The following is a 71,611-nucleotide window of genomic DNA, read 5'->3' on the forward strand; positions in this document are numbered from 1 at the left end:
CATTTGCTGTGCTGGCACACTTTCTCCTTCCTAGACAGAGTGGAAAAGCTTTTCCCTGCCGTGTAGGCGACAAGAGACGCATTAGACGGCGATCCGGAGCTGTCCGAAGGTAAGCGCCTGTTGCCGGCCTCTTTCGGCACAAGCCCCCGCTCCGGAGCGCACCGCGGCCGGCAGGATGCTCTCTGCCGGCGAAGGTGCCGCTTCTCCGGCAAGGAAGCCTCTGCCGCTTCTCCAGCACACGGAGAGCGTGCTAGCTGCTGAAACGTGAAGAAAGAAGCTGCAGAACACTGGCACTGAGCGTGCAGCTTTCCAGCGGAGAGAAAAAGCTACTTTAACACTCTGCAAGCCTTTCAACTCCCAAAAACATGCACATGGAAGGAGCTGCTGCAAAAGCGATGCTGTGCTCGCTGCTGCTCCTCCTGAAGCTCTGGCTGCTAAATCTGAGGCTTTCCTTCCAATTTCAAGCTGCAAAGCACTTGCTGAATTGCAGGGAAAGTCCGGGAGGCATTTGCTGTGCTGGCACACTTTCTCCTTCCTAGACAGAGTGGAAAAGCTTTTCCCTGCCGTGTAGGCGACAAGAGACGCATTAGACGGCGATCCGGAGCTGTCCGAAGGTAAGCGCCTGTTGCCGGCCTCTTTCGGCACAAGCCCCCGCTCCGGAGCGCACTGCGGCCGGCAGGATGCTCTCTGCCGGCGAAGGTGCCGCTTCTCCGGCAAGGAAGCCTCTGCCGCTTCTCCAGCACACGGAGAGCGTGCTAGCTGCTGAAACGTGAAGAAAGAAGCTGCAGAACACTGGCACTGAGCGTGCAGCTTTCCAGCGGAGAGAAAAAGCTACTTTAACACTCTGCAAGCCTTTCCGCTCCCAAAAACATGCACATGGAAGGAGCTGCTGCAAAACCGATGCTGTGCTCGCTGCTGCTCCTCCTGAAGCTCTGGCTGCTAAATCTGAGGCTTTCCTTCCAATTTCAAGCTGCAAAGCACTTGCTGAATTGCAGGGAAAGCCCGGGAGGCATTTGCTGTGCTGGCACACTTTCTCCTTCCTAGACAGAGTAGAAAAGCTTTTCCCTGCCGTGTAGGCGACAAGAGACGCATTAGACGGCGATCCGGAGCTGTCCGAAGGTAAGCGCCTGTTGCCGGCCTCTTTCGGCACAAGCCCCCGCTCCGGAGCGCACCGCGGCCGGCAGGATGCTCTCTGCCGGCGAAGGTGCCGCTTCTCCGGCAAGGAAGCCTCTGCCGCTTCTCCAGCACACGGAGAGCGTGCTAGCTGCTGAAACGTGAAGAAAGAAGCTGCAGAACACTGGCACTGAGCGTGCAGCTTTCCAGCGGAGAGAAAAAGCTACTTTAACACTCTGCAAGCCTTTCAACTCCCAAAAACATGCACATGGAAGGAGCTGCTGCAAAAGCGATGCTGTGCTCGCTGCTGCTCCTCCTGAAGCTCTGGCTGCTAAATCTGAGGCTTTCCTTCCAATTTCAAGCTGCAAAGCACTTGCTGAATTGCAGGGAAAGTCCGGGAGGCATTTGCTGTGCTGGCACACTTTCTCCTTCCTAGACAGAGTGGAAAAGCTTTTCCCTGCCGTGTAGGCGACAAGAGACGCATTAGACGGCGATCCGGAGCTGTCCGAAGGTAAGCGCCTGTTGCCGGCCTCTTTCGGCACAAGCCCCCGCTCCGGAGCGCACTGCGGCCGGCAGGATGCTCTCTGCCGGCGAAGGTGCCGCTTCTCCGGCAAGGAAGCCTCTGCCGCTTCTCCAGCACACGGAGAGCGTGCTAGCTGCTGAAACGTGAAGAAAGAAGCTGCAGAACACTGGCACTGAGCGTGCAGCTTTCCAGCGGAGAGAAAAAGCTACTTTAACACTCTGCAAGCCTTTCCGCTCCCAAAAACATGCACATGGAAGGAGCTGCTGCAAAACCGATGCTGTGCTCGCTGCTGCTCCTCCTGAAGCTCTGGCTGCTAAATCTGAGGCTTTCCTTCCAATTTCAAGCTGCAAAGCACTTGCTGAATTGCAGGGAAAGCCCGGGAGGCATTTGCTGTGCTGGCACACTTTCTCCTTCCTAGACAGAGTAGAAAAGCTTTTCCCTGCCGTGTAGGCGACAAGAGACGCATTAGACGGCGATCCGGAGCTGTCCGAAGGTAAGCGCCTGTTGCCGGCCTCTTTCGGCACAAGCCCCCGCTCCGGAGCGCACCGCGGCCGGCAGGATGCTCTCTGCCGGCGAAGGTGCCGCTTCTCCGGCAAGGAAGCCTCTGCCGCTTCTCCAGCACACGGAGAGCGTGCTAGCTGCTGAAACGTGAAGAAAGAAGCTGCAGAACACTGGCACTGAGCGTGCAGCTTTCCAGCGGAGAGAAAAAGCTACTTTAACACTCTGCAAGCCTTTCAACTCCCAAAAACATGCACATGGAAGGAGCTGCTGCAAAAGCGATGCTGTGCTCGCTGCTGCTCCTCCTGAAGCTCTGGCTGCTAAATCTGAGGCTTTCCTTCCAATTTCAAGCTGCAAAGCACTTGCTGAATTGCAGGGAAAGTCCGGGAGGCATTTGCTGTGCTGGCACACTTTCTCCTTCCTAGACAGAGTGGAAAAGCTTTTCCCTGCCGTGTAGGCGACAAGAGACGCATTAGACGGCGATCCGGAGCTGTCCGAAGGTAAGCGCCTGTTGCCGGCCTCTTTCGGCACAAGCCCCCGCTCCGGAGCGCACCGCGGCCGGCAGGATGCTCTCTGCCGGCGAAGGTGCCGCTTCTCCGGCAAGGAAGCCTCTGCCGCTTCTCCAGCACACGGAGAGCGTGCTAGCTGCTGAAACGTGAAGAAAGAAGCTGCAGAACACTGGCACTGAGCGTGCAGCTTTCCAGCGGAGAGAAAAAGCTACTTTAACACTCTGCAAGCCTTTCCACTCCCAAAAACATGCACATGGAAGGAGCTGCTGCAAAACCGATGCTGTGCTCGCTGCTGCTCCTCCTGAAGCTCTGGCTGCTAAATCTGAGGCTTTCCTTCCAATTTCAAGCTGCAAAGCAATTGCTGAATTCCAGGGAAAGTCCGGGAGGCATTTGCTGTGCTGGCACACTTTCTCCTTCCTAGACAGAGTGGAAAAGCTTTTCCCTGCCGTGTAGGCGGCAAGAGACGCATTAGACGGCGATCCGGAGCTGTCCGAAGGTAAGCGCCTGTTGCCGGCCTCTTTCGGCACAAGCCCCCGCTCCGGAGCGCACCGCGGCCGGCAGGATGCTCTCTGCCGGCGAAGGTGCCGCTTCTCCGGCAAGGAAGCCTCTGCCGCTTCTCCAGCACACGGAGAGCGTGCTAGCTGCTGAAACGTGAAGAAAGAAGCTGCAGAACACTGGCACTGAGCGTGCAGCTTTCCAGCGGAGAGAAAAAGCTACTTTAACACTCTGCAAGCCTTTCCACTCCCAAAAACATGCACATGGAAGGAGCTGCTGCAAAACCGATGCTGTGCTCGCTGCTGCTCCTCCTGAAGCTCTGGCTGCTAAATCTGAGGCTTTCCTTCCAATTTCAAGCTGCAAAGCACTTGCTGAATTGCAGGGAAAGTCCGGGAGGCATTTGCTGTGCTGGCACACTTTCTCCTTCCTAGACAGAGTGGAAAAGCTTTTCCCTGCCGTGTAGGCGACAAGAGACGCATTAGACGGCGATCCGGAGCTGTCCGAAGGTAAGCGCCTGTTGCCGGCCTCTTTCGGCACAAGCCCCCGCTCCGGAGCGCACCGCGGCCGGCAGGATGCTCTCTGCCGGCGAAGGTGCCGCTTCTCCGGCAAGGAAGCCTCTGCCGCTTCTCCAGCACACGGAGAGCGTGCTAGCTGCTGAAACGTGAAGAAAGAAGCTGCAGAACACTGGCACTGAGCGTGCAGCTTTCCAGCGGAGAGAAAAAGCTACTTTAAAACTCTGCAAGCCTTTCCACTCCCAAAAACATGCACATGGAAGGAGCTGCTGCAAAAGCGATGCTGTGCTCGCTGCTGCTCCTCCTGAAGCTCTGGCTGCTAAATCTGAGGCTTTCCTTCCAATTTCAAGCTGCAAAGCACTTGCTGAATTGCAGGGAAAGTCCGGGAGGCATTTGCTGTGCTGGCACACTTTCTCCTTCCTAGACAGAGTGGAAAAGCTTTTCCCTGCCGTGTAGGCGACAAGAGACGCATTAGACGGCGATCCGGAGCTGTCCGAAGGTAAGCGCCTGTTGCCGGCCTCTTTCGGCACAAGCCCCCGCTCCGGAGCGCACCGCGGCCGGCAGGATGCTCTCTGCCGGCGAAGGTGCCGCTTCTCCGGCAAGGAAGCCTCTGCCGCTTCTCCAGCACACGGAGAGCGTGCTAGCTGCTGAAACGTGAAGAAAGAAGCTGCAGAACACTGGCACTGAGCGTGCAGCTTTCCAGCGGAGAGAAAAAGCTACTTTAACACTCTGCAAGCCTTTCCACTCCCAAAAACATGCACATGGAAGGAGCTGCTGCAAAAGCGATGCTGTTCTCGCTGCTGCTCCTCCTGAAGCTCTGGCTGCTAAATCTGAGGCTTTCCTTCCAATTTCAAGCTGCAAAGCACTTGCTGAATTGCAGGGAAAGTCCGGGAGGCATTTGCTGTGCTGGCACACTTTCTCCTTCCTAGACAGAGTGGAAAAGCTTTTCCCTGCCGTGTAGGCGACAAGAGACGCATTAGACGGCGATCCGGAGCTGTCCGAAGGTAAGCGCCTGTTGCCGGCCTCTTTCGGCACAAGCCCCCGCTCCGGAGCGCACCGCGGCCGGCAGGATGCTCTCTGCCGGCGAAGGTGCCGCTTCTCCGGCAAGGAAGCCTCTGCCGCTTCTCCAGCACACGGAGAGCGTGCTAGCTGCTGAAACGTGAAGAAAGAAGCTGCAGAACACTGGCACTGAGCGTGCAGCTTTCCAGCGGAGAGAAAAAGCTACTTTAACACTCTGCAAGCCTTTCCACTCCCAAAAACATGCACATGGAAGGAGCTGCTGCAAAAGCGATGCTGTGCTCGCTGCTGCTCCTCCTGAAGCTCTGGCTGCTAAATCTGAGGCTTTCCTTCCAATTTCAAGCTGCAAAGCACTTGCTGAATTGCAGGGAAAGTCCGGGAGGCATTTGCTGTGCTGGCACACTTTCTCCTTCCTAGACAGAGTGGAAAAGCTTTTCCCTGCCGTGTAGGCGACAAGAGACGCATTAGACGGCGATCCGGAGCTGTCCGAAGGTAAGCGCCTGTTGCCGGCCTCTTTCGGCACAAGCCCCCGCTCCGGAGCGCACCGCGGCCGGCAGGATGCTCTCTGCCGGCGAAGGTGCCGCTTCTCCGGCAAGGAAGCCTCTGCCGCTTCTCCAGCACACGGAGAGCGTGCTAGCTGCTGAAACGTGAAGAAAGAAGCTGCAGAACACTGGCACTGAGCGTGCAGCTTTCCAGCGGAGAGAAAAAGCTACTTTAACACTCTGCAAGCCTTTCCACTCCCAAAAACATGCACATGGAAGGAGCTGCTGCAAAAGCGATGCTGTGCTCGCTGCTGCTCCTCCTGAAGCTCTGGCTGCTAAATCTGAGGCTTTCCTTCCAATTTCAAGCTGCAAAGCACTTGCTGAATTGCAGGGAAAGTCCGGGAGGCATTTGCTGTGCTGGCACACTTTCTCCTTCCTAGACAGAGTGGAAAAGCTTTTCCCTGCCGTGTAGGCGACAAGAGACGCATTAGACGGCGATCCGGAGCTGTCCGAAGGTAAGCGCCTGTTCCCGGCCTCTTTCGGCACAAGCCCCCGCTCCGGAGCGCACCGCGGCCGGCCGGATGCTCTCTGCCGGCGAAGGTGCCGCTTCTCCGGCAAGGAAGCCTCTGCCGCTTCTCCAGCACACGGAGAGCGTGCTAGCTGCTGAAACGTGAGGAAAGAAGCTGCAGAACACTGGCACTGAGCGTGCAGCTTTCCAGCGGAGAGAAAAAGCTACTTTAACACTCTGCAAGCCTTTCAACTCCCAAAAACATGCACATGGAAGGAGCTGCTGCAAAACCGATGCTGTGCTCGCTGCTGCTCCTCCTGAAGCTCTGGCTGCTAAATCTGAGGCTTTCCTTCCAATTTCAAGCTGCAAAGCACTTGCTGAATTGCAGGGAAAGTCCGGGAGGCATTTGCTGTGCTGGCACACTTTCTCCTTCCTAGACAGAGTGGAAAAGCTTTTCCCTGCCGTGTAGGCGACAAGAGACGCATTAGACGGCGATCCGGAGCTGTCCGAAGGTAAGCGCCTGTTGCCGGCCTCTTTCGGCACAAGCCCCCGCTCCGGAGCGCACCGCGGCCGGCAGGATGCTCTCTGCCGGCGAAGGTGCCGCTTCTCCGGCAAGGAAGCCTCTGCCGCTTCTCCAGCACACGGAGAGCGTGCTAGCTGCTGAAACGTGAAGAAAGAAGCTGCAGAACACTGGCACTGAGCGTGCAGCTTTCCAGCGGAGAGAAAAAGCTACTTTAACACTCTGCAAGCCTTTCAACTCCCAAAAACATGCACATGGAAGGAGCTGCTGCAAAAGCGATGCTGTGCTCGCTGCTGCTCCTCCTGAAGCTCTGGCTGCTAAATCTGAGGCTTTCCTTCCAATTTCAAGCTGCAAAGCACTTGCTGAATTGCAGGGAAAGTCCGGGAGGCATTTGCTGTGCTGGCACACTTTCTCCTTCCTAGACAGAGTGGAAAAGCTTTTCCCTGCCGTGTAGGCGACAAGAGACGCATTAGACGGCGATCCGGAGCTGTCCGAAGGTAAGCGCCTGTTGCCGGCCTCTTTCGGCACAAGCCCCCGCTCCGGAGCGCACCGCGGCCGGCAGGATGCTCTCTGCCGGCGAAGGTGCCGCTTCTCCGGCAAGGAAGCCTCTGCCGCTTCTCCAGCACACGGAGAGCGTGCTAGCTGCTGAAACGTGAAGAAAGAAGCTGCAGAACACTGGCACTGAGCGTGCAGCTTTCCAGCGGAGAGAAAAAGCTACTTTAACACTCTGCAAGCCTTTCCACTCCCAAAAACATGCACATGGAAGGAGCTGCTGCAAAAGCGATGCTGTGCTCGCTGCTGCTCCTCCTGAAGCTCTGGCTGCTAAATCTGAGGCTTTCCTTCCAATTTCAAGCTGCAAAGCACTTGCTGAATTGCAGGGAAAGTCCGGGAGGCATTTGCTGTGCTGGCACACTTTCTCCTTCCTAGACAGAGTGGAAAAGCTTTTCCCTGCCGTGTAGGCGACAAGAGACGCATTAGACGGCGATCCGGAGCTGTCCGAAGGTAAGCGCCTGTTGCCGGCCTCTTTCGGCACAAGCCCCCGCTCCGGAGCGCACCGCGGCCGGCAGGATGCTCTCTGCCGGCGAAGGTGCCGCTTCTCCGGCAAGGAAGCCTCTGCCGCTTCTCCAGCACACGGAGAGCGTGCTAGCTGCTGAAACGTGAAGAAAGAAGCTGCAGAACACTGGCACTGAGCGTGCAGCTTTCCAGCGGAGAGAAAAAGCTACTTTAACACTCTGCAAGCCTTTCAACTCCCAAAAACATGCACATGGAAGGAGCTGCTGCAAAAGCGATGCTGTGCTCGCTGCTGCTCCTCCTGAAGCTCTGGCTGCTAAATCTGAGGCTTTCCTTCCAATTTCAAGCTGCAAAGCACTTGCTGAATTGCAGGGAAAGTCCGGGAGGCATTTGCTGTGCTGGCACACTTTCTCCTTCCTAGACAGAGTGGAAAAGCTTTTCCCTGCCGTGTAGGCGACAAGAGACGCATTAGACGGCGATCCGGAGCTGTCCGAAGGTAAGCGCCTGTTGCCGGCCTCTTTCGGCACAAGCCCCCGCTCCGGAGCGCACTGCGGCCGGCAGGATGCTCTCTGCCGGCGAAGGTGCCGCTTCTCCGGCAAGGAAGCCTCTGCCGCTTCTCCAGCACACGGAGAGCGTGCTAGCTGCTGAAACGTGAAGAAAGAAGCTGCAGAACACTGGCACTGAGCGTGCAGCTTTCCAGCGGAGAGAAAAAGCTACTTTAACACTCTGCAAGCCTTTCCACTCCCAAAAACATGCACATGGAAGGAGCTGCTGCAAAAGCGATGCTGTGCTCGCTGCTGCTCCTCCTGAAGCTCTGGCTGCTAAATCTGAGGCTTTCCTTCCAATTTCAAGCTGCAAAGCACTTGCTGAATTGCAGGGAAAGTCCGGGAGGCATTTGCTGTGCTGGCACACTTTCTCCTTCCTAGACAGAGTGGAAAAGCTTTTCCCTGCCGTGTAGGCGACAAGAGACGCATTAGACGGCGATCCGGAGCTGTCCGAAGGTAAGCGCCTGTTGCCGGCCTCTTTCGGCACAAGCCCCCGCTCCGGAGCGCACCGCGGCCGGCAGGATGCTCTCTGCCGGCGAAGGTGCCGCTTCTCCGGCAAGGAAGCCTCTGCCGCTTCTCCAGCACACGGAGAGCGTGCTAGCTGCTGAAACGTGAAGAAAGAAGCTGCAGAACACTGGCACTGAGCGTGCAGCTTTCCAGCGGAGAGAAAAAGCTACTTTAACACTCTGCAAGCCTTTCAACTCCCAAAAACATGCACATGGAAGGAGCTGCTGCAAAAGCGATGCTGTGCTCGCTGCTGCTCCTCCTGAAGCTCTGGCTGCTAAATCTGAGGCTTTCCTTCCAATTTCAAGCTGCAAAGCACTTGCTGAATTGCAGGGAAAGTCCGGGAGGCATTTGCTGTGCTGGCACACTTTCTCCTTCCTAGACAGAGTGGAAAAGCTTTTCCCTGCCGTGTAGGCGACAAGAGACGCATTAGACGGCGATCCGGAGCTGTCCGAAGGTAAGCGCCTGTTGCCGGCCTCTTTCGGCACAAGCCCCCGCTCCGGAGCGCACTGCGGCCGGCAGGATGCTCTCTGCCGGCGAAGGTGCCGCTTCTCCGGCAAGGAAGCCTCTGCCGCTTCTCCAGCACACGGAGAGCGTGCTAGCTGCTGAAACGTGAAGAAAGAAGCTGCAGAACACTGGCACTGAGCGTGCAGCTTTCCAGCGGAGAGAAAAAGCTACTTTAACACTCTGCAAGCCTTTCCGCTCCCAAAAACATGCACATGGAAGGAGCTGCTGCAAAAGCGATGCTGTGCTCGCTGCTGCTCCTCCTGAAGCTCTGGCTGCTAAATCTGAGGCTTTCCTTCCAATTTCAAGCTGCAAAGCACTTGCTGAATTGCAGGGAAAGCCCGGGAGGCATTTGCTGTGCTGGCACACTTTCTCCTTCCTAGACAGAGTGGAAAAGCTTTTCCCTGCCGTGTAGGCGACAAGAGACGCATTAGACGGCGATCCGGAGCTGTCCGAAGGTAAGCGCCTGTTGCCGGCCTCTTTCGGCACAAGCCCCCGCTCCGGAGCGCACCGCGGCCGGCAGGATGCTCTCTGCCGGCGAAGGTGCCGCTTCTCCGGCAAGGAAGCCTCTGCCGCTTCTCCAGCACACGGAGAGCGTGCTAGCTGCTGAAACGTGAAGAAAGAAGCTGCAGAACACTGGCACTGAGCGTGCAGCTTTCCAGCGGAGAGAAAAAGCTACTTTAACACTCTGCAAGCCTTTCAACTCCCAAAAACATGCACATGGAAGGAGCTGCTGCAAAAGCGATGCTGTGCTCGCTGCTGCTCCTCCTGAAGCTCTGGCTGCTAAATCTGAGGCTTTCCTTCCAATTTCAAGCTGCAAAGCACTTGCTGAATTGCAGGGAAAGTCCGGGAGGCATTTGCTGTGCTGGCACACTTTCTCCTTCCTAGACAGAGTGGAAAAGCTTTTCCCTGCCGTGTAGGCGACAAGAGACGCATTAGACGGCGATCCGGAGCTGTCCGAAGGTAAGCGCCTGTTGCCGGCCTCTTTCGGCACAAGCCCCCGCTCCGGAGCGCACCGCGGCCGGCAGGATGCTCTCTGCCGGCGAAGGTGCCGCTTCTCCGGCAAGGAAGCCTCTGCCGCTTCTCCAGCACACGGAGAGCGTGCTAGCTGCTGAAACGTGAAGAAAGAAGCTGCAGAACACTGGCACTGAGCGTGCAGCTTTCCAGCGGAGAGAAAAAGCTACTTTAACACTCTGCAAGCCTTTCCACTCCCAAAAACATGCACATGGAAGGAGCTGCTGCAAAACCGATGCTGTGCTCGCTGCTGCTCCTCCTGAAGCTCTGGCTGCTAAATCTGAGGCTTTCCTTCCAATTTCAAGCTGCAAAGCAATTGCTGAATTCCAGGGAAAGTCCGGGAGGCATTTGCTGTGCTGGCACACTTTCTCCTTCCTAGACAGAGTGGAAAAGCTTTTCCCTGCCGTGTAGGCGGCAAGAGACGCATTAGACGGCGATCCGGAGCTGTCCGAAGGTAAGCGCCTGTTGCCGGCCTCTTTCGGCACAAGCCCCCGCTCCGGAGCGCACCGCGGCCGGCAGGATGCTCTCTGCCGGCGAAGGTGCCGCTTCTCCGGCAAGGAAGCCTCTGCCGCTTCTCCAGCACACGGAGAGCGTGCTAGCTGCTGAAACGTGAAGAAAGAAGCTGCAGAACACTGGCACTGAGCGTGCAGCTTTCCAGCGGAGAGAAAAAGCTACTTTAACACTCTGCAAGCCTTTCCACTCCCAAAAACATGCACATGGAAGGAGCTGCTGCAAAACCGATGCTGTGCTCGCTGCTGCTCCTCCTGAAGCTCTGGCTGCTAAATCTGAGGCTTTCCTTCCAATTTCAAGCTGCAAAGCACTTGCTGAATTGCAGGGAAAGTCCGGGAGGCATTTGCTGTGCTGGCACACTTTCTCCTTCCTAGACAGAGTGGAAAAGCTTTTCCCTGCCGTGTAGGCGACAAGAGACGCATTAGACGGCGATCCGGAGCTGTCCGAAGGTAAGCGCCTGTTGCCGGCCTCTTTCGGCACAAGCCCCCGCTCCGGAGCGCACCGCGGCCGGCAGGATGCTCTCTGCCGGCGAAGGTGCCGCTTCTCCGGCAAGGAAGCCTCTGCCGCTTCTCCAGCACACGGAGAGCGTGCTAGCTGCTGAAACGTGAAGAAAGAAGCTGCAGAACACTGGCACTGAGCGTGCAGCTTTCCAGCGGAGAGAAAAAGCTACTTTAAAACTCTGCAAGCCTTTCCACTCCCAAAAACATGCACATGGAAGGAGCTGCTGCAAAAGCGATGCTGTGCTCGCTGCTGCTCCTCCTGAAGCTCTGGCTGCTAAATCTGAGGCTTTCCTTCCAATTTCAAGCTGCAAAGCACTTGCTGAATTGCAGGGAAAGTCCGGGAGGCATTTGCTGTGCTGGCACACTTTCTCCTTCCTAGACAGAGTGGAAAAGCTTTTCCCTGCCGTGTAGGCGACAAGAGACGCATTAGACGGCGATCCGGAGCTGTCCGAAGGTAAGCGCCTGTTGCCGGCCTCTTTCGGCACAAGCCCCCGCTCCGGAGCGCACCGCGGCCGGCAGGATGCTCTCTGCCGGCGAAGGTGCCGCTTCTCCGGCAAGGAAGCCTCTGCCGCTTCTCCAGCACACGGAGAGCGTGCTAGCTGCTGAAACGTGAAGAAAGAAGCTGCAGAACACTGGCACTGAGCGTGCAGCTTTCCAGCGGAGAGAAAAAGCTACTTTAACACTCTGCAAGCCTTTCCACTCCCAAAAACATGCACATGGAAGGAGCTGCTGCAAAAGCGATGCTGTTCTCGCTGCTGCTCCTCCTGAAGCTCTGGCTGCTAAATCTGAGGCTTTCCTTCCAATTTCAAGCTGCAAAGCACTTGCTGAATTGCAGGGAAAGTCCGGGAGGCATTTGCTGTGCTGGCACACTTTCTCCTTCCTAGACAGAGTGGAAAAGCTTTTCCCTGCCGTGTAGGCGACAAGAGACGCATTAGACGGCGATCCGGAGCTGTCCGAAGGTAAGCGCCTGTTGCCGGCCTCTTTCGGCACAAGCCCCCGCTCCGGAGCGCACCGCGGCCGGCAGGATGCTCTCTGCCGGCGAAGGTGCCGCTTCTCCGGCAAGGAAGCCTCTGCCGCTTCTCCAGCACACGGAGAGCGTGCTAGCTGCTGAAACGTGAAGAAAGAAGCTGCAGAACACTGGCACTGAGCGTGCAGCTTTCCAGCGGAGAGAAAAAGCTACTTTAACACTCTGCAAGCCTTTCCACTCCCAAAAACATGCACATGGAAGGAGCTGCTGCAAAAGCGATGCTGTGCTCGCTGCTGCTCCTCCTGAAGCTCTGGCTGCTAAATCTGAGGCTTTCCTTCCAATTTCAAGCTGCAAAGCACTTGCTGAATTGCAGGGAAAGTCCGGGAGGCATTTGCTGTGCTGGCACACTTTCTCCTTCCTAGACAGAGTGGAAAAGCTTTTCCCTGCCGTGTAGGCGACAAGAGACGCATTAGACGGCGATCCGGAGCTGTCCGAAGGTAAGCGCCTGTTGCCGGCCTCTTTCGGCACAAGCCCCCGCTCCGGAGCGCACCGCGGCCGGCAGGATGCTCTCTGCCGGCGAAGGTGCCGCTTCTCCGGCAAGGAAGCCTCTGCCGCTTCTCCAGCACACGGAGAGCGTGCTAGCTGCTGAAACGTGAAGAAAGAAGCTGCAGAACACTGGCACTGAGCCTGCAGCTTTCCAGCGGAGAGAAAAAGCTACTTTAACACTCTGCAAGCCTTTCCACTCCCAAAAACATGCACATGGAAGGAGCTGCTGCAAAAGCGATGCTGTGCTCGCTGCTGCTCCTCCTGAAGCTCTGGCTGCTAAATCTGAGGCTTTCCTTCCAATTTCAAGCTGCAAAGCACTTGCTGAATTGCAGGGAAAGTCCGGGAGGCATTTGCTGTGCTGGCACACTTTCTCCTTCCTAGACAGAGTGGAAAAGCTTTTCCCTGCCGTGTAGGCGACAAGAGACGCATTAGACGGCGATCCGGAGCTGTCCGAAGGTAAGCGCCTGTTGCCGGCCTCTTTCGGCACAAGCCCCCGCTCCGGAGCGCACCGCGGCCGGCAGGATGCTCTCTGCCGGCGAAGGTGCCGCTTCTCCGGCAAGGAAGCCTCTGCCGCTTCTCCAGCACACGGAGAGCGTGCTAGCTGCTGAAACGTGAAGAAAGAAGCTGCAGAACACTGGCACTGAGCGTGCAGCTTTCCAGCGGAGAGAAAAAGCTACTTTAACACTCTGCAAGCCTTTCCACTCCCAAAAACATGCACATGGAAGGAGCTGCTGCAAAAGCGATGCTGTGCTCGCTGCTGCTCCTCCTGAAGCTCTGGCTGCTAAATCTGAGGCTTTCCTTCCAATTTCAAGCTGCAAAGCACTTGCTGAATTGCAGGGAAAGTCCGGGAGGCATTTGCTGTGCTGGCACACTTTCTCCTTCCTAGACAGAGTGGAAAAGCTTTTCCCTGCCGTGTAGGCGACAAGAGACGCATTAGACGGCGATCCGGAGCTGTCCGAAGGTAAGCGCCTGTTGCCGGCCTCTTTCGGCACAAGCCCCCGCTCCGGAGCGCACCGCGGCCGGCAGGATGCTCTCTGCCGGCGAAGGTGCCGCTTCTCCGGCAAGGAAGCCTCTGCCGCTTCTCCAGCACACGGAGAGCGTGCTAGCTGCTGAAACGTGAAGAAAGAAGCTGCAGAACACTGGCACTGAGCGTGCAGCTTTCCAGCGGAGAGAAAAAGCTACTTTAATACTCTGCAAGCCTTTCCACTCCCAAAAACATGCACATGGAAGGAGCTGCTGCAAAAGCGATGCTGTGCTCGCTGCTGCTCCTCCTGAAGCTCTGGCTGCTAAATCTGAGGCTTTCCTTCCAATTTCAAGCTGCAAAGCACTTGCTGAATTGCAGGGAAAGTCCGGGAGGCATTTGCTGTGCTGGCACACTTTCTCCTTCCTAGACAGAGTGGAAAAGCTTTTCCCTGCCGTGTAGGCGACAAGAGACGCATTAGACGGCGATCCGGAGCTGTCCGAAGGTAAGCGCCTGTTGCCGGCCTCTTTCGGCACAAGCCCCCGCTCCGGAGCGCACCGCGGCCGGCAGGATGCTCTCTGCCGGCGAAGGTGCCGCTTCTCCGGCAAGGAAGCCTCTGCCGCTTCTCCAGCACACGGAGAGCGTGCTAGCTGCTGAAACGTGAAGAAAGAAGCTGCAGAACACTGGCACTGAGCGTGCAGCTTTCCAGCGGAGAGAAAAAGCTACTTTAACACTCTGCAAGCCTTTCCACTCCCAAAAACATGCACATGGAAGGAGCTGCTGCAAAAGCGATGCTGTGCTCGCTGCTGCTCCTCCTGAAGCTCTGGCTGCTAAATCTGAGGCTTTCCTTCCAATTTCAAGCTGCAAAGCACTTGCTGAATTGCAGGGAAAGTCCGGGAGGCATTTGCTGTGCTGGCACACTTTCTCCTTCCTAGACAGAGTGGAAAAGCTTTTCCCTGCCGTGTAGGCGACAAGAGACGCATTAGACGGCGATCCGGAGCTGTCCGAAAGTAAGCGCCTGTTGCCGGTCTCTTTCGGCACAAGCCCCCGCTCCGGAGCGCACCGCGGCCGGCAGGATGCTCTCTGCCGGCGAAGGTGCCGCTTCTCCGGCAAGGAAGCCTCTGCCGCTTCTCCAGCACACGGAGAGCGTGCTAGCTGCTGAAACGTGAAGAAAGAAGCTGCAGAACACTGGCACTGAGCGTGCAGCTTTCCAGCGGAGAGAAAAAGCTACTTTAACACTCTGCAAGCCTTTCCACTCCCAAAAACATGCACATGGAAGGAGCTGCTGCAAAAGCGATGCTGTGCTCGCTGCTGCTCCTCCTGAAGCTCTGGCTGCTAAATCTGAGGCTTTCCTTCCAATTTCAAGCTGCAAAGCACTTGCTGAATTGCAGGGAAAGTCCGGGAGGCATTTGCTGTGCTGGCACACTTTCTCCTTCCTAGACAGAGTGGAAAAGCTTTTCCCTGCCGTGTAGGCGACAAGAGACGCATTAGACGGCGATCCGGAGCTGTCCGAAGGTAAGCGCCTGTTGCCGGCCTCTTTCGGCACAAGCCCCCGCTCCGGAGCGCACCGCGGCCGGCAGGATGCTCTCTGCCGGCGAAGGTGCCGCTTCTCCGGCAAGGAAGCCTCTGCCGCTTCTCCAGCACACGGAGAGCGTGCTAGCTGCTGAAACGTGAAGAAAGAAGCTGCAGAACACTGGCACTGAGCGTGCAGCTTTCCAGCGGAGAGAAAAAGCTACTTTAACACTCTGCAAGCCTTTCCACTCCCAAAAACATGCACATGGAAGGAGCTGCTGCAAAACCGATGCTGTGCTCGCTGCTGCTCCTCCTGAAGCTCTGGCTGCTAAATCTGAGGCTTTCCTTCCAATTTCAAGCTGCAAAGCACTTGCTGAATTGCAGGGAAAGTCCGGGAGGCATTTGCTGTGCTGGCACACTTTCTCCTTCCTAGACAGAGTGGAAAAGCTTTTCCCTGCCGTGTAGGCGACAAGAGACGCATTAGACGGCGATCCGGAGCTGTCCGAAGGTAAGCGCCTGTTGCCGGCCTCTTTCGGCACAAGCCCCCGCTCCGGAGCGCACCGCGGCCGGCAGGATGCTCTCTGCCGGCGAAGGTGCCGCTTCTCCGGCAAGGAAGCCTCTGCCGCTTCTCCAGCACACGGAGAGCGTGCTAGCTGCTGAAACGTGAAGAAAGAAGCTGCAGAACACTGGCACTGAGCGTGCAGCTTTCCAGCGGAGAGAAAAAGCTACTTTAACACTCTGCAAGCCTTTCCACTCCCAAAAACATGCACATGGAAGGAGCTGCTGCAAAACCGATGCTGTGCTCGCTGCTGCTCCTCCTGAAGCTCTGGCTGCTAAATCTGAGGCTTTCCTTCCAATTTCAAGCTGCAAAGCACTTGCTGAATTGCAGGGAAAGTCCGGGAGGCATTTGCTGTGCTGGCACACTTTCTCCTTCCTAGACAGAGTGGAAAAGCTTTTCCCTGCCGTGTAGGCGACAAGAGACGCATTAGACGGCGATCCGGAGCTGTCCGAAGGTAAGCGCCTGTTGCCGGCCTCTTTCGGCACAAGCCCCCGCTCCGGAGCGCACCGCGGCCGGCAGGATGCTCTCTGCCGGCGAAGGTGCCGCTTCTCCGGCAAGGAAGCCTCTGCCGCTTCTCCAGCACACGGAGAGCGTGCTAGCTGCTGAAACGTGAAGAAAGAAGCTGCAGAACACTGGCACTGAGCGTGCAGCTTTCCAGCGGAGAGAAAAAGCTACTTTAACACTCTGCAAGCCTTTCCACTCCCAAAAACATGCACATGGAAGGAGCTGCTGCAAAAGCGATGCTGTGCTCGCTGCTGCTCCTCCTGAAGCTCTGGCTGCTAAATCTGAGGCTTTCCTTCCAATTTCAAGCTGCAAAGCACTTGCTGAATTGCAGGGAAAGTCCGGGAGGCATTTGCTGTGCTGGCACACTTTCTCCTTCCTAGACAGAGTGGAAAAGCTTTTCCCTGCCGTGTAGGCGACAAGAGACGCATTAGACGGCGATCCGGAGCTGTCCGAAGGTAAGCGCCTGTTGCCGGCCTCTTTCGGCACAAGCCCCCGCTCCGGAGCGCACCGCGGCCGGCAGGATGCTCTCTGCCGGCGAAGGTGCCGCTTCTCCGGCAAGGAAGCCTCTGCCGCTTCTCCAGCACACGGAGAGCGTGCTAGCTGCTGAAACGTGAAGAAAGAAGCTGCAGAACACTGGCACTGAGCGTGCAGCTTTCCAGCGGAGAGAAAAAGCTACTTTAACACTCTGCAAGCCTTTCAACTCCCAAAAACATGCACATGGAAGGAGCTGCTGCAAAAGCGATGCTGTGCTCGCTGCTGCTCCTCCTGAAGCTCTGGCTGCTAAATCTGAGGCTTTCCTTCCAATTTCAAGCTGCAAAGCACTTGCTGAATTGCAGGGAAAGTCCGGGAGGCATTTGCTGTGCTGGCACACTTTCTCCTTCCTAGACAGAGTGGAAAAGCTTTTCCCTGCCGTGTAGGCGACAAGAGACGCATTAGACGGCGATCCGGAGCTGTCCGAAGGTAAGCGCCTGTTGCCGGCCTCTTTCGGCACAAGCCCCCGCTCCGGAGCGCACCGCGGCCGGCAGGATGCTCTCTGCCGGCGAAGGTGCCGCTTCTCCGGCAAGGAAGCCTCTGCCGCTTCTCCAGCACACGGAGAGCGTGCTAGCTGCTGAAACGTGAAGAAAGAAGCTGCAGAACACTGGCACTGAGCGTGCAGCTTTCCAACGGAGAGAAAAAGCTACTTTAACACTCTGCAAGCCTTTCCACTCCCAAAAACATGCACATGGAAGGAGCTGCTGCAAAACCGATGCTGTGCTCGCTGCTGCTCCTCCTGAAGCTCTGGCTGCTAAATCTGAGGCTTTCCTTCCAATTTCAAGCTGCAAAGCACTTGCTGAATTGCAGGGAAAGTCCGGGAGGCATTTGCTGTGCTGGCACACTTTCTCCTTCCTAGACAGAGTGGAAAAGCTTTTCCCTGCCGTGTAGGCGACAAGAGACGCATTAGACGGCGATCCGGAGCTGTCCGAAGGTAAGCGCCTGTTGCCGGCCTCTTTCGGCACAAGCCCCCGCTCCGGAGCGCACCGCGGCCGGCCGGATGCTCTCTGCCGGCGAAGGTGCCGCTTCTCCGGCAAGGAAGCCTCTGCCGCTTCTCCAGCACACGGAGAGCGTGCTAGCTGCTGAAACGTGAAGAAAGAAGCTGCAGAACACTGGCACTGAGCGTGCAGCTTTCCAGCGGAGAGAAAAAGCTACTTTAACACTCTGCAAGCCTTTCCACTCCCAAAAACATGCACATGGAAGGAGCTGCTGCAAAAGCGATGCTGTGCTCGCTGCTGCTCCTCCTGAAGCTCTGGCTGCTAAATCTGAGGCTTTCCTTCCAATTTCAAGCTGCAAAGCACTTGCTGAATTGCAGGGAAAGTCCGGGAGGCATTTGCTGTGCTGGCACACTTTCTCCTTCCTAGACAGAGTGGAAAAGCTTTTCCCTGCCGTGTAGGCGACAAGAGACGCATTAGACGGCGATCCGGAGCTGTCCGAAGGTAAGCGCCTGTTGCCGGCCTCTTTCGGCACAAGCCCCCGCTCCGGAGCGCACCGCGGCCGGCAGGATGCTCTCTGCCGGCGAAGGTGCCGCTTCTCCGGCAAGGAAGCCTCTGCCGCTTCTCCAGCACACGGAGAGCGTGCTAGCTGCTGAAACGTGAAGAAAGAAGCTGCAGAACACTGGCACTGAGCGTGCAGCTTTCCAGCGGAGAGAAAAAGCTACTTTAACACTCTGCAAGCCTTTCCACTCCCAAAAACATGCACATGGAAGGAGCTGCTGCAAAACCGATGCTGTGCTCGCTGCTGCTCCTCCTGAAGCTCTGGCTGCTAAATCTGAGGCTTTCCTTCCAATTTCAAGCTGCAAAGCACTTGCTGAATTGCAGGGAAAGTCCGGGAGGCATTTGCTGTGCTGGCACACTTTCTCCTTCCTAGACAGAGTGGAAAAGCTTTTCCCTGCCGTGTAGGCGACAAGAGACGCATTAGACGGCGATCCGGAGCTGTCCGAAGGTAAGCGCCTGTTGCCGGCCTCTTTCGGCACAAGCCCCCGCTCCGGAGCGCACCGCGGCCGGCAGGATGCTCTCTGCCGGCGAAGGTGCCGCTTCTCCGGCAAGGAAGCCTCTGCCGCTTCTCCAGCACACGGAGAGCGTGCTAGCTGCTGAAACGTGAAGAAAGAAGCTGCAGAAGACTGGCACTGAGCGTGCAGCTTTCCAGCGGAGAGAAAAAGCTACTTTAACACTCTGCAAGCCTTTCCACTCCCAAAAACATGCACATGGAAGGAGCTGCTGCAAAACCGATGCTGTGCTCGCTGCTGCTCCTCCTGAAGCTCTGGCTGCTAAATCTGAGGCTTTCCTTCCAATTTCAAGCTGCAAAGCACTTGCTGAATTGCAGGGAAAGTCCGGGAGGCATTTGCTGTGCTGGCACACTTTCTCCTTCCTAGACAGAGTGGAAAAGCTTTTCCCTGCCGTGTAGGCGACAAGAGACGCATTAGACGGCGATCCGGAGCTGTCCGAAGGTAAGCGCCTGTTGCCGGTCTCTTTCGGCACAAGCCCCCGCTCCGGAGCGCACCGCGGCCGGCAGGATGCTCTCTGCCGGCGAAGGTGCCGCTTCTCCGGCAAGGAAGCCTCTGCCGCTTCTCCAGCACACGGAGAGCGTGCTAGCTGCTGAAACGTGAAGAAAGAAGCTGCAGAACACTGGCACTGAGCGTGCAGCTTTCCAGCGGAGAGAAAAAGCTACTTTAACACTCTGCAAGCCTTTCCACTCCCAAAAACATGCACATGGAAGGAGCTGCTGCAAAACCGATGCTGTGCTCGCTGCTGCTCCTCCTGAAGCTCTGGCTGCTAAATCTGAGGCTTTCCTTCCAATTTCAAGCTGCAAAGCACTTGCTGAATTGCAGGGAAAGTCCGGGAGGCATTTGCTGTGCTGGCACACTTTCTCCTTCCTAGACAGAGTGGAAAAGCTTTTCCCTGCCGTGTAGGCGACAAGAGACGCATTAGACGGCGATCCGGAGCTGTCCGAAGGTAAGCGCCTGTTGCCGGCCTCTTTCGGCACAAGCCCCCGCTCCGGAGCGCACCGCGGCCGGCAGGATGCTCTCTGCCGGCGAAGGTGCCGCTTCTCCGGCAAGGAAGCCTCTGCCGCTTCTCCAGCACACGGAGAGCGTGCTAGCTGCTGAAACGTGAAGAAAGAAGCTGCAGAACACTGGCACTGAGCGTGCAGCTTTCCAGCGGAGAGAAAAAGCTACTTTAACACTCTGCAAGCCTTTCCACTCCCAAAAACATGCACATGGAAGGAGCTGCTGCAAAAGCGATGCTGTGCTCGCTGCTGCTCCTCCTGAAGCTCTGGCTGCTAAATCTGAGGCTTTCCTTCCAATTTCAAGCTGCAAAGCACTTGCTGAATTGCAGGGAAAGTCCGGGAGGCATTTGCTGTGCTGGCACACTTTCTCCTTCCTAGACAGAGTGGAAAAGCTTTTCCCTGCCGTGTAGGCGACAAGAGACGCATTAGACGGCGATCCGGAGCTGTCCGAAGGTAAGAGCCTGTTGCCGGCCTCTTTCGGCACAAGCCCCCGCTCCGGAGCGCACCGCGGCCGGCAGGATGCTCTCTGCCGGCGAAGGTGCCGCTTCTCCGGCAAGGAAGCCTCTGCCGCTTCTCCAGCACACGGAGAGCGTGCTAGCTGCTGAAACGTGAAGAAAGAAGCTGCAGAACACTGGCACTGAGCGTGCAGCTTTCCAACGGAGAGAAAAAGCTACTTTAACACTCTGCAAGCCTTTCCACTCCCAAAAACATGCACATGGAAGGAGCTGCTGCAAAAGCGATGCTGTGCTCGCTGCTGCTCCTCCTGAAGCTCTGGCTGCTAAATCTGAGGCTTTCCTTCCAATTTCAAGCTGCAAAGCACTTGCTGAATTGCAGGGAAAGTCCGGGAGGCATTTGCTGTGCTGGCACACTTTCTCCTTCCTAGACAGAGTGGAAAAGCTTTTCCCTGCCGTGTAGGCGACAAGAGACGCATTAGACGGCGATCCGGAGCTGTCCGAAGGTAAGCGCCCGTTGCCGGCCTCTTTGGGCACAAGCCCCTGCTCCGGAGCGCACCGCGGCCGGCAGGATGCTCTCTGCCGGCGAAGGTGCCGCTTCTCCGGCAAGGAAGCCTCTGCCGCTTCTCCAGCACACGGAGAGCGTGCTAGCTGCTGAAACGTGAAGAAAGAAGCTGCAGAACACTGGCACTGAGCGTGCAGCTTTCCAGCGGAGAGAAAAAGCTACTTTAACACTCTGCAAGCCTTTCCACTCCCAAAAACATGCACATGGAAGGAGCTGCTGCAAAAGCGATGCTGTGCTCGCTGCTGCTCCTCCTGAAGCTCTGGCTGCTAAATCTGAGGCTTTCCTTCCAATTTCAAGCTGCAAAGCACTTGCTGAATTGCAGGGAAAGTCCGGGAGGCATTTGCTGTGCTGGCACACTTTCTCCTTCCTAGACAGAGTGGAAAAGCTTTTCCCTGCCGTGTAGGCGACAAGAGACGCATTAGACGGCGATCCGGAGCTGTCCGAAGGTAAGCGCCTGTTGCCGGCCTCTTTCGGCACAAGCCCCCGCTCCGGAGCGCACCGCGGCCGGCAGGATGCTCTCTGCCGGCGAAGGTGCCGCTTCTCCGGCAAGGAAGCCTCTGCCGCTTCTCCAGCACACGGAGAGCGTGCTAGCTGCTGAAACGTGAAGAAAGAAGCTGCAGAACACTGGCACTGAGCGTGCAGCTTTCCAGCGGAGAGAAAAAGCTACTTTAACACTCTGCAAGCCTTTCCACTCCCAAAAACATGCACATGGAAGGAGCTGCTGCAAAAGCGATGCTGTGCTCGCTGCTGCTCCTCCTGAAGCTCTGGCTGCTAAATCTGAGGCTTTCCTTCCAATTTCAAGCTGCAAAGCACTTGCTGAATTGCAGGGAAAGTCCGGGAGGCATTTGCTGTGCTGGCACACTTTCTCCTTCCTAGACAGAGTGGAAAAGCTTTTCCCTGCCGTGTAGGCGACAAGAGACGCATTAGACGGCGATCCGGAGCTGTCCGAAGGTAAGCGCCTGTTGCCGGCCTCTTTCGGCACAAGCCCCCGCTCCGGAGCGCACCGCGGCCGGCAGGATGCTCTCTGCCGGCGAAGGTGCCGCTTCTCCGGCAAGGAAGCCTCTGCCGCTTCTCCAGCACACGGAGAGCGTGCTAGCTGCTGAAACGTGAAGAAAGAAGCTGCAGAACACTGGCACTGAGCGTGCAGCTTTCCAGCGGAGAGAAAAAGCTACTTTAACACTCTGCAAGCCTTTCCACTCCCAAAAACATGCACATGGAAGGAGCTGCTGCAAAACCGATGCTGTGCTCGCTGCTGCTCCTCCTGAAGCTCTGGCTGCTAAATCTGAGGCTTTCCTTCCAATTTCAAGCTGCAAAGCACTTGCTGAATTGCAGGGAAAGTCCGGGAGGCATTTGCTGTGCTGGCACACTTTCTCCTTCCTAGACAGAGTGGAAAAGCTTTTCCCTGCCGTGTAGGCGACAAGAGACGCATTAGACGGCGATCCGGAGCTGTCCGAAGGTAAGCGCCTGTTGCCGGCCTCTTTCGGCACAAGCCCCCGCTCCGGAGCGCACCGCGGCCGGCAGGATGCTCTCTGCCGGCGAAGGTGCCGCTTCTCCGGCAAGGAAGCCTCTGCCGCTTCTCCAGCACACGGAGAGCGTGCTAGCTGCTGAAACGTGAAGAAAGAAGCTGCAGAACACTGGCACTGAGCGTGCAGCTTTCCAGCGGAGAGAAAAAGCTACTTTAACACTCTGCAAGCCTTTCCACTCCCAAAAACATGCACATGGAAGGAGCTGCTGCAAAAGCGATGCTGTGCTCGCTGCTGCTCCTCCTGAAGCTCTGGCTGCTAAATCTGAGGCTTTCCTTCCAATTTCAAGCTGCAAAGCACTTGCTGAATTGCAGGGAAAGTCCGGGAGGCATTTGCTGTGCTGGCACACTTTCTCCTTCCTAGACAGAGTGGAAAAGCTTTTCCCTGCCGTGTAGGCGACAAGAGACGCATTAGACGGCGATCCGGAGCTGTCCGAAGGTAAGAGCCTGTTGCCGGCCTCTTTCGGCACAAGCCCCCGCTCCGGAGCGCACCGCGGCCGGCAGGATGCTCTCTGCCGGCGAAGGTGCCGCTTCTCCGGCAAGGAAGCCTCTGCCGCTTCTCCAGCACACGGAGAGCGTGCTAGCTGCTGAAACGTGAAGAAAGAAGCTGCAGAACACTGGCACTGAGCGTGCAGCTTTCCAACGGAGAGAAAAAGCTACTTTAACACTCTGCAAGCCTTTCCACTCCCAAAAACATGCACATGGAAGGAGCTGCTGCAAAAGCGATGCTGTGCTCGCTGCTGCTCCTCCTGAAGCTCTGGCTGCTAAATCTGAGGCTTTCCTTCCAATTTCAAGCTGCAAAGCACTTGCTGAATTGCAGGGAAAGTCCGGGAGGCATTTGCTGTGCTGGCACACTTTCTCCTTCCTAGACAGAGTGGAAAAGCTTTTCCCTGCCGTGTAGGCGACAAGAGACGCATTAGACGGCGATCCGGAGCTGTCCGAAGGTAAGCGCCCGTTGCCGGCCTCTTTGGGCACAAGCCCCTGCTCCGGAGCGCACCGCGGCCGGCAGGATGCTCTCTGCCGGCGAAGGTGCCGCTTCTCCGGCAAGGAAGCCTCTGCCGCTTCTCCAGCACACGGAGAGCGTGCTAGCTGCTGAAACGTGAAGAAAGAAGCTGCAGAACACTGGCACTGAGCGTGCAGCTTTCCAGCGGAGAGAAAAAGCTACTTTAACACTCTGCAAGCCTTTCCACTCCCAAAAACATGCACATGGAAGGAGCTGCTGCAAAAGCGATGCTGTGCTCGCTGCTGCTCCTCCTGAAGCTCTGGCTGCTAAATCTGAGGCTTTCCTTCCAATTTCAAGCTGCAAAGCACTTGCTGAATTGCAGGGAAAGTCCGGGAGGCATTTGCTGTGCTGGCACACTTTCTCCTTCCTAGACAGAGTGGAAAAGCTTTTCCCTGCCGTGTAGGCGACAAGAGACGCATTAGACGGCGATCCGGAGCTGTCCGAAGGTAAGCGCCTGTTGCCGGCCTCTTTCGGCACAAGCCCCCGCTCCGGAGCGCACCGCGGCCGGCAGGATGCTCTCTGCCGGCGAAGGTGCCGCTTCTCCGGCAAGGAAGCCTCTGCCGCTTCTCCAGCACACGGAGAGCGTGCTAGCTGCTGAAACGTGAAGAAAGAAGCTGCAGAACACTGGCACTGAGCGTGCAGCTTTCCAGCGGAGAGAAAAAGCTACTTTAACACTCTGCAAGCCTTTCCACTCCCAAAAACATGCACATGGAAGGAGCTGCTGCAAAACCGATGCTGTGCTCGCTGCTGCTCCTCCTGAAGCTCTGGCTGCTAAATCTGAGGCTTTCCTTCCAATTTCAAGCTGCAAAGCACTTGCTGAATTCCAGGGAAAGTCCGGGAGGCATTTGCTGTGCTGGCACACTTTCTCCTTCCTAGACAGAGTGGAAAAGCTTTTCCCTGCCGTGTAGGCGACAAGAGACGCATTAGACGGCGATCCGGAGCTGTCCGAAGGTAAGCGCCTGTTGCCGGCCTCTTTCGGCACAAGCCCCCGCTCCGGAGCGCACCGCGGCCGGCAGGATGCTCTCTGCCGGCGAAGGTGCCGCTTCTCCGGCAAGGAAGCCTCTGCCGCTTCTCCAGCACACGGAGAGCGTGCTAGCTGCTGAAACGTGAAGAAAGAAGCTGCAGAACACTGGCACTGAGCGTGCAGCTTTCCAGCGGAGAGAAAAAGCTACTTTAACACTCTGCAAGCCTTTCCACTCCCAAAAACATGCACATGGAAGGAGCTGCTGCAAAAGCGATGCTGTGCTCGCTGCTGCTCCTCCTGAAGCTCTGGCTGCTAAATCTGAGGCTTTCCTTCCAATTTCAAGCTGCAAAGCACTTGCTGAATTGCAGGGAAAGTCCGGGAGGCATTTGCTGTGCTGGCACACTTTCTCCTTCCTAGACAGAGTGGAAAAGCTTTTCCCTGCCGTGTAGGCGACAAGAGACGCATTAGACGGCGATCCGGAGCTGTCCGAAGGTAAGAGCCTGTTGCCGGCCTCTTTCGGCACAAGCCCCCGCTCCGGAGCGCACCGCGGCCGGCAGGATGCTCTCTGCCGGCGAAGGTGCCGCTTCTCCGGCAAGGAAGCCTCTGCCGCTTCTCCAGCACACGGAGAGCGTGCTAGCTGCTGAAACGTGAAGAAAGAAGCTGCAGAACACTGGCACTGAGCGTGCAGCTTTCCAACGGAGAGAAAAAGCTACTTTAACACTCTGCAAGCCTTTCCACTCCCAAAAACATGCACATGGAAGGAGCTGCTGCAAAAGCGATGCTGTGCTCGCTGCTGCTCCTCCTGAAGCTCTGGCTGCTAAATCTGAGGCTTTCCTTCCAATTTCAAGCTGCAAAGCACTTGCTGAATTGCAGGGAAAGTCCGGGAGGCATTTGCTGTGCTGGCACACTTTCTCCTTCCTAGACAGAGTGGAAAAGCTTTTCCCTGCCGTGTAGGCGACAAGAGACGCATTAGACGGCGATCCGGAGCTGTCCGAAGGTAAGCGCCCGTTGCCGGCCTCTTTGGGCACAAGCCCCTGCTCCGGAGCGCACCGCGGCCGGCAGGATGCTCTCTGCCGGCGAAGGTGCCGCTTCTCCGGCAAGGAAGCCTCTGCCGCTTCTCCAGCACACGGAGAGCGTGCTAGCTGCTGAAACGTGAAGAAAGAAGCTGCAGAACACTGGCACTGAGCGTGCAGCTTTCCAGCGGAGAGAAAAAGCTACTTTAACACTCTGCAAGCCTTTCCACTCCCAAAAACATGCACATGGAAGGAGCTGCTGCAAAAGCGATGCTGTGCTCGCTGCTGCTCCTCCTGAAGCTCTGGCTGCTAAATCTGAGGCTTTCCTTCCAATTTCAAGCTGCAAAGCACTTGCTGAATTGCAGGGAAAGTCCGGGAGGCATTTGCTGTGCTGGCACACTTTCTCCTTCCTAGACAGAGTGGAAAAGCTTTTCCCTGCCGTGTAGGCGACAAGAGACGCATTAGACGGCGATCCGGAGCTGTCCGAAGGTAAGCGCCTGTTGCCGGCCTCTTTCGGCACAAGCCCCCGCTCCGGAGCGCACCGCGGCCGGCAGGATGCTCTCTGCCGGCGAAGGTGCCGCTTCTCCGGCAAGGAAGCCTCTGCCGCTTCTCCAGCACACGGAGAGCGTGCTAGCTGCTGAAACGTGAAGAAAGAAGCTGCAGAACACTGGCACTGAGCGTGCAGCTTTCCAGCGGAGAGAAAAAGCTACTTTAACACTCTGCAAGCCTTTCCACTCCCAAAAACATGCACATGGAAGGAGCTGCTGCAAAACCGATGCTGTGCTCGCTGCTGCTCCTCCTGAAGCTCTGGCTGCTAAATCTGAGGCTTTCCTTCCAATTTCAAGCTGCAAAGCACTTGCTGAATTCCAGGGAAAGTCCGGGAGGCATTTGCTGTGCTGGCACACTTTCTCCTTCCTAGACAGAGTGGAAAAGCTTTTCCCTGCCGTGTAGGCGACAAGAGACGCATTAGACGGCGATCCGGAGCTGTCCGAAGGTAAGCGCCTGTTGCCGGCCTCTTTCGGCACAAGCCCCCGCTCCGGAGCGCACCGCGGCCGGCAGGATGCTCTCTGCCGGCGAAGGTGCCGCTTCTCCGGCAAGGAAGCCTCTGCCGCTTCTCCAGCACACGGAGAGCGTGCTAGCTGCTGAAACGTGAAGAAAGAAGCTGCAGAACACTGGCACTGAGCGTGCAGCTTTCCAGCGGAGAGAAAAAGCTACTTTAACACTCTGCAAGCCTTTCCACTCCCAAAAACATGCACATGGAAGGAGCTGCTGCAAAAGCGATGCTGTGCTCGCTGCTGCTCCTCCTGAAGCTCTGGCTGCTAAATCTGAGGCTTTCCTTCCAATTTCAAGCTGCAAAGCACTTGCTGAATTGCAGGGAAAGTCCGGGAGGCATTTGCTGTGCTGGCACACTTTCTCCTTCCTAGACAGAGTGGAAAAGCTTTTCCCTGCCGTGTAGGCGACAAGAGACGCATTAGACGGCGATCCGGAGCTGTCCGAAGGTAAGCGCCTGTTGCCGGCCTCTTTCGGCACAAGCCCCCGCTCCGGAGCGCACCGCGGCCGGCAGGATGCTCTCTGCCGGCGAAGGTGCCGCTTCTCCGGCAAGGAAGCCTCTGCCGCTTCTCCAGCACACGGAGAGCGTGCTAGCTGCTGAAACGTGAAGAAAGAAGCTGCAGAACACTGGCACTGAGCGTGCAGCTTTCCAACGGAGAGAAAAAGCTACTTTAACACTCTGCAAGCCTTTCCACTCCCAAAAACATGCACATGGAAGGAGCTGCTGCAAAACCGATGCTGTGCTCGCTGCTGCTCCTCCTGAAGCTCTGGCTGCTAAATCTGAGGCTTTCCTTCCAATTTCAAGCTGCAAAGCACTTGCTGAATTGCAGGGAAAGTCCGGGAGGCATTTGCTGTGCTGGCACACTTTCTCCTTCCTAGACAGAGTGGAAAAGCTTTTCCCTGCCGTGTAGGCGACAAGAGACGCATTAGACGGCGATCCGGAGCTGTCCGAAGGTAAGCGCCTGTTGCCGGCCTCTTTCGGCACAAGCCCCCGCTCCGGAGCGCACCGCGGCCGGCCGGATGCTCTCTGCCGGCGAAGGTGCCGCTTCTCCGGCAAGGAAGCCTCTGCCGCTTCTCCAGCACACGGAGAGCGTGCTAGCTGCTGAAACGTGAAGAAAGAAGCTGCAGAACACTGGCACTGAGCGTGCAGCTTTCCAGCGGAGAGAAAAAGCTACTTTAACACTCTGCAAGCCTTTCCACTCCCAAAAACATGCACATGGAAGGAGCTGCTGCAAAAGCGATGCTGTGCTCGCTGCTGCTCCTCCTGAAGCTCTGGCTGCTAAATCTGAGGCTTTCCTTCCAATTTCAAGCTGCAAAGCACTTGCTGAATTGCAGGGAAAGTCCGGGAGGCATTTGCTGTGCTGGCACACTTTCTCCTTCCTAGACAGAGTGGAAAAGCTTTTCCCTGCCGTGTAGGCGACAAGAGACGCATTAGACGGCGATCCGGAGCTGTCCGAAGGTAAGCGCCTGTTGCCGGCCTCTTTCGGCACAAGCCCCCGCTCCGGAGCGCACCGCGGCCGGCAGGATGCTCTCTGCCGGCGAAGGTGCCGCTTCTCCGGCAAGGAAGCCTCTGCCGCTTCTCCAGCACACGGAGAGCGTGCTAGCTGCTGAAACGTGAAGAAAGAAGCTGCAGAACACTGGCACTGAGCGTGCAGCTTTCCAGCGGAGAGAAAAAGCTACTTTAACACTCTGCAAGCCTTTCCACTCCCAAAAACATGCACATGGAAGGAGCTGCTGCAAAAGCGATGCTGTGCTCGCTGCTGCTCCTCCTGAAGCTCTGGCTGCTAAATCTGAGGCTTTCCTTCCAATTTCAAGCTGCAAAGCACTTGCTGAATTGCAGGGAAAGTCCGGGAGGCATTTGCTGTGCTGGCACACTTTCTCCTTCCTAGACAGAGTGGAAAAGCTTTTCCCTGCCGTGTAGGCGACAAGAGACGCATTAGACGGCGATCCGGAGCTGTCCGAAGGTAAGCGCCTGTTGCCGGCCTCTTTCGGCACAAGCCCCCGCTCCGGAGCGCACCGCGGCCGGCAGGATGCTCTCTGCCGGCGAAGGTGCCGCTTCTCCGGCAAGGAAGCCTCTGCCGCTTCTCCAGCACACGGAGAGCGTGCTAGCTGCTGAAACGTGAAGAAAGAAGCTGCAGAACACTGGCACTGAGCGTGCAGCTTTCCAGCGGAGAGAAAAAGCTACTTTAACACTCTGCAAGCCTTTCCACTCCCAAAAACATGCACATGGAAGGAGCTGCTGCAAAAGCGATGCTGTGCTCGCTGCTGCTCCTCCTGAAGCTCTGGCTGCTAAATCTGAGGCTTTCCTTCCAATTTCAAGCTGCAAAGCACTTGCTGAATTGCAGGGAAAGTCCGGGAGGCATTTGCTGTGCTGGCACACTTTCTCCTTCCTAGACAGAGTGGAAAAGCTTTTCCCTGCCGTGTAGGCGACAAGAGACGCATTAGACGGCGATCCGGAGCTGTCCGAAGGTAAGCGCCTGTTGCCGGTCTCTTTCGGCACAAGCCCCCGCTCCGGAGCGCACCGCGGCCGGCAGGATGCTCTCTGCCGGCGAAGGTGCCGCTTCTCCGGCAAGGAAGCCTCTGCCGCTTCTCCAGCACACGGAGAGCGTGCTAGCTGCTGAAACGTGAAGAAAGAAGCTGCAGAACACTGGCACTGAGCGTGCAGCTTTCCAGCGGAGAGAAAAAGCTACTTTAACACTCTGCAAGCCTTTCCACTCCCAAAAACATGCACATGGAAGGAGCTGCTGCAAAACCGATGCTGTGCTCGCTGCTGCTCCTCCTGAAGCTCTGGCTGCTAAATCTGAGGCTTTCCTTCCAATTTCAAGCTGCAAAGCACTTGCTGAATTCCAGGGAAAGTCCGGGAGGCATTTGCTGTGCTGGCACACTTTCTCCTTCCTAGACAGAGTGGAAAAGCTTTTCCCTGCCGTGTAGGCGACAAGAGACGCATTAGACGGCGATCCGGAGCTGTCCGAAGGTAAGCGCCTGTTGCCGGCCTCTTTCGGCACAAGCCCCCGCTCCGGAGCGCACTGCGGCCGGCAGGATGCTCTCTGCCGGCGAAGGTGCCGCTTCTCCGGCAAGGAAGCCTCTGCCGCTTCTCCAGCACACGGAGAGCGTGCTAGCTGCTGAAACGTGAAGAAAGAAGCTGCAGAACACTGGCACTGAGCGTGCAGCTTTCCAGCGGAGAGAAAAAGCTACTTTAACACTCTGCAAGCCTTTCCACTCCCAAAAACATGCACATGGAAGGAGCTGCTGCAAAACCGATGCTGTGCTCGCTGCTGCTCCTCCTGAAGCTCTGGCTGCTAAATCTGAGGCTTTCCTTCCAATTTCAAGCTGCAAAGCACTTGCTGAATTGCAGGGAAAGTCCGGGAGGCATTTGCTGTGCTGGCACACTTTCTCCTTCCTAGACAGAGTGGAAAAGCTTTTCCCTGCCGTGTAGGCGACAAGAGACGCATTAGACGGCGATCCGGAGCTGTCCGAAGGTAAGCGCCTGTTGCCGGCCTCTTTCGGCACAAGCCCCCGCTCCGGAGCGCACCGCGGCCGGCAGGATGCTCTCTGCCGGCGAAGGTGCCGCTTCTCCGGCAAGGAAGCCTCTGCCGCTTCTCCAGCACACGGAGAGCGTGCTAGCTGCTGAAACGTGAAGAAAGAAGCTGCAGAAGACTGGCACTGAGCGTGCAGCTTTCCAGCGGAGAGAAAAAGCTACTTTAACACTCTGCAAGCCTTTCCACTCCCAAAAACATGCACATGGAAGGAGCTGCTGCAAAAGCGATGCTGTGCTCGCTGCTGCTCCTCCTGAAGCTCTGGCTGCTAAATCTGAGGCTTTCCTTCCAATTTCAAGCTGCAAAGCACTTGCTGAATTGCAGGGAAAGTCCGGGAGGCATTTGCTGTGCTGGCACACTTTCTCCTTCCTAGACAGAGTGGAAAAGCTTTTCCCTGCCGTGTAGGCGACAAGAGACGCATTAGACGGCGATCCGGAGCTGTCCGAAGGTAAGCGCCTGTTGCCGGTCTCTTTCGGCACAAGCCCCCGCTCCGGAGCGCACCGCGGCCGGCAGGATGCTCTCTGCCGGCGAAGGTGCCGCTTCTCCGGCAAGGAAGCCTCTGCCGCTTCTCCAGCACACGGAGAGCGTGCTAGCTGCTGAAACGTGAAGAAAGAAGCTGCAGAACACTGGCACTGAGCGTGCAGCTTTCCAGCGGAGAGAAAAAGCTACTTTAACACTCTGCAAGCCTTTCCACTCCCAAAAACATGCACATGGAAGGAGCTGCTGCAAAAGCGATGCTGTGCTCGCTGCTGCTCCTCCTGAAGCTCTGGCTGCTAAATCTGAGGCTTTCCTTCCAATTTCAAGCTGCAAAGCACTTGCTGAATTGCAGGGAAAGTCCGGGAGGCATTTGCTGTGCTGGCACACTTTCTCCTTCCTAGACAGAGTGGAAAAGCTTTTCCCTGCCGTGTAGGCGACAAGAGACGCATTAGACGGCGATCCGGAGCTGTCCGAAGGTAAGCGCCTGTTGCCGGCCTCTTTCGGCACAAGCCCCCGCTCCGGAGCGCACCGCGGCCGGCAGGATGCTCTCTGCCGGCGAAGGTGCCGCTTCTCCGGCAAGGAAGCCTCTGCCGCTTCTCCAGCACACGGAGAGCGTGCTAGCTGCTGAAACGTGAAGAAAGAAGCTGCAGAACACTGGCACTGAGCGTGCAGCTTTCCAGCGGAGAGAAAAAGCTACTTTAACACTCTGCAAGCCTTTCCACTCCCAAAAACATGCACATGGAAGGAGCTGCTGCAAAAGCGATGCTGTGCTCGCTGCTGCTCCTCCTGAAGCTCTGGCTGCTAAATCTGAGGCTTTCCTTCCAATTTCAAGCTGCAAAGCACTTGCTGAATTGCAGGGAAAGTCCGGGAGGCATTTGCTGTGCTGGCACACTTTCTCCTTCCTAGACAGAGTGGAAAAGCTTTTCCCTGCCGTGTAGGCGACAAGAGACGCATTAGACGGCGATCCGGAGCTGTCCGAAGGTAAGCGCCTGTTGCCGGCCTCTTTCGGCACAAGCCCCCGCTCCGGAGCGCACCGCGGCCGGCAGGATGCTCTCTGCCGGCGAAGGTGCCGCTTCTCCGGCAAGGAAGCCTCTGCCGCTTCTCCAGCACACGGAGAGCGTGCTAGCTGCTGAAACGTGAAGAAAGAAGCTGCAGAACACTGGCACTGAGCGTGCAGCTTTCCAACGGAGAGAAAAAGCTACTTTAACACTCTGCAAGCCTTTCCACTCCCAAAAACATGCACATGGAAGGAGCTGCTGCAAAAGCGATGCTGTGCTCGCTGCTGCTCCTCCTGAAGCTCTGGCTGCTAAATCTGAGGCTTTCCTTCCAATTTCAAGCTGCAAAGCACTTGCTGAATTGCAGGGAAAGTCCGGGAGGCATTTGCTGTGCTGGCACACTTTCTCCTTCCTAGACAGAGTGGAAAAGCTTTTCCCTGCCGTGTAGGCGACAAGAGACGCATTAGACGGCGATCCGGAGCTGTCCGAAGGTAAGCGCCCGTTGCCGGCCTCTTTGGGCACAAGCCCCTGCTCCGGAGCGCACCGCGGCCGGCAGGATGCTCTCTGCCGGCGAAGGTGCCGCTTCTCCGGCAAGGAAGCCTCTGCCGCTTCTCCAGCACACGGAGAGCGTGCTAGCTGCTGAAACGTGAAGAAAGAAGCTGCAGAACACTGGCACTGAGCGTGCAGCTTTCCAGCGGAGAGAAAAAGCTACTTTAACACTCTGCAAGCCTTTCCACTCCCAAAAACATGCACATGGAAGGAGCTGCTGCAAAAGCGATGCTGTGCTCGCTGCTGCTCCTCCTGAAGCTCTGGCTGCTAAATCTGAGGCTTTCCTTCCAATTTCAAGCTGCAAAGCACTTGCTGAATTGCAGGGAAAGTCCGGGAGGCATTTGCTGTGCTGGCACACTTTCTCCTTCCTAGACAGAGTGGAAAAGCTTTTCCCTGCCGTGTAGGCGACAAGAGACGCATTAGACGGCGATCCGGAGCTGTCCGAAGGTAAGCGCCTGTTGCCGGCCTCTTTCGGCACAAGCCCCCGCTCCGGAGCGCACCGCGGCCGGCAGGATGCTCTCTGCCGGCGAAGGTGCCGCTTCTCCGGCAAGGAAGCCTCTGCCGCTTCTCCAGCACACGGAGAGCGTGCTAGCTGCTGAAACGTGAAGAAAGAAGCTGCAGAACACTGGCACTGAGCGTGCAGCTTTCCAGCGGAGAGAAAAAGCTACTTTAACACTCTGCAAGCCTTTCCACTCCCAAAAACATGCACATGGAAGGAGCTGCTGCAAAAGCGATGCTGTGCTCGCTGCTGCTCCTCCTGAAGCTCTGGCTGCTAAATCTGAGGCTTTCCTTCCAATTTCAAGCTGCAAAGCACTTGCTGAATTGCAGGGAAAGTCCGGGAGGCATTTGCTGTGCTGGCACACTTTCTCCTTCCTAGACAGAGTGGAAAAGCTTTTCCCTGCCGTGTAGGCGACAAGAGACGCATTAGACGGCGATCCGGAGCTGTCCGAAGGTAAGCGCCTGTTGCCGGCCTCTTTCGGCACAAGCCCCCGCTCCGGAGCGCACCGCGGCCGGCAGGATGCTCTCTGCCGGCGAAGGTGCCGCTTCTCCGGCAAGGAAGCCTCTGCCGCTTCTCCAGCACACGGAGAGCGTGCTAGCTGCTGAAACGTGAAGAAAGAAGCTGCAGAACACTGGCACTGAGCGTGCAGCTTTCCAGCGGAGAGAAAAAGCTACTTTAACACTCTGCAAGCCTTTCCACTCCCAAAAACATGCACATGGAAGGAGCTGCTGCAAAACCGATGCTGTGCTCGCTGCTGCTCCTCCTGAAGCTCTGGCTGCTAAATCTGAGGCTTTCCTTCCAATTTCAAGCTGCAAAGCACTTGCTGAATTGCAGGGAAAGTCCGGGAGGCATTTGCTGTGCTGGCACACTTTCTCCTTCCTAGACAGAGTGGAAAAGCTTTTCCCTGCCGTGTAGGCGACAAGAGACGCATTAGACGGCGATCCGGAGCTGTCCGAAGGTAAGCGCCTGTTGCCGGCCTCTTTCGGCACAAGCCCCCGCTCCGGAGCGCACCGCGGCCGGCAGGATGCTCTCTGCCGGCGAAGGTGCCGCTTCTCCGGCAAGGAAGCCTCTGCCGCTTCTCCAGCACACGGAGAGCGTGCTAGCTGCTGAAACGTGAAGAAAGAAGCTGCAGAAGACTGGCACTGAGCGTGCAGCTTTCCAGCGGAGAGAAAAAGCTACTTTAACACTCTGCAAGCCTTTCCACTCCCAAAAACATGCACATGGAAGGAGCTGCTGCAAAAGCGATGCTGTGCTCGCTGCTGCTCCTCCTGAAGCTCTGGCTGCTAAATCTGAGGCTTTCCTTCCAATTTCAAGCTGCAAAGCACTTGCTGAATTGCAGGGAAAGTCCGGGAGGCATTTGCTGTGCTGGCACACTTTCTCCTTCCTAGACAGAGTGGAAAAGCTTTTCCCTGCCGTGTAGGCGACAAGAGACGCATTAGACGGCGATCCGGAGCTGTCCGAAGGTAAGCGCCTGTTGCCGGCCTCTTTCGGCACAAGCCCCCGCTCCGGAGCGCACCGCGGCCGGCAGGATGCTCTCTGCCGGCGAAGGTGCCGCTTCTCCGGCAAGGAAGCCTCTGCCGCTTCTCCAGCACACGGAGAGCGTGCTAGCTGCTGAAACGTGAAGAAAGAAGCTGCAGAACACTGGCACTGAGCGTGCAGCTTTCCAGCGGAGAGAAAAAGCTACTTTAACACTCTGCAAGCCTTTCAACTCCCAAAAACATGCACATGGAAGGAGCTGCTGCAAAAGCGATGCTGTGCTCGCTGCTGCTCCTCCTGAAGCTCTGGCTGCTAAATCTGAGGCTTTCCTTCCAATTTCAAGCTGCAAAGCACTTGCTGAATTGCAGGGAAAGTCCGGGAGGCATTTGCTGTGCTGGCACACTTTCTCCTTCCTAGACAGAGTGGAAAAGCTTTTCCCTGCCGTGTAGGCGACAAGAGACGCATTAGACGGCGATCCGGAGCTGTCCGAAGGTAAGCGCCTGTTGCCGGCCTCTTTCGGCACAAGCCCCCGCTCCGGAGCGCACCGCGGCCGGCAGGATGCTCTCTGCCGGCGAAGGTGCCGCTTCTCCGGCAAGGAAGCCTCTGCCGCTTCTCCAGCACACGGAGAGCGTGCTAGCTGCTGAAACGTGAAGAAAGAAGCTGCAGAACACTGGCACTGAGCGTGCAGCTTTCCAGCGGAGAGAAAAAGCTACTTTAACACTCTGCAAGCCTTTCCACTCCCAAAAACATGCACATGGAAGGAGCTGCTGCAAAAGCGATGCTGTGCTCGCTGCTGCTCCTCCTGAAGCTCTGGCTGCTAAATCTGAGGCTTTCCTTCCAATTTCAAGCTGCAAAGCACTTGCTGAATTGCAGGGAAAGTCCGGGAGGCATTTGCTGTGCTGGCACAGGGCAAATGTCCATTTAAAAAGTCTTTTTTTGACGGAAATCAATCACCTCCAACAGGACAACATTTTCAAAAATCCCCTCACTCATCACCTAGGATGTTTTCAATGGTCAGTACATTTCCTTGCAATTGAGTAATGAGTCATAAGCAATATTATTAACTTTCATTATCAAGGTAACACTGAAGAGTCCCACATCATTTGATAAAAATGTCCTACATTTCTGACCCATATATTAAAAGGGATCATAGTTTCTGATGTTGCCCAGATTTCTGTTTAGCCCAACTATTTATGTCAGACTATTTTATTTCTTTTATTTCATTTCATTTCATTTTTATTTTATTTTGTTCTTAATGACTTTTCATTCCTTTCTCTTTTCTGTTGCCTCCCCAGCTCCCAGGAAAAGCAGACCTGAAATCTTCCTTCAGGATTAACCTCTGTCAAGTTCTAAACACAAAACACTTCTTAAAAAACCACTAAGCCATTCAAGAACAAAGTACTATAAAACAAACTAAAAGGCATTCACCAAAGAGGACATATTAAGGAAATTCTCATGGAGGCAGTTTGTGTCAAGTAAATTGAGAGATTTTTCTTGAGTTACTGTTTCTGTTCCTCTGCAGCAAGATTTCCAAGAACTAGCATTTGCCAAGGGGATGTATTCCCTTTTCAAACCCTGTGCCAAGTGCCCTAAATCAGCATCAGTTATAATTCCTTTTAAAACAAACAGCAAGTGGGGCAAGAACAAAGGAGAACCAACACAACACAGTGTTCCCCGCTCAGACCCCTATTCCCTATCATCTTTTATGGACCCTAATGCACTCCCAAAGCTATTAATTGAATGGATACATCCATCTGGAGATGAGAAGAGAGTGCAGTGACAAAGGAGGAGTAAGGCTGTCAGGGCCATAGTGTGAAGTGGGAACAGATGGAAATCACTGTCTGGCTTAGGAAACACCTGCTGCACCATGAGGCAAGGTGCTGGCACTACAGCAACTACTGGACAGATTGGCTGAGAATACTGTTGTAAAATGTTCAGAGAAAATAAGAAGTAACTTGATAAAAATGTAGGAGGGTCTTGTCCACATACCTTCATAACCACTAATTTAAATTTCATTTCAGGAAAACTAATACTGAAAATTACCATCAGAGGTAGTAAAAACCATTGCCAGCAAAAACAAAGCAAAAAAAACCCAAAAAACCCCCTGTTGCATCCTTTCGGGCAAGGAGGAGAAAGCAAAGGGAACAGCAATCACCAGAAACCCTTTGGAATATTTCTATTAGCATGCTGCTTGTAACCCTTTCGTTAGTGTGGGACTACACAGGTTGCAGAGAATTCTGGACAGTTGCTCTTCCACATCCATGGAAGGAAAACACAGGAAAAACACTTTTCCCACGAAATGCAGGCTGTGAAGATGTGGCTCAGGCTGTACCTTTCAGCTCATTCCTCCCATGAAGGGGAGTATCTTGCCAGACTGATGTGACATCTAATCACAGAACGTGATTTTCAAGTTATGAGTCTGATACTTTCAACAGGGTGAATATTTTCAAAAGCATGATAATAAAAGTGGGCTGAGGAAGCAGTGTCTCTTCCTTTCATGGGTTTGGTATCATGAAAAAAAATTAAATACATTAAAAATAAGTTTGTTATTGAGAGAGATAATGGCTGATCAACAGCATAAAAATAAGATATTGCGGCAGAAATGTTCTCTATGCAGGAAGAAAAAAAGGAGTGGAAAACCCTCAACATAGCATAAAGAATGCAAGGAAAGCATAATTCAGCACCAAGATCTGCACATAAGGAGGAGATTAAAAAAAAAAAAAAAGCCAGACAGACACAGTCAGGATGCGAAGATAACAAAAGCACTGTTGGTGGGAAGAAATCTTAAAAAAATTGTTTTTAAGAAAAGCAAAAATAAACCCTCCCCTCAAAACCCAAATCATGCTGCTTCTGTTGGCACTGCAATAGCAGCATTTCAATTATTCGCAGAGGGAACCAGACTACCAGGATAAGGCTGAACTGCAGCCAGCATTAGAAATTTAGTCTTATCCCATGAGAATACATCAATGTGATGTTATTACACGTTATATGTTCTATATACCCTCATTCTTCATTAAAAAAACCCCATACTTAGGGATGCTACAAGAAGGAAGCACTGATCATTAAGTGAATCTATTTGGAATTTCCAACCAAAATTCTCAGTGCACCATCTGGCAACTTATGAACTGCTTTAAATACCTAGCGGGGTGTTGTCTCCATGAGCCCTCCTGTAACCTAGTTTCTGTGATGGGCAATTTTGCAGCACTCAGTTTTCTGAGGGTATTTGTTCCTATCTGAGGGTAGGAGCAAATCACAATTCTTCAGAAGATTTACTCATCTGACCTTGCAGTTGTGTTTTGTCTTAGCCACTGAAAAGCATCAAACCCAACCACTTAGAGTACCAAAAAAACAGCTGCAGAATTAAAATGCTATCTATTCCATGCTAATTTCTCAGTGGATCATCACTTGCAAACACAGTTTATATGAAATAAAGCTCTTCTCCAAACTGTACTGCAACTTTAAAAGGACATAAATTGTCATTTAAAAAAAAAGGAACTGCAAACATAAGCATGGTCAGATTAAATATTTTATTAGATTTGACAAATTCTTCCCTCACACTCCTATTTCTTACAATTAATGGCAATTCTGATAACAGGTGTTGTGACTTTATTGGAAAAAATGATTTCAATTTCAGTCGAAGCAAGGTGCATTACTAACCTAGCAAAACTAATTAATTTTGCTCCAAGCATTCTTTACAGAGACGCCTGTTTTGAGCAATTTTCGGTTTAATGAACCAGCTTTGAGAAGGGGAAATGCAGCATTAATGAAAGGAAAACTACTTGCTTTTTGGTTTGTTTTGACAAGTTTTTGCATTGACCTTAAGATGGGTTATTTGAAGGTAATTCAGCTCTGGTGTTTGTGCACCTCTTGAGCAGTGAAGGCTGCAGCTAGGAGTGCCTATTTGGTTTCTCTCCTTCCCCCTACAGGAAAGAGAAACCAACCTTTCTCTTCCTTACAGCCCATAAGACTATCTAATAAATAACTGTATTTATCAGCCCTACAGACTAACAGAATCAGGGAACATGAACAGAGCATGTGGGAAAAGATACAGAAAGAAAGGGTAGCAACCATTCCTCTTCAAGTATCCCTCCATCAGTTGAACAGCACCTTCTCTCTCAAAGCCTCCTCCACTGAAGGAAACAATACAGAAATTCTGCTCAAGATGCTACCAAGATCTACCTTTACACTGAAAATCAACCAGCCACTTTTACCCTTGTCCTCTTAAAAGCGTGACAGCTTTGGCCCTAGTCAAACCAGACAAACTCCTACAAATATAAGCCAAGTCTTCCATGAGTCCTGTAAAAAGCATTTGAAACTTTAACAGAACTAGATCAACTGACTCATGGTCTGGACTGTGATCTCCCATTTGAGTATGAGGATTTTGATACTCCTCATAGGCATTGCTGGGTACTGAATGATATCTTATAATACTGAAAAATAAAGGACTTTGAGATAACCTCTTTGGCATATCTCAGTGGTACCAGGAGAACTTACAATAGTAGGTTACATACAGGCTCAATGTTCTATGTAGAAATCCGGAGGGTTATGTCTAGTAATGCAAGGGACATAATTTTTATTCTTAATGTTTCAGACATCAGGAGATCTGCAGGATCAAAGCTTTAACATCAAACTCTGTGCTCAAGAGAAATCTTCATCTCAAAGAGAAATCCTCAGTTTATAGAGGTTAAAGCAGTTGTTGCAAGGAAATAGAGGTTTCTAATATACTAAAGTAAAAATTCACAGACTTTCACTTTCTACAGAGCACTTTCAAAAAGACATTATTACTGATGCTCAAGAAAAGTACTTGCAATTTGATGACAATGAAAGTACACAAACCCTTTACATCTTTCAATATCTTTGCAGTGGTAGAGTCAGTACTAGTGGGTTTAGTGTTCAGCGGTGTTGCTGGCTAAATCTGCACAACAGGCTTATGTAATGAAGAGTTAGCTCCACAGCCCAGACAAATCACCTCCCCTCTAACTTTCCCTCACAGGACAGAGACAGAATTGCCACCTCAGCAAGCACACTGCAGGGATATAGAGGTAGCAGGCATGAAATAGTGATGTCCTGGTACATACAGAGACTCAGCCTTGACCCCTGACTCCACAGCAACTCCTTGGTTATTCTCCCTTTTTCAGCAGAAGTACAAGTATATCAAAGAGTGAGGAAAAAAACCAGGGGAAACCCATTTCCCCCCAAACTATGAAATACTGCCAGCCCAGTCATAGCCCCCTCTCCTAATTCTGCTTAGTATTTATTATGTTCTCTATTTCAAGGGGATGAAATTAATGGTTTATGTTCTCTGTTTTCAAAGGAAATTAATGAATGTCCCACATTCCTTAGCAGACACCTGTCTTTTCAAACTAAGACAGGAGGAAACCTCTTATCTCACAAAATAGATCTTCCAGATGCTCAAGAGCTCACATCCTATCTCTGCATACCCTACCCCCACCGTGCAGGGTGGTATATCTCAGTGGTACAGAAATAACCAGTAGAAGAGCCGATTTAGTTTCTGCTTGTTGCTCCAAACTAACACGGATCTACAAGCACTGCTGTTCAGCTTTTGCAGAAGAGGTAATAGGATACAGCCCCAGCCCATAGCTGGCATGGGGAGGCAGCAGAGAGTGAGGGCAAGGGGGCAAGGAAATTATTTGATTTGCTCATGTCTGAGCTGTGCTGCTGATTTTCTGCATGGGTGGTCTTACAGGTATGGCTACTAATCTCCCTCAGAGTAAGTGCTTGGATCTGTACCCATGTAAATACTTTGTCTGATTTCACTTGGAAATCCTGATGGGAGTGATGTGGAAAGGCCATTCACTAAGTGGCTTTTTTCCAAGTCCTGTTTCATTCCTCTGCATTTAGCAAACAAGCATAAGGCCACTTTCATCCATGCTTGTCCTGAGGATCCTTCAGCTCTCACTTCATGGCTGAATGAGCAGTTTAACATACTGGTCCCTCACTAAGGTTTGTGAAACTGTTTGCTCTTCCCCTGATTAATCTGGTTTCTTCTAGAAGAAGTTCCCCATGATTATTGTTTAGCTTGCAGCAGCTATGCCAGTTCAGTGCTTTTGAAATTATGGATTCTGTTTATAGGTTACCAAAATTCCACTAGGAATACATTCAATACTCTAGTTTTTTGTAAAATCCTTCTCTATTTATAAGTAACTCATAAGTGCTTATAACTTGTAAGTAACTTATAAGTACTTATAACTCAGGGCAGTTCAGGATCTCCCTTCAAAATACAACACATGCCTATTTCTGCAGAAATAAATTACTGTCTAATGATTTCAACATCCAAAATGCTACACTTAAATGAGTGGCTATATGTATTGTAAATTCAGATACTTTTCTATTTATAGTGCGTTTATTTATGCCTGAGATGCATTTAAATATAAATTGCCGTACTTAATGCCAAGTTTTATAACATGTCATTCACAATCCATTAAGTATTTTATTACATATATTGTAGAAGAAATAAATTTATAGTCCCCATTTATAGTATAAATAAGGAATGATGAAAAGCACAATAAAAATGTCTTACTTTTTGGGTTTTGTGGAGGTTTACTGCTAGAGCATAGTTACCAGTCATGTTTTAATGTTTTACTATAATAAAAGACATGATCTGAGTGCAGTAATATATGTAAAATTAAAAGAAGCCCTACTAAAATGACAGAAGCTTTCCTATTCAGACACAAACAATTACAGACTTAGCATATTCTCAGTTGCTTTCTAGGCTGTAGGAGCATGTGGAAATAAATTTTGCTTTGTTAATTTTAAAGCATTTGCCAGGTGCTTCTTCATAGAAGGTTTCCAGAACATACTTCACTTTGTTGATAATGGGGGAAAAACACACACACAAAAACTTTATTCCTTGCATCCATTCTCCTAGGTCATCCATGACCAACTATGTTTCTTTTCCCTTGCTTTCTGACTATAAGTCAGGAATCAGCAAGGAAATAAAAACTTTCCTCTTCATGTTTGGTTTGAGGGTTTTTTGGTTTTTTTCCCAGTTACCTCTCAAAATTTCATTTCCTATTACTGGCTAGAAAAAAAAATAGTATTTTGGGGAAAAATTTCTTATGTCATGCTGTCCTTAGAAATGCTGTCTTCACAGTTCCTCAGTGTCTTTCCAAACAAGTACAGAAGAGAAGACAATCTTCTTAGCACATATATGGGGGAATTCTCATTGTTTTAAAAGAAAAAAGAAAATTTGGAAAGCACCAAAGCCAATAAACACTTTGAAAAAATATTGCCATATGTTTTGACGATCTCTCCACTAGAACCAAAAATCTGGGCAAGACAGAGCGTTGAGAATGTGAAAGGATATTTTTTGATCAGTTGATCAGTTCAGGTCTTGATCTGACCCCTAGTCTGTCTTGCCCTTTCCAGATGCTTTCACATTGCTAAGTCCTCAGTCAGTCTGTGTTCAGCTGCTGTTATTTCAAACCACACAAGCCTGAGTGAAATTCAATCAAGCACACCTGAGCAGATCTCCATAGCAGTCTCTGACATTAAGTTACTGTCTCAGCTGGTTGTTATGGGAAGTGGGAACCAAACCTTGACTCATGGCATTACCGGCATCAGTCTTTCCATTTTCTGTCCCTGGAATATTTGAGTGTCTCTCACTAGGGCAGAAGGTTTGAAGGCAGGATGACCCCAAAGACAAATGATCCCATAATAACAGAGGGAAAAGAGAGGGAGAAGTGACTTTCACAGAGCAAACACTGCCTCTGTGATAAAAGCACGCAGATAATGCTGATCTCTGGAGCACTATTTTTTAACTAATGCACATAAATCTAAAACTGCTTTCTTGGAGACTTAAAAGGAAAGTAGGCAATCCTGAAAGATGGTGAGGCATAAGTCCCTGGATTTCTAATGTTATGGTTTTAAGAAAATTTAAAGGTATTTAAGCAATTTTCCTAATAGAAAACAGTTTGAAAGCATACCTTTAAGCTAAAACAGACCTTTGTGACACAAAACCATCAGAAGTTAAAACACTCCTGAATTCCATAATCTTTTTTGTTGTTTGGTTTTGTTTTCTTTTTCAAAGCATGAATCTTCCTTTCATTAAGTAAAGGGTAAACAAAGGCACAGAGAAACTAAGCAAGTATACCAATCTTACAGTGAAGTAAATAAAACCACAGAAACAGCAAAGTCCCAGTTCTTAGCCATACACACTCACCAAGAATTGAACCCTGAGTCGTGCTCCAACTTATCTACCAGTTTTATTTTTACTGGGATGTACTACTAATAGTATTGCCTTTTTAATTTTGTAGATAGAATGAGAAGTTGGAGAACTTCATCAAGACCATTTTCTTTTGCAACTTGTCAGGTACATCTTAGTAGTAACAGAAAATATTTATTTTAAGGAAAATATTTATTTTAAGGAAAGAGAAAAATTACAGCTTATAAAGAGATTGTTACATGGAAATAAATCAGTGCCTTCATACTGGTATCACTATGATAGCTATTTCAGCTTACCCCATTAATGCTACTTTCTTTATCAATTTCTTAACAAATTCAATTTGTTATAATGTTTCTTTAATATTTCCACTGGGTTGGTACTTGAAATTCCTTTGTCCAGTCTGTTTCCTCTCTGTTACAAGATGCCCTTGATCTGTTCCAACTTACTTCCTCTCATCCTTAACTCTTGAAATACATTGCTATCTTAGGCTATCCAATCCCATGCTCACAGTGACCACTCTAAGGAGAGGGCTTAATCACAAAGGTTTTTCTGGGTTGCATCAAACAAGTAGGCTGCTTCCTAAATAACTTAGCAGCAATTACCACAGAAGAAGAAGACAAAGAAGATGAAGATGAAGAAGAAGGTAAAAACCAACATCCAAAAAAGCAAAAAAACCCAATAGCTTGGTTCAGTGGCTACATCTCAACTTCCTGTGTGCATTCTTCCAAACCTGGATGTTACAAAGCACTAGAATGAGAGCTGTGGAAGCGAACTGCTTTCCTCTCCAGGTCCATGCAAGGTGCATCATGCTCTGGCAGCGATTTATTTTTTTCCCCTTCATTCTCCTCTGGCAGCAGGTATGGTCTCTGCAGCAGAGATCACACAACTCACATCATCCCAAACAGCTGCAGCTTTGTTTGTGCCTGTAATCACAAAGGCTTAATTAAACATCACCCCTCTGCACTTCAGTAAATTCATAAGATACAATACTACCTACATGCCTCTGGTTAACAGCAGTTGGAAAAGGTAATAACAAAAAGCCCACATTAATCTCTTTGCCCTTGCTCCCTTAGTGGTACTGTACCTTTAAATTTAGCTGAGTCAACCCTTTTTTCCTCAAGGAAAAAAGGCTGAAAAGTCTGAACTTATTCCAGAAGACCCCCACAGGAGTCAGTGGTGAAGACTTCTTGAGGCAATGTTTTTATCATCCTTTTGCAGCTAGAAAATGCCAAAAGATAAGCTATTGAAATTCGCAGTGCAACTCCTGCTTTGTGAAGTCAGTTTCTTTCCTACCCTAAACAAATCATGTCAGGCACAGAAAAGCAAAAGGATCCAAAGGACCAAGCCCTCCAGTGACAATCCTACTTGAGTAAAAGCTCAAGGAAGAACCAGGTAGGAATGATTTCTCACAAGGTGGGCATTAAACCTGCACGGCAACAACAGCCCTGAGATCATTCAAGTATCAGGGGGTGCAGTTAAGTATCTTTCTCCCACAGCTATTGCCTTGGTCCTGCTCAATGCTTTCTCTGGTTTAAAGGAGAGAAACAAACAGGGTTGTCAGGAATTACATTAGTAATTTCTTGGGGCCGGGGGAGTGAGCCTGATTCAGAGAAAAGACACAAAAACTCAGTGGAGGGAAATGACAGACCTGACAGACCTCTCTTGCCACATTCTCATACAAAATCTTCATTCCACTAGAATTATTATGAAGGCACAGAATAAAATTTAAGTCAGTCAAAAAGTTATTGTTATTTTTTCACCACTGGTGTTAGGACAAAAGACAAGTCTTGGATAAATGGTAAATATATTTATTGCACTGGGGTTTCCATATTTTCCATTTGTAAAAGGAGAAAGCATTCATTCATTGCCTTGGGTCTATTAGGACATAGAAGAAACTGTTCATTCAATTCCAGAAACTCAAAATCTTCTTTTATTCTAACTAAGAATTATGCTTCAAAATGTTACTCCTCTAGAATGCTCTAGGAGCACAAACTGTAATGGGGATCACAGAGAACACTGATATCCTGTACAAAACAACAGCCTCTTAACCAATCCCACTCATCTAGAGATGTAACAAGGGATAACAAGAAGAAAGGGAAAAGCTGAAGAAATAGCTGCTCTATGGCCATTTTCTGCCTTGATGAGCCAGGGAAAACCAAGAGTAAATAACAGCAGAAGGCAGTCTCACCACCACTGCAGATGCAACATATCCAGGGTTTTGCTTGTAACCCTGCAGGATTTTGTATGTGACCAGTCTCATTACTGTGACTATGAAGCACGGACAGACAACTCTTCAACTAATGAAAGTTGGAAAGAGTGTGTTTATTACAGTGCTGGACACATGAGAGTAACCTCCCAAAGACGTGTCAAAAAGTCACAAACTCCTGCTCTCTTTTTATCCAAAAAGGTTTAACACATTCAGATGGTTTCCAGGATGGTTTATACGGCATCTATTACATAAACATTAGCTCTCACCTCGTATTATAATTAGCTGAATGTGCATTACAGCTGCGCAATTGTCCTCTTTAATTTGGTTCCTCTGAAGAGGAAGTAAGACACCTTCCTCATGGTAAACTCTTCAACCATGGTAAGTTGGCAGGGCTTCTTGGCCTGTTGGTCACAGTCCAAACCTCCTTTAATTCTTAGAAATCTGTGTTATTTATGGTTCCTGCATTCTTACAATACTTTGTATATTACCTGTCATTCCCAACCTTGTTTCAGTCATTCCCACTTGGTATCAATTAGTTTCCTTGTTAAGCTCTAATCACAGTATATGATCTTTGCTAACTACATTTCTAACTTAACCCCTTAATTCATTTAAGCTCTTAATTAAAATATATATAGTATTCACCATCTTAGTTGCATTCCTAGCTCAACCCCTTGACTCAGTCAGAAATGCAGACCTAGGCACTAGTCCTATTCCACAGGATAGAAATTCGCAGAACTGGTGTTAAGAGGGCTGGGCACGCGAGGCAACACCTGTTTTAACAACAACAATCTCACATCCATTACTTAAATTCTCCAAACTCCACCACAGGAAGTAGGAATAAGGGCTTCAGGGCTTTTTTAGAGCACATCCAACAGGAGCTGTATAAGGACAGGTGTCCTGTGGTCCCTTTGGGAGTTGGCAGGAAGGAATCCCAAATCAACAGCTGGTGGTTCTGTTAACTAGAAGAGACTTTCCCATTTTAACCCCTCTCCTGCATCATTTAGTTCTATTTCTTCCAATTAAACTTTTTAATTTTGGAGCAGTGTTAATGAGATCCTTTCCTGAACACCTGCAGTTATCTCAGGGATCTTTAAATGTTCCCCTTGTGAGCCATTACCCTCAGAGCTGCACATGAATGAGATCCCCTGCACTTATAGAACCCTTCTTGCTCTCTTGAATGCAATTGGCCCAATTTCTGACTTCAAAAATCAAACAAAAATGACCCAAATGAACACTTAAGCCCAAACACTGCAGAATCTCCTGTCACTAATACACTAGGCAAGCTCCCCCATTCTCCTCATGGGTCACAAAATCAGGGGGTATAAGTCATGTGGGCAGTCCCAAAGCTGGGAGCCATTTGTTGGTCACACCACTATTCATAATACTCAACATTCCTGGGCCTCCTTTCATTTATACACTTTAAAATACATAAGCACTTAAATCCTAGCCTCTTGATTCCCTGGTGGTATTAAGAGAACTCCTTCGGAACAGACAACAAACTGGTTGGCCAAAAGCCCAGGTCCCCAAGAAAACCACATCAATAAATATGAAAAGTTGGAGGAAGGAGGAAAAAAGAAAAGAAAAGAAAAGAAAAGAAAAGAAAAGAAAAGAAAAGAAAAGAAAAGAAAAGAAAAGAAAAGAAAAGAAAAGAAAAGAAAAGAAAAGAAAAGAAAAGAAAAGAAAAGAAAAGAAAAGAAAAGAAAAGAAAAGAAAAGAAAAGAAAAGAAAAGAAAAGAGAAGAGAAGAGAAGAGAAGAGAAGAGAAGAGAAGAGAAGAGAAGAGAAGAGAAGAGAAGAGAAGAGAAGAGAAGAGAAGAGAAGAGAAGAGAAGAAAAAGAAAAAAGAAAAGAAAAGAAAAGAAAAGAAAAGAAAAGAAAAGAAAAGAAAAGAAAAGAAAAGAAAAGAAAAGAAAAGAAAAGAAAAGAAAAGAAAAGAAAAGAAAAGAAAAGAAAAGAAAAGAAAAGAAAAGAGAAAAAAGAAAACGTTGAGTTTTCTTTTGCTGGAGTCTTCCAAATGTTAGCTTTTAAACAAGGCTACTGAGAAACACCTAAAGGTCTCTCCTCTACCTCTCTCCAAAAGAGATTTCAGCTTTGCCCTTGCAGCAAGTATTTTTGATTCTGGTCATTCTGCCTTTATTGAAAAAAGTACACTCTACTATCAAAAAATTACTACTTGAAGTATATTACTTGTGTCACCAGAGACATGGTTCAGAGCTCTCTCGTATCTCCAGGTTTCACTGCTTTCTGGATGCATATTTAAGCCTCTGTCCAAGTCAGACTACTGACACTGGTGTTACCTGTACTTTCTGAAGAGTTGTGTTATCTGTCCAGACTGCATTGATTAAGGGATGTCTGGACTTGAACATGATTGCATTAAGGCAGATAATGGTTAATGAGGAACAGATTTTATTGCTCTGGACATTTCTTTCCCTTCCCTATCTCCTTACTTACAAGGCAGGATGTGCATTCCATTTATTTTTTACTGAAAAATAACTACTTGATTTTGTAGCTGAAATATGGTTTAAAGCCATAGAAAAGTGTTAAATGGTTAAAAAGACATCTAATAAAACTAAAACTATTAGATTATTAAGTCTACATTTGAAGTAATACATAATTAGAAAGATGTAGCTGACAGATTTGTTTTTTGCCTCTTCAAAAAGCAAAGTGATGGGACGTACACAAAGAAAATAAGTAAATATGAACACTATCGAAATACTGATCTTTTAGTTCAGACAGTTTAGGAGCCTGTGGCACTCATATCTAAGGAGTAAACAAAATCACTGGTTTTAGAACATTATGTGAAAAATTACCACTCAACAACCTATTAGCTATTTTGCTCTTTAATCTAGCATTATGCACATTACCTTTTCCCAGGCATCATGTGCATATCAGATGTTTACATGCAGAGATGGGAAAAAATGTATCTCAAATTTTAAAAAGCAGGAACTTGTTCATTGGCCATGCAGAGTAGTCACAGACAGAAAGGGATGAACCATGTAATTGCTTCTCAAGCAATACATGCTAAATAGTACTGACTAATAGTATATAGTTAATATAGACTAATAGCAAGAATAATAGTGGATCAAACATATAAGCCCAGGGCTTTTAAGCTCCCATTTGTTTCATCTTTAGGAACAGCTGTCCATGTGCATACAAAGTATTTTTCCCAAAAATATGTGCTGATCAAATTCCTAATTACACAATATTAACAAATACCATTATAAAACTTTCTCTTTGCATAGAGTAAAAAATATACTATTTTAACTTTGTGGCCCATAAACAAAAAACCCCCAAACACACTTTTTTTTCAGGCCAAGAGAACGGTTTCTTCATTGACAAGAGACTGACAATATAATGTATTTGCAAATAAATGTAACAATGTCCAGAGCTAAAGTGCACCAAATTGTGGAAGTAAAATTATCTTCTGTATTGAACTGCAAAGGTGTTGTACAATCTTTATGACAGCCAAATATTCCAAAGAAAGAGTATTAACAAAAGAAATAGTTCTTAAGTTGCCTAAGAAAGTATCAAGCTTCTCGGCTGCTTGGTCATATGCAGCTATTTTCATACAACTTGGAGTTCCACATGTTGACACTTCTGTTGAAGAAAAAAATCAGCACTCTAAGATCATATGAAAGGAATTTTAGTTTGAAAATATTCTTTTAAAGATTCTTGAGAACTTTTCTGCTTCTTTTTTGGAGACCAAGATGATAAATGATGTAGACTATTTTCTACAGCTCCAGTTGCAGACATCCTTGCTCAGTTTCTGCTGAATACAATTATTGCACATTTTGAAAAGATGACACCCAGCTTAGATGGGGTTAATCTCATATATTACATGTCAAGCCACTGCACAGATATCCTGACTTGCAAGTAGAAAGCCAATGTCTGATACTTGGAACAACAGAGCCAGTGTCTGGTACTTGGAACAACTTCTCTATTAAAAATTGCCTAGTCTATAAAAATTAAAAAGCACCTTTTTTTTGACAGTCAAATGTTTGTTTTCTTGAAACTTATTGAAGTTAAGAAATGTGCAAACTTTTTGCCATTTATGGCGGGGGAATACTTTTAAGCTTCTGGACTGGCTTGAATTTCTCCTGCATACACTGACCTGGCTGAGGACCAGACCCACCAGTGCCACCCTCTCAGTGGCACCCCTCCCAGTGGGACGCCATGGGCTTGGCCAGCACAGGATCCACCAACCTGTGCAGTTCTGGGAAAGATTAATGGAGACCATGGAGAAGAAACAAAAAGGAAACTGCAAACGTGTAATTAACCTTTCTGATTAAGCATTGGAAATTGTTCCAGCAGAAAGTTGTACTATTAGTCACATCATTATTTTTAATCAGCTTGATTTCTAAGCTTTTCTGCTGGAGTAGGAAAGCCCATCCAGAACTGTGCACATAAGAATTTGTTGTATAGCACTACAAGGCTTTATTTGGTTGTGTTTTTTTACAAGCCTTAAAATTTGTGAGACTTCACAGATATACCCAGAATTGGTGGCTTGATTATTTAAACATCGCTTTTCTCTCCTTCCCAAGTCGAGAGCCACAACTTCAAGCCCTGCAGCTCAAGAAGAGAGCTCAGTGCATGCAAAATAAGCTTTTTTGTCTTGACTCTGGTCAAATCATGCCACAGAAATCCCAAGTCTTCTGTAGATAGCAAATGATTGTTCTTTTGTCAGGCAATGCTCCTTCTGACCAGCTCTCAACACACCAGAACAAATCAGCTTCAAGTTACACTATTAAAATTAAGGCACTCTCCTACCACTTCCAGATTTCATAAAGTGGTGTCTCAAGTGCCCACTCCACACATCACACAACATTGGAACATGCTTCTCTACTTGGACACCTGCTAGAGACATCTTCATCTTCGGAAAAACAGCTCATCTTGCTGATCAGAACAGCACACAGGGAATGGTCTGAGGTTTGTTTTACACAAGTTGAGGATTACTGTAGGGCAGTCAAATGTCCTTCTACTGCAATGTACTTCAAACACACTCTGAGATTAGTACCAACCTGGAATTGTTACTTTATGTTTCCAAGATACACTTGTTTGATTAAACTTATTTTCTTGTACCTTACTAGATAATTGCAAATATGTAAGTTCACATTTCATGTCTGAATTTTTAATAATTAACGAATATATATCATTTACAGCTCTGCAGTTTGCACTGGCCAAACCAGAGAATTTGATGGGGTACATTTTATTCTCTAGCCTCAGCCAGGCTCCCTGGTAAATCTAAGAATCAGGCAATATAAAGGAAGTGAATTCATACAGGAAGTTTCTGGACTACAACACAATATACCAAACACCAAACCCCCTCTCCCCCATCCCATCCCATCCCAGCATTGCTCTGGTTATTGACCTCCCCTTGTACACCCTCTTTAAGCAGTTCACTCATATAAGAAAGTTTAGCCCAGGTTTCAGATCCAGCTCCATCCCATGCAAATTACTAAGGGAAGATGTCTTTCAGGATACTTTGGGACAATTAAATGGACAACAATTACAGCACCAGCACCCAAACAATCCCGCTGGGATCAAGAGAAACTAAAACTGCTTGTAGCAAGGTGCAAGAGCTTGAGCTTCTCAGTGTCAGATTCTCATATCATGTACCTTCTCTACATTTCTCAATGCAGTATTAAAGATCCTTCTATTACAAGCCAGTCCTGCTGTGCAGAACCTGATAATCAGAGTAATTTTCAACGGACATTGGCTCATTCCTTTGAACTACAGTCGCTCATGGCCCTCCAGGGCAGTTTGGAAACCACCAATTATTTCAGGTATATTTTTAAGGCATGACCCACAAGCAATCAACATAGAGGATTAAATCCTGCAAGCCTCTGCAGAGATTATCCGTTGTGTCTGTCTGGCAAGCCTGAAGGCAGTGGGGCACAGGACATCCTATGTATCTGAACCATCACATGGTTGTTCTCACTCTGAGCATGCTTCCAGTAATTTCTCTCTGCACATATGTCTTGGTCTGGAAAGACAGGTGCCTATTAAAGGAGACAGGAGCCACCCCTGAAATGGAGAATGCAAACCCTCCCCACCCCTCCGAATTGCTATGAATTTTAAATAAGGGGCTCTCAGGCAAAAATATGGGAGCAGGAAAAAACACTTCTTTAATAGGGAAGGGAAAAAAAAATTATAAAATGCAACAATGCAATACACTAGAACAACACTGACAGAGTCAGAACTCAACCTGACACCCTGTGGGTCAGGGTATTGGTAGCAGTCCAGTTGGAAAAGGGGCTGCAGTCCTCCTGCAGTGTCAGGCGTGGTTCTGTTGGAGCAGGGCAGTCCTGTAGGAAAGGGGTGTATTCTTCCTCCACAGATCCGTGGAAGTAGAAGCAGCTGCTGTTCCTCTGGGGAGTCCAGTGGAGAAAAAGCTGTGCTGGTGTGTCAGAATCTCCAGATTATATCTGGGTAGGAATGCTTGGCTCCTCCCTCTGGGCGGAGCATCTCACAATGGGATGTCACAGTTCTTATCAGTCATGGGGTGACATTCAATAGCCCCTTATCAGCAGATGTCCCCTGCTGAGGGACCTTGATTATGATCACTCAGGAAGAGAGATAAGGAGAATTGCCTACTTGACACCAGACACTGCCATACAGTGTCAATAGAATACATCTGGCCTTGCAATCTGGAACACTCTGAAAACCATCGTTGGGTGGTTTAGAATGGGGAACAAGCTGTTCGTAGCTGAGCAGGATCTTTATTTTTATTTGAACTATAAATTATGAATTCAAGATGCAAAGTTTGAGAAGAAACAGCTTTAAAAACTAATCAGATGGGTTTTCACAGAATTCCTAACCCTAAATACATCTGAGATGCTTGCCCTAGAGCTCTGGGATGCTGTGGGACTTAGACGATACAGTATGGAAAAGAATAAGAAGTCCAGCCTAAAGCTGCATCCAACATTCTGGATGGTATTACAGTTTGTAACCTTGGAGAGGGAAAACCAAGCTAGAGACGGCCACAGAACACCACAGACCAGAGAGAGAGCAGACCGAAGGCTACAGCAGAAAGAAAGGAGGGAAAGCAGAGATTCTGAGACCCCAGCCCTGTCCCAGACTTGCCCTGAAGACCCCCAACCCTTGTTCACATGGAAGAGAATCAGCATATTTCAGAGGTCTATTACAAGCCCCCTTTTCAGCAAATGTATTCACGCCTCATCATCTAATGCAGCTTTGTACGTCTTTGCTGTCTCCAACAGAGTATTCTCTCTGGGAATTGGCATGGAAACTTTTACTAAATGACCTTTTAATACGTTATGCAAGAACTCCAGCCACTGCAAACATAACACTAGATCAGCTTGATGAGGAGGGAGCCTACACAGACCCACAAAGACAGGCAAGGACGCTCAATAGATAAATCCTTCAGAATGTTAAGGAAGCAGCAAAGACTGCCCTGTTCCAGGTGCCTGACAGGAATAAACCAGAACTAGACTTCACAGAAATTAAACAAGGGATGGATGAGCCATATAATAAGTTTTTGGACTGCTTAAAATTGGCATTGGATAAGCAAATTCCTATCGATCGTACCAGACAACAGTTATTAAAACGGCTTGCCATTTCTAATGCAAATCCAAGCTGCAAAATAATATTACATGCATTGCCACAAGACCCAAAGCCCACCCTAACACAGCTGGTGGATGCTTGCAATCGCCTGGGTACCTCTGAACACATAGCTGCCATGCAGGCAGAGGTATTAGCTAATGCCACCACAACTGCACAGGAAAACACCCTAAAGCAGCAGAAAAAAGCTGTAGAAATTCAGACACAAACCCTAGCAGAGGCTCTAACAGCATTTAAAGGGGCAATTGAAAACCAACAGATGCCAAAGGATACATGCTATTCCTGTGGTTAAAGAGGGCATTTTAGGGGACAATGTCCTAAACCACAAAGGAGGCCACCTCCAAAAAACAGTGGATACAGAGGTCTTAGTCAAAATACTAACAGTTTCGCCCAGCACAGGATTGTCCATGCCATCTTCCGGGAACCTTGCAGCCGAGCACGGCTCAGTGGCGTGCCATGACAAGAGAACCACTGTACCAAAGGCCAGAGACCACCACAGGCCACCAAGCACAGAACTGTAACAGATCTTTGCAGGACTACTGAGCACAATGTCCCCAGGTACCAGAGTGGAGCTGTCTACAGCCCAGCCAGTAGCGCCAACAAATGTCCTTGCTCACACAATATCCACCGGACAGATGGGCCCTGAACCACAACCATGTCAGCTCTTAATAGTGGGAGTGAACAGATCCCATGCAGAAGGTTTCAAACTGTGTTATCTGTCACTTGCTCACAAGAAATCACTGTATTAGCTTTATGTCCAGACCCTCCATGTTCCCTGCCTGGAGGACTAACCATAGCACAAGCTTTTCTCCTACCAGAGTTGTGGAACAACACATCCCTCATCACTTGGACCAGGCACATCACCTGTGTCCTGAAGCATCTTGGGAAAACCATCACCCTCATTGGCCTGATAGATACCAGAGCAGATGGCACTCTGATATCAAAGTCAAAATGGCCACAGGACAGGACCATCGTACCCATGCTGGACCAACTGGCAGGGATTGGTGGTCACTGTGAAAACTTGCACTCTGTCACATTTGAGGGACCCAAAGGTCATGTGGCCACCACAAAACCATTTATAGTAGGAGCTGATATAGTTCTTTGGGGAAAGGACATTCTCTTCCAATGGGGTCTGAGAATAGAAACCAATTTTTAACAAAGGCTGTTGATGGACATAACACACTAAAACTCACATGGACATCTAACATACCTGTCTGGGTCAGCCAATGGCCCTTACCAGAAGAGAAACTTGCTGTATTAGAGCAGTTGCTACAGGAACAGTTAAACAAAGGTCACCTAACTCCAACTACCAGCCCCTGGAACACTTCAGTTTTCATCATTAAGAAGACAAACAGTGGGAGGTTATTGCAGGATCTCAGACAGGTTAATGAAATGATTCAAGAAATGGGTTCTTTACAACCTGGTTTACCTTCTCCTGTTATGATTCCAAAGGATTGGAATTTAACGGTTATTGATTTAAAAGACTGCTTTTTCAACATTCGTGCCTTGTCCATCCCATCAATAAATCAGCAGGCCCTGATAGTACAGGGATAAAATGTTTCTAAAATCATGGAATACTCAGGGCAGTTAGAAAGGAAGGATAGGCCTGGTAAGCCGTGGGAAAATGTTAGGCTGCACGTGTATAATCATTCAATTACTATGATAAATGATATGATTGTTAAACGAGATGGTTGTTTGGTAATTGGATATAATTAATGTTTAATTGTAACCGTAACAAGAATCATGAGAAACGACGTTGGGGAGGTTTGATGGAAATTACAAAAATCCATGCTTGGATGAAATCAACGTATACAATAGAACAATATAAGTTTAACAATTAATGTGTAAGTTATATAATGATAAGGGCATAAAAACATGTTCATCCCAAACCCATGTTGGAGTCAGATTTGGGTCTGTACACCCAGAGTTCTTCAATAAAAGCACCTGCATGTAATCATTCCATGATTATGTGCTTCTGAACGCTAACAGCCCCTTTAAAAAAGACACCATTGGTTTGTACTTCCTCAAGGCAGGTGTAACTTTCCAAGTACATGCCAGTGGTATGTAGCAGTTTGTGTACAGCACCCAAATTCCCTCATCTTGCATTATAGGGACAATATTTTAGTAGCAGCAAAGGACCAAGCATCAGTGCAGGATACAACAGGTCAGGTCATCTTAGCAGTGGAGAAAGCAGGACTCACAGTAGCGAAGGAAAAAATACAGACACTTCCTCCTTGGAAATATTTAGGAAAGAGAGTCACAGAACAAACTGTAACTCCACAACCACTCCAACTAAGGAAAAATTCAAAAACACAGCATGAAGTGCAGCAAGCAGCTAGGAGGGACTCTGAACTGGCTTTGTCCACTCTTATGCATTTCAAACCAGGACTTAGCCCCTTTGTCTGATCTATTGAAAAGAGTCACAGCTTTAAACTCACCGTGAGAATTCAACAAAGAAGCCCAAAATGCTTTAGATAAAGTGATGTGAGCCATCCAGTCACTCCAGGGTCATTGATATAGTCCTAACTTGTCTTATTTGTTTGCTCTTTTAGGGGAGAGTCCACAGCTTCATGGTCTAGAGGGGATCTAGAGAAGAAGGACCACCTGATAATCTTAGAGTGGGTTTTCCTATCTCATCAGCTGGGTAAAACTATAACAATTTGCCCTGAAATTATATCACAATTGATTATAAAGGCTAGATCCCAAATGTTTTCCCTTTCAGGAAAGGATTTTGCAGAAATCTTTCTGCCTGTCACATCCATCTATTTGAAATGGTTAATTCAAAATTCAGAGGTCATGCAATTTGCCTTAGAAAACTGTACAGGAAAAATTTCAGTCAATTGTCCCAAACATGAGCTACTAAATTATTCTTTAATATTAATTCATAAGCCCTTAGGAAGTCATGCACCCCTAGATGCAATCACATTTTTTACAGACAGTTCAAGGAAGTAAGAAAAAATCTGTGATTGCTTGGCAAAATCCAGAGACCAAATAATGGGAATCAGAAATTGAGGAAGTAGATGGTTCTTCACAAATAATAGAGTTAATGGCAGTCATACAGATCTTTTCAAAATTCACACTTCCTTTTAATTTAGTAACTGATTCATTCTATGTTGCAGGTGTAGTGGAGGGAGCAGAAGGATCTATGCTGAAAGGGGTTTCCAATCTTCCTTCTTTCTATTCAACAGGAACCTTACTTCGTAATGCGCATTCATTCACATTCTTCATTTCCAGGTTTCTTAGCAGAAGGCAATTCCATGGCTGATTTGTTACCAATGTCAATACAGAATACACTTCTCAATGCTATCGAACAAGCCAGAATGAGCCATGCTTTCTATCATTCAAATGCACCTGCCTTAGCAAAAATATTTAACATCTCTCAGAATCAGGCAAAAGCACCTGTTCAATCGTGTCCAGATTGCCAAAAATTAACCATACCAGCAATAGCAAAAGGGGTTAACCCTTGAGGCTTAAATAGCCTGCAGATATGGCAAACTGGCATAACTCAATATCAGTCATTTGCACGGTTCAAACTTACACACTTATCAATAGACACATTCTCAGGAGCAATTCTCACTTCTGCACATCAAGGAGAAAAGAGTAGAGATGTAATTAAACATTTCTTACGAGCATTTGCATCCCTAGGCATTCCTCAAGAAGTCAAAATGGACAATGGACCACCCTACGTTTCCAACAAATTGCAAGTTTTCAAAACCTGGGGTATCAATCAAACAAACACACCACAGGTATTCCACATTCTCCCACAGGCCAACCTATTGTAGAAAGAGCACACAGATCACTGAAAATGATCCTTGAAAGGCAAAAGGGAGGGACAGAAATGCTGTCTACAATAGAGAGGCTGAATATGTTTTTAATTTCTTAAGTAATTCTTTTATGGAGCAGGTACCACCAATTTTCAGACATTTCAGCAATACCAGTCAAGCAAAGCTCAAGGAAAGGCCACCAGCCTTCATAAAGGATCCAGAGACAGGACAAATTTCAGTACCCCATCCTCTTGTGACTTGGGGGCAGGGGTTTGCGTGCATTTCTACAAATGCAGGTCTTCAATGGGTCCCTGCAAAGAATGTCAAGCCACAGCTGATCCGAGAGCAGCAGAAGATGCCAGAAGAAGAACACACAAAGAACTGAGTGACAGCTGGAAGCAGAGACTATGTTTTCTAAATTTGCACTGGTCAAAATTGTTTTAAAAAGTTTTGCGCTGAAAAAATTCTGTAAGTTATTGTTGTTGTGTCAAAAAGTTATTAACCTACCTCTAAAAATGCTTTAATGTTCTATATGTTCGAATCATATATAGCCAGAAATTTGAGGCTTGCCTGGGAAAACATTTTACCAAAGTTAAAAGAGAAGAATCATTTACCAGCAATAAAAATTAGAACCAAATTTAAAAATTATTAGCATATCTACTAATTGTCAACAAGGGTGAGAATTTTTCATATCGTGTTCCTTTCTCCTCTTTCCTTTTTTAGATAGATAGATAGATAGATAGATAGATAGATAGATAGGGTGAGAGATGGCAGACAAGTTTAGGCTTTCTCTCCAGTCCTCATGTCATATATGACCAGTGCTGTCACTGGCACCAGTCTCACCAAATAGCACATGGACCTGAACTTGTGCACAGTGCTGCTGTGCACCTAGACAGCAATTCTTGCGCCTGGCTCTTTTGACACCCATTGTATCCTGTTGCCATCAGCACAACATTCACAGAATAAGAGATGGATCCCAAGTGATATTTTTCCTCCTCCAGAACATTTTTAACGAAGAAATTCAAAGAGAGCCATCTAAAAGAGGTCCTGAAAATCATCTAAAATCCAAGGCAATGCTTCCACTAACCCTTGATTTATATTATTTAATCCCTTTCAGCAAGAAGGATAAATTGCAACAAAGTCACACTTCAGGTATTTTCAGGGCTAGTTGTTTAAGTTTATTAGAACAGTAAGGTTATAAATATACACCCTATGGAATTAAGCATCAGAAAGAAAGATGAGCAAGTGTTTTTCTCTAGGGCTTCCCAGCCGTTCAAATGCAAAGATCACTATTTTTTCTAAATTCCAAGGTAAGTGCATCTTTGGACACAGCATTTTATTGGCAGAGAAAGCTTTGACAAAGGCCGCACACTGAAGAGTACACAATTTGCTAACATGGAGTGCTTTGCTAATCTCCATCAACTTAATGCTTCAGTATTCAAATTTTCATTTGAAGTGGCAAATTTCAAGTCCTTTTTGTTGAAGGGAAGAGAAAGATGCATTCTTTGCTCAGGAAACAGTGATGCTTGTGCAAAACTCCTTCATGGAATACTGAGATCTTTTCCATGCTTTAGAAAATGGAAATGCTTTATTCACCATATGGCAATCAGACAGAATGAGTGTGAGATTGCCAAAATATATATGGCAAAAAGCCCACCATGGGTCAAAAGCTGTCAGATGGCTGATCTCTTTCCCTTGTATTTCCTGTTATTCCCTCTGCAGGGGAAATATATAAAAGGACATGGTCCACATTTATTCTCTGAACTTCATTCATTCAGTCCAGTAGTAGTTCAAATTATACAAGGTTTGATTCCATTCTGCATGGATGAAGTTCACCACCATCATCTTCTTTCTTCACTTCCTTTCTCAGATAGAACAGCAATACCTGGTAGTAATCCTCCTAGAGGCTCCACATACATCCCTTTTCCTAATGTTCTGGCTGAAACAGTCCTACTTCTAAAAGCTGTTGGCACTTACAAAATACATCAAAGCAATGAAAAGCAACTGAAGTGCTGCTGCCCTGATGATATCTTTGCTTTTGTCAAGAGCCACAGCAAAATAAAAAGGTGTAAGTTGACCAGCTTTTATCTCTTGCATCTCCAAAGAAATTTTTGACAGCACAGCATAAAATATATACACCATAGTTTTTTCAACTAAAAAAATATATAGGCCAACACAAACTTGTCATGAGGTCACTACTCCTTCCTTTGAAAACCTGGGATGCGCTGGTAGTTAAAACCTAGTGTAGAACAGCAGCACAAACAACTTCTCAGTGAGGACAAGAGAAGTTGTGTATCCTCCCAAAATTCTGAACCAGACCTTCAGGAAACAATGCTCAGCCTCAAAATTGAAGGTCTACCTCTTCACCCATCTGTTGTTTCCACCTGGGGCACTTCAGATCCATGATCTAACAACATCAGCAGGCCCACTAGCCTGCCCTTCCAAAGAACCCTTCTCAAGCACCAGGCATCATACTAGGCTGTGATGCCTAGGACCCAACTCCACGCTTTAGTGTGCAGTCCAGCTTGTTATTGCAGTGGATCCACAAGTACACTTGTAGAACAAAAATGCAACAGCAGAACCACAACTTCAGACTCTGCAGCTGTTAAATTTAACAAGAAGCAGTAATAGAGTGGGACATTTTCTCTAGTAGATTATGGACACATATAGGCATCCATCACTGGAATAATTACAAGAAATGTCTAAAAATTAATTACAGCTCTATCCATCAGCATATTTATGCCAACATATAACCATGTGGTATCTACGCATCTTACAGAATTTATGACCAGAAGAGAGCATTAATATCATCTTGTCAGGCTTGCTGAACAATACAAGTCATAAAATTATACAGTAATTTCTACAATAACCCTGATGCAGCTGGAGTCTCGTCTTCCTATTAAAAAACTAACAGTTTAATACTGAGCAAAGAACTGTTAAAAATATCCTTAAAAACAGGTTTTGCCTTAACTGGGAAAATGCGCACCCTACTATGTGCAAATTTCAGCAGCTTCAGCACCCAGCTGAGAGATTATCATGAATGCAGTTCAGAAACTTCACAAAGTTCTGTATCTATACATGCACTTAAAGACCAAGGATGACGAGTGCAGTGAGCATAATAACTGTATTGCATAATGAGCAACTTGAGAAGCTCAACATACATTTCTTCAGACGAAACAAGGTCCCTTCCCAAGCTTTAGCACCAAAGGTAAGCAACGAAAGTTTGTCTTCTCTGTGACAGCTGAGAAGCATAAAGCAAGAGAAAAGCACAGGAGAGCACAGTGCCCCAGTGAGAATGGAAGATGAAATGAAAATAAGGACCTGTCATCTGGTGCAACTTTTCGTGCTGTGCTAAAGCACCTCTAGAACTCGCCTTGCACACAAGGCACCTGGAGTCTTATTAGAAAATGTATCTCCTAAGAGGCATCCCAAATTGTATGAAAGAACAAAACTTACTACTGCTTTTGGCTAGGAATCCAGTCAGAACTGGGATTTATATTTGTCACTGTGAAGTGTTACATACCAAGGTGCAACAAAACTGGAACATACATGTTATGTGTCTGGACAGACTTTTATATTGCCAAGGAAAGCTCTACTGTACTGCCAGTAGATAGCACACATCCCTGTTACTGTACTGTAATTAGAGAGCTTATTGGGCTTGTAAGTACCAGTATAAATGATGAAACTTTCCACAAAAGATCATGCTGGATATGGTTTACTAAGTTTATTAATTTAGAGATGGAAGAAACTGCCTGCTCTGAAAAACAGAATTATTAGCACTTCAGGTGATGGCTGCAGTGAGCAAAAGCAGGAACACCTGCCTTTCCTGATTATGCAGAGGGCCTGAGCTGGATTTTCCCTCTCAAACACCCTCTTCCCAATTCCACATCTCTCATGCGGGGCAGAATTGTCTGAACCCAAAAGAGCTGCCCTTGTCCCTTCCTTTCACTGAGCATGTCAAGACCTCTAGATGGTGAAGACCACTGAATAGTGAGTTGCCTTTTCAGCAGAACAGAAAAACAGACAATATTTGGGGCTCTTCCTCACAATTAGACTTTGGTGAGAAAGGGAGATGGGATTCATAAATTCATGGATGATTTGCAACTTGCTCAGTGACTTCACTGCTTTCTGTTCAAAGTCACTATACCAAGATCATAAATTTCAGCTTCATCTGCTGCCTTTAATGATGCCCTTTGAAGACATCCATACCTCTCTGTACCTGAGAATAATTTCTGCTGCATACTAGTTGAGGTACCAGTAATTATGCTCTTGAGGATGATTTCATTCTCCTCACCGATTAATATTATAAGGAATTATTTGATCCCATTGAGAATACTCTCAACATGAGATATTGAAGAATTACTGTTTAAATGAACAAAATTTTACAAGAATAATTACTTTTGTCATCAGATGATGGCAAAGCACTGAAAAGTAATGACATTTAAAATATACTGTTCCTGTCCTGCAGGATTTTCTGGAAATGACCTTGTAAGCCAGACTACTTGTTGTGGGGAAACTTGAGTGGTACAAGATGGCAGTTTACACCTACCAGTGTGTGCACTGGCAGCTGTTATTAAAGCACACAGAATCCCTGATTGAGCAAAACCTGGCAGTTGCATTCCATAAGCTCCAAGGTATGTTTAATGGGGGCAGTTTCCCAGCTCACATTTCATTATTTGCACGTGACACGTGCTGAGTACACACTGGATGACTGAAGCAGGCCGAGTCAATGCCATCAATTTCAGCAGAAGAGCTGATGACTTTTGTCCCCTTCAGCTACCGTGCACTTAGGGACATAAAGACGACCCTTGTTTTTTTCACAAAAGGGAATGTATCATAAATTGTGTAGATATTTAAGGTATTCTACTGAACAGGGCAGAGCAGGACTAACTGAGAAAGAAGAGAATTCAAGTCAATGAAATAGTCATAGACAACAAAAAAATTAATTCAGGTACTGTAAACGGCATAGCAATGCTCTTCCTCACATCAGTAAAAGCAGTGATAGCAGAAAAACCAGCAAACTGACACTACTGCATTGGATGAACATTTCAGTGGCTATCTTGGGCAAAATCCACCTCCATGAAAATATTTATTTTAAGACTATACTGCACTGTACTGATAAACTAATCTGCCTCAAGTTTTGCTGCCCTGGAATAAGAGCAGGTAACATTAGCTCATTAACTACTCCAAGCAGCAGAGGTCTGCAATCGCTGGAAACAAACCTTGGAAAAGTAGCTCTCCCCCCTTCTGTGGCTATGCTCATTTTATACCACTTCTCTTCTCTAGGAGCGCCAAAACTTGAGCTAAATTAGCAGCACTTTAGCACACAACTTCTAACAGACACACAAACAAATGTGAAGATAAGATCACACGGAGCAATGTCTGCAGGAAGAGGACTCGATGCCTAGAGAGGCTGATCTGGAGCAGAGATTAGACAGAGTCAAGAGAATAAAGTAGGTATTTATTAAAAGGCCTTAAAAGGATACACCTTGGCAGTACAGGAGTTTGCCCAGGGCTACACCCAGGATGGACCCAGGATGGTTACAAGATGGACGATGGTCACAAGTTTTCACGCTTTTATAAATTTTGGTCCAGTTACATATTGGGGTTAATTGTCTAGTTACAGCTTCAGGTTAATAAGTTCCATCCTCCCTGTTGCTTTCTTCAATTCACCGCTGTTGATGCTTTTTGGGGCTGTAGCTGTAACAGTTGTCCTTGGTTCTCAAGCTGGAAAAGGATTGTTTTGTCTAACTACCCTGTGAAGAGAACTTATTAATGCTTGATATGAAGTTCAGAGTTACACACTAAAACAGTACAGAATCTGAAAAATATGAAAGCTAAAACTTAAGGCATCAAATCTTACTTTGTCTTGCAGAAGAAGAGTTTGACTAGGACTGCACAACTACTCGCCACCCAAATATTTATAGTCAAATGACACTTTGTTATCCTACGACTGCCACGTGCTTGTTTGTTAAAACCATCCAGTGCCTTCTTAGAACTGACTTATTAACAGCAATTACCTAGGTATTTGAAAAAATTTTGCTAGCAACCCTAGTGCAGTTTCCAAACTCATTCTGCAATGCTGGAGCACTAATGTGCTGGGTCCTGCTACTTTTCCTATTAAAAATTTACAGGGAAAGCTGTGAAACTGGGTATACTCTAACAAAATATGGTTGGCTGGCAATGTGGCACACATGATGTAAATATCCCTTCTCACTGCCTGAAGTGTGATGCTGATCTTCCTAAGAACACCTGCCCAAATAAAAAGGTAGCAATTTATTACTCTCTGGAGTACAACAAATCCAACTTCAGGTGGTATTAGAAGAATTTGCCCTGACAAAGAGTTTTACACTTCCCTTTTGATAGGTCTAACACACCATCATCATACAGAAAGAATTATTTTTGTTGCCATTAAAAAAAAAAAAACCCAAGAATTATTGTAGCTTGTGAAACAAGTAAAATCCACAGGAGCACAGAGTAATTTTGATGTAGAAAAAGAGGATTTTTGATCCTTTGTTCTACTATATAAAAAGAATTAAATGTGATCTAGTCCTTTCCGTGACTTTTCGAACTCTGTTTGGCTTTTTATTTTCCCACAAGGATTTGAGTGAATAGCTAAATTTTAAAACATGAACAAAATCTTACAAAGAGAGCAAGGGAAGAAAGCAACAGGAAAAAAAAGGAGGAAAAAAGCAGGACACATAAGGCCTTACCACATAAGGCAGGTGTATGATTCAACATGATTTGATACAAGAGTTTCCATCGTCCCCATAGTCTTATCTGCAATCCTTTGAGTATGGGAAGCACAGACTGAAAGGAGGCCATGCTTTGTGCACTCTCGCACCAGACACCACAGGGACCATTTGACCTCATACTGCAAAACAAGCCATCTTTATCACATCAAATTTCATTACAGCTGAAGTCATACTTCTGGAAAAATGCAGCAGAAATTCTCATTAGCCCATCATTTCAGTGCATATTTTGCTTCTCAGCTAGTAAAATCAAGAAAAAAAAAACCCAAACAAACACCCCAAATCTAAAAAGGATATAAAGCATCATCTATTTCCCTTACGCTCCATCCCCTTTTTACAAAACTGTGCTGCTAACAGTGAAGACCTCTACGAAACATAACCTGTATTTTTATCCATGGTAGCCAACACCCTCCTGTACAATCATTAAGCCATTGCCCAAGCTGGGAGTGGAACCACTCTATATAAAGGCAAAAGCAGATAGTTTAAATCCAGGATCAGGACAGATGGATCACCACCCAGCAGCCAGCCCTCCCAGGGTAGGCAGGACAAGGGGAAGTGCTTTGGGCCACAGGGACATGGTTCACATGAGAGCCCAAATTCTCCCCTTCTCCACACCCCTCCTGAAAAGATGGATGTGTGCAGGAGCCACTGCATGCAGGATTTCTTGTGTCCTGAAACAAAGCTCCTCTTTCCCTCTCTGGGAAGCCACAATAACAGATTCACACCTGCCATGCCTGGTCTGTACCAGGGTTTTTGAGGTGAAGGATCTCATACTGCATTTTATATTCTTTCTGCTGAATTTATATAAAAATATATTTGTCAAAAGGGCTGTTAAACAGATGGAATAAGGAAAAAAACCTGAATATAGAAAGCAAATTTAAATTCAAAATCTTTACTAGAGTGACTTAATTGATTCAGAAGGTTTATTGAGCACTCAGATCTCCAACAGGTTTTTACAGCTCAGATAGTCTTTTGTTAAACTGAATTTTCACTCCATCTAACTCAATTTTAGAGAGAGACACTACTAAGTATTAAATTTTAAGTAAATCTTTCTTTAAAAACTCAAACCCTCTTGAAGAAAGGTTTTCATCACAGTATATTATTCAAAATTTTCATAAATTGTAATAAATGCAACTCTAACACAAATGCCAGGTTTAAAAAAAAATTAACAACTATATTTGCACTGTAGTTTGAAGTGAAAATACAACCTGCAAAATACTTATATATTGACTTGTTTCCTCTCACTGAAGTTTCAGAAAAGAAAGAAAATACTGTCTCCCTAATATTCTCCCTTTTTTTCTTTACTCAGAGTATGAAAGAAGGGAAAGTAAAAATCTCAGTATGTCAAGCAAACATTTTCAAAACTTGCACAGTAGAAAAATTTTATAGGGGTCATCCTCAACTGCTTTAAGTCAATTTTTCCCTTGGTGTTTTCACTGGGAAAAAAAGCAGAGGAAGTAGAATGCAAAATACAGGGACTTGCCAAATTCAGCTGTTTGAACTGCAAGAGTTCAGTAACTACAGCTGAAAAGCGAGTAAGTGAACTTTGTGGTTCCTTTTTAAATTTCTGGAAGGTCATATTGCACTATCCTTGTATGTCATGCAACACGGGGTTCTGGATTACCATGTAAAATAACTCTTCTGTCAGACAGGAAGTTCTCAGTGTCTTCGGCTACAGAAAGAGCTGCTCACTCTTACTTAAGTTTCTTGAATAAATATTTGTGTTCAGGTTTCTTTTCATGCCCACTTCCAAATGCAAAAGCTAAGCTTTTGTTTTAACTTCACAGGACAGCTGTTGAGCAAGAGATCAGTGCTTGGTATGAGGGCATAGCATTTTTGAATCATCTGTGTAAAGTGAAGTTAATCTCGTGTTCACTGGGATAACTGTAGCAATCTCCAATCTGTATGAAAAACAGGAGTCTGTGTTTAGGGCTTGCTTGGAGGCGTGGGGGGGTGAAAATTAATTACACATTTGTACACTTGAAAAAAAGAGTCAGCAGGCGGGACATTCTGGATGAAAGAATGCCAAGATGAAATACCAGAATTTTTAAGAATTTTCTTTCTTTGGAAAATTACAGTGTCTTCCCCCTCACTTCTGAAAGAGAACATCCATGCATTCCACAGAGAAATTCAGACGTCTTCCCAGTTCTGTGTGGATGCCTTGCTAGATCCACCCCACTGGGCTCCCAATTGGATAGTAGGTAAAGCTGAACCACCTTCACGGGATTACAGAGCTTTGGAATGCAGAATAAATAATTCCCACAACTAAAATGAACTGCTTTTATGAAGAGGTGTGGAATATAACAAGGCCAGCGCAAGCAAAGACATTTTTAAGGCTTGACATCAAAAACCTTTGAGAAGTTGCTTTATTCTGCCAGCGGAGTTTTTCACCTATCATCAGCCTACATCAAAAGTAAGACATTATCTTGCCTTTCTCTGAGCATGCAAAATGCAAAGGGTGTGGATTATGTGAGACATTAATTCTTCTCTATCAATAGAAAACTTCAGAGACAACAGCAAAAACATTTTCAATTCACAGACTGAAGTGTTGAGTAATGTACAGAGTATGAGAAGAAATTATTGTTCTCTGTCCCAAAATAAGAACCGAGAGTCGTGTAAAATTAGCAGGAACAAACTTATTTCTAGAATATAGAGTTCTACTGTGGAAGTGCTTGTAGTACAGTGGCTCAAAAAGAAATGGAAAAATCCAGTGGGAAAAGTCAAAGACAGCACTTTAGGCTCAGAAAGGTCCTAAGCCCACAGCACTGGACTCAGAGCATGCACCTAACAAGATAATATCTACCTTTCCCTTCTAGCTCTTCATAGGTGCAAGCGTCTGACTTGGAGAGGAAATTTTACTTTCATCCTTCAAAAACGTATTTCCAAGAAGTGAGAGTTTTCCTTCATGAAAAGCAACAAGAATACATGGATCACAGCCAAACTGCTACTTAATATCATTTTGATTAAAGGTCATTGGAAAACAAGCTAAGAGCTAATGAAGGGCTCACAGCTAAATCCAGTGTTCTGTCCTAAAGCCTGGATTCAGGCCAGGCTCTGGGCAGACAAAGGATTACCAGATGGCCTCCTCACATCAACAGATGATAAGCAAGCACCACTCTGACCCTTCTGGACCCCTCTAAACCTTTTGACACCATTAATCAAGTTAATGCCCACTCTAAAAGGTTCACAGGAGTCTGGGGTGACTTTCTCAGACAGGTGTAAGTCTATCAGAGAAATATGTTCCATAGGACCATACGGTAACAAGACACTTAACTGTGTGGGCAAGTTTTACCTAACCAACCTAAGGGAACCTAGATTCAGGGGAAAAAAGAAGGCTGTATTAGATAACAGAACATGGAATTCACCTCAGCAGTGCATTCTGTTTTCATGACACAAATTCATTGAGAAAAGGAGCTCTTGGACTTAGAGTTGAAATCCGGGTCTCACATTAGGTAACACTATAAACCAATATTGACAGTGCTGCTTGCACAAACTGGGAACATCCTCTTGGTGACCAACAACCTGGCTGCAGCTGTGGCCTCTGGTATGAAACATTGCCAAGTATACAGAGAGCAGAAAGAGCATCTATCCAGGGCATAGTTTCCCTAGAGGTCAGTCCCAAACTGGAACAAAAGACCAGTCCCGCCCTTTTCAAAAAGGCTGAAAATACATTTATCTAGAAGGACAGAAAACATGAACAAATAAAACTCAAAACCTGACAAGGTAGGAACTAGTTAAAATGGTGGTGAAACAACTTAGGCATAACATTTGACACAAATCCCTCCCTGTCTCAGCATCCCTGTCTTTGTAGCGCAGTTTTCAGGCTCCTGTTAGAATCATCAAGTATAAGATATTGTAAGGAGAAGGCAAGATCATGAACAGAGAGGCAAACTTCGACCACTAGCATTATGTTCTTCAAATGCTACAGTCCATGAGGAACTTTAGATCTACCACAAGTTTTATTTTTACCGCTTATTACCATCTCATCAACATAAGTATGTAATTTTCCAAGTTCAACCCTATATATACAGAAAGAAAGAATTACTATAAATACACCAAAGCAACTATAGTTCGATTGCCTTATTTTCCCTTGTAATTGCAGTGGCTTAATTTAGATCATATTTTAATAAAAGATAAATTCAAAATTAAATTGAATATTAAAAAAAATTAGAAAATTAAATTCAATAACATTTTTAATATCCCCTTTTACTGGCTGCTCTTGGCATTGACCAGTAATTGAGCGCTAAAAAATTCTGTTTTTTCCTGTAGGTACCCAGTTTCTTTTTCCCCTGGTTATTACTGACTCCAGACTCCCTTGTGCTGACTGATAATTTGCCATTAATTGTGCACTTCGAGTATCCTCTGAGCTCAGCTGTCTCACAGAGATCAAGTTAGGGAGAAAATAATGATATGAACAAACTGAAAAAGACAGCATAACGAAAGAAAAGAGCTAGCAAAATAGTCCTTACTGTCTTTTTCTCTAAAAGGTGAAGGAAAATATCTGGGATTGGCAAGATGATGGGCATGAAGCAAACATGGTGAGGATAGGAAGGAAAAAAGTTCTAAAACTGATTATCTTAGAGTTCAAGTGATCTGTGTCTATGGTCATAACAGGAAACATTAATTTTACAATAGTTCTAATTTTATTAGCTTCTATTTTCTTCTTATAATGCTGCAACCTTCTTGGGAAGCATTCCAATATACTCATGATTGTATAAGATACTACTTTCAGAAAGCACATAGATCTCAAAAAACACATACTTGCATATCCTCAAGTCTTGTTGGACAGATTCAGTTCAGCTACTTCCACCAGCTCAACACTAATGTGTTAATTAACACAACCCTCATTTGGGTTAAAGACTGGCTAAAGACTTTTGCCATTGTCAGAGAAGACACACACACTCCTGTTGGTTGGCTGATGTGCTTAAATCTCACAAAAAAGGGAACCTCTGCTGGCTGTACACACAATTCACTTTTCTGACCAATAGATTTTATCCCTTCATTACAGTCCTATTCACCAGTAACCATTAAAATTCGCTTTGCAACCTGCACAACTTTTCCCTCCCAGTAATTCTACGGTCTGCAGGCAAGAGCAAAGCTGTTCTTTAGTCCACAGCAGTTGATTACAAATGCCAAAATACAAGCAACATCCACGAAGAAATTTTGCTCTGCACAAATGTTTCACAATGTCAGTCCAATCCAAGTTCCGCTCATGTTATTTTGCAACCAAGTCTCTTTTACTTATTCGCATTTCAACTTTTTACTTAGTGCTATGAAGTGCCTTTTTGGGTTCCTGAAAGGAAGTATAAATTAGGTGCCTCTTATCCATGGAAACACTGTCTGTGCTACAGCGCTGCAGTTCAGAGACCATCTATCCCTCAGGACAGGACCTATTTTTTTTTGATTCATACAATGGTGTTGCTCAGCACATAACAAAATAACCTTGCTTCTGAATACTGTCTCCCAAAAATCTGCTCTTTTGTTGCAAGATTTTCTGCTTTTTTGCAGTATGTATCTAATGCATGCAGCTCCACACTCCAGACTGCTGAGTGTGGGAACACAACTGCTAAGGGCCTGCTCATGTCTCAAGAGGGATTAAAGGTAGGAACAACATGACAACATAAAACGCAGGAGGAGGGGGGGAGTTTTTGCAGAAAGAAGAGGAGTGAGCTGGGTTTATATTAAAAAAAAATAATAGATAGAATAATTCCTTTTTTATACAGTATCTCTATCCTAGCTCTGCTTTTTGCTGGTAACAGGAAGGGAGATAAATTTCACCCTGAGATATCTGACAGCACACTAATAGAGAAAGATGCAGGGCATGCTGGATTCAGATTTAGACACCAGAACTATAATCAAAAGAAAGGACTGTTCTTGCTTCAGGGTCTGAATTAATTCCCCTTTTCTGTCACTTAAATTACTGTTGTTTTCCTTAAACTGTGTATACACATGGCTATTAGCTAAAACTAAACAAATAAGGACTGGCTCCCAAGGCCACTTCTGCAAGATGCCTGCCGATTTCATATGAAGTAATTCTGGTTGCCAATGACTCAGACAAAAAATATGTACACTGAGGACATGAAAAAAGAATAAATTACCTTAAACTTGAAAAACAAAGCAGCTGACTCTTCCTCTTCAGACAGCTTACCTGACCTTTGTGGAAGTCTGGCAAGATCAAGCAGAGGTTTTAACATCCAGTCTGGAAACCAGAAGAGACAGTGACTTTTCTTACTGGGAAGCATAAAGCCCATTCCTACAATTACTTTTCAAACTATATAGTTGTGTATACACACACACACACACACACACACACACACACACACAAACAATGCGTTTTACTCGTGTAGCCTGTAAAATGTTGCCACTCCATTAGCGTCAAATTTTATCAAATGACCAAAGTCTTTGCCTCTTGGTAACAAACTTCTCTGAAGTTGGAAAACATTATAATGAGGTAAGGCACATCACATCAAAATCTTATACAGTGCTAAATTAACATAATGTGATAAGATACAATGTGACATAACATCTTCATAAACTTGAACGTGTCAGAAAATAAAAGACCTTTCTATCCCGTTATTGTGAATCTAATCCATATTTTATCAGTCCAATCACTAGCCAGCCACTTTGAAAGTTTATTTAATACCATCGTCACCAATTGTTTACAGTGTCCCAATTAGAACTTTAGAAACAAGGTTAACAAGACACCAAGATAGAGAATGTGTAGGTGTTCAGAAGCTATCCATGAGTGAACCAAAATCCTGGTTTCGGGTCTTGGCAATATTTTATCATGTACAGAACTAATATTTTGGTGATCATTGTGTGTACAAAAAGTTAAGCAGATTTCTTTTTTTAAAAAGACAACTTTCCTCTGTGTAGAACACAATGCAATACACAGAATCAGCAGAATAAGAGAATCAGCAGGTAACAAATAAAATCATCTGAGCTCACTGAACATCCACAGTAAGGCCAAGATCTGAAAGATATTACTAGAAACTGTGACTTGAACACACTTCTTGTCCAGTTAAAAACATTTATGCTAAAATAACATTGTTCATGGCATCTTAGCAATTTTAATCTAAACAAATACTGGATAGCAGAAAGGCATGAGTATAACCCCTGAAAGGACAGTTGAAAAACCCCAATAAATATTTTGCCACTTCTTACAATCAATGCCTGATCTTCACCACAGAACACCTTTCTAGACTTTAGATATAGTCTGTCACATCTCCACTCCACCCACCCCACCCACATTTTTTTATTTATGCTTGGTATCAAGAAAAAACTATTCTTCTACTTGCACACCATTGGAAGCAAGGCTCTTTGCCTAAACCAAGATACCTGCACATTACAATACATTCACACGGCTTTTGCTTCAAGTGAATGCTCTTGAAGGTAAAACCCCCAAATTATTTCCTGGTAATGTGTGTCCCTTTTCCGAAACATCAAGTCCTCAGCTATATTGAACAGTGCTGCCATAATCTACACAGTAACCAGCTCAAATCCTATCAGAATTGGCAGCGCGTGCAAATTCCAGCGTCAGTGCACCCACTGTCTAAAACTCCATAAACCAGCAACAGCCCAGCAGGGCGCTGTTTATTATTTGAGACAATAAACAGGATTAAAGAACCTTCAAATGCAATAAATTTTGCTAAATTAAATTGAGTGGCAGAGGTATTTTCTTGTATCTTCATGACTGTGCTCATCTGCATTGTCAGTAATAGTTTTTGCTTAACTAGTGCATTTTAAAGGGCAGAATAGAGTTCAAAGAACAGTAAAAAAGAACAATCCCAGTAAAACAACAAAGTTCTCCATTTCAGGCGTAGTCTTTTCCATGTTCCTTAATAAGTATGTGGTAACTGCTTCAATCTCTCTCTCCAATCTACAGAGTAAATCAAATTAAAGGGAACAAATGGGTCCCAGCTCCATGAGGTTTAATTTATACAGAACTTTGTTTAGAACCTGCTTACAAATTAATTATTGGATTAGGTATTTGGAGATGGAAGCTGTGACTGGAACAAAGCACTTAACAGATTCTTCATTGTCATGTTCTGTTTTTTCACTCAGATGAGCAGAGCTTGCAGAAATACAAATCTTCTTGTTTCATTTCAGAAACAATGATATTCCCTGATCTTTAGCAGATACATGCAGGGAAATTTCAGGCAGGTGATGAGGGCAAGACAATATGAGATTTTAAGTTAAACAACCTATTCTTTAAAAATTCAGAATTAAATACTGTATCAACTCTTCCTAGGAAACAAAAGAAATGGACAATGAGATTTCATAATATTATTTTAAATGACTTCTCAGTGAAAAAGTTTTGAAATAAAGTTTTCTAAGCATTAACTAAAATGTTTTACCCAGAAAGATTTACCACCAAACAACTTCAACTGAGGGGAAAGGAAGAGTAAAATCTGTGATAAATCATTTTGACTTTTGACAAACATTCTGTTGGCATAAGAACTTTGCTCTGCCTCCAGTAAGGAGGTAGAATTGGTGGTTAAATTAAAAGAATTTGGATCCTCCCATTCCTTGCTATGTGGCAATTAACCTCTCAGGTTACTGAAAACCACTGCAGTGTTATTTTTTTCTCTCTACTGACCTCTGCAATACCAGCTTTGAAATCAGCCCGTGTGAGTAGTGCAGTAAAACCCTGTTACTTCTTGGCATTGAGGGACTGACAAGATTAGAGGGCGTTAAATAACTTTTGTGGGTTTGGTCTCACAAATACTTTTGCCAAATGCACAATGTGATCAAGTAGGTTAATCTGCACCATTTTATTTGATTATTCAAAATCACGCATCTTTTATTTATTAGGAATTTTGGCTGTTGTCTCCATACTCCTGGGCTATTTCTCTGGTGGTTCCTTCCCCTCTCACCTAAGGCACAGGATTTCTGCTTTTTTCTTCAGATGAAGAGATTCTTCTGGATATGTCCCCCCTTCTTTCAAGCAGCCAGCTGCCCCTAGCACTGATCAGCCCCTATTCATCTCTGTGTTTCTTGGGGCAGGCTAGGATGTTCCCTTTTACCTTCCCACTGTCAGGAGTGAGCACAGGGTCAGACAGACTGCTCCTGCAAAGCTAGCTCGGGGACAGCTGAAGGAGTTGTACACAAATATCCCCAGACACGCAGGTCTCCTGCCTGCTTTCCCAAGAGGAATGACTGAGCAGGGGCCATGAGCAGCCTCCTCGGCTGAGCAGCCCACGAGCCTCTGGCACAAACCAAGCTCCCTTCAGTCTGCTAGCTCAGTTTGGCACCTAGATCGCTTGCAGTGAAGTTACTGAGTAGGTGGAGGATGATACAAACCATTCCTATGACATACCGAACCTACCTGAAATGGGGTTTTGAAGAACAAAGTAGAGTACATAAGTCCTCTACTACTGGATAAACATTAATGGTGTAAGGATTGAGTTGTACAAAAAGAATGCATCCTGGTGCATCAGAAAATGTTTGAACGGTAAAAAAAATAGGAATTACTGGATTATGTAATTTCCTCTGCCTTTACAAAGAGGTGACTGTGGTAGTATCTTTCTGTTCCGAGACAATCTGTACCCATACAGCCTAACAATCCTCACCCACAGCCTCCCTTATCCCCCAAGCATGGCAGATTTGGTACAGTTTGCTGAGCACAAAGCCCACTGATACAGCAGATGATATTCTAGTAACAACTAAG

The sequence above is a fragment of the Fringilla coelebs genome (assembly GCF_963513975.1).
Source record: "Fringilla coelebs genome assembly, contig: SCAFFOLD_62, whole genome shotgun sequence".
NCBI lineage: Eukaryota > Metazoa > Chordata > Aves > Passeriformes > Fringillidae > Fringilla > Fringilla coelebs.